Source organism: Protopterus annectens, chromosome 4.part0, assembly GCF_019279795.1.
Source record: "Protopterus annectens isolate FY-2018-M chromosome 4.part0, PAN1.0, whole genome shotgun sequence".
In the NCBI taxonomy this organism is placed as follows: Eukaryota; Metazoa; Chordata; order Ceratodontiformes; family Protopteridae; genus Protopterus; species Protopterus annectens.
The window spans coordinates 1,510,430,406-1,510,502,494 of record NC_056733.1 but is presented as its reverse complement, the minus strand read 5'-3'; positions in this window follow the sequence as shown (position 1 = coordinate 1,510,502,494).

Genomic DNA, 72,089 nt, shown 5'->3' with positions numbered 1-72,089 from the left:
GATGGTCATTAAAGTATTGCTTCTTAAACACAGAGCAACAGGCACTTTGAGTAATAAGCATAAATCAACAGTACAAAAAATATGACAGAAACCAGACCATTCTGCAAAAATCAAGGACAGATCAAAAGCCACTCTAGTACATGTGTCTACCTTGGATGGGGGGATACTCTGCACATTTACAATGCATAACTACTTCTTGCTTTGCTTCGACACATCCAGAGTCACTACGTGGGGGAGTGGGGTGCAACAAGTATGTCACAATTTGAAATGTCTCTGGCTGACTGTGATGGCCCTGACTCATTTGTCATACCTCTCAACCTCAGAGCAAGAAATCTGGACAAAGCCATACAAAGAAGTGGGACAAAGGCCCAAAAATAAGGACAATTTTTAAATATTGCTCTTATAAACTTAGAAACATAATAGAATAGGTCTTGCATTAGTATGAATTTTCTGAATGGTATGAAATCTGAAACTCAAATGTCTGTCATTATTTTCTAACTTCAGTCTTTAATGATATGTCGCTAATTTGCCAAAACAAAACACAATTTTATGAAAAATGGATCAAAAATGTGATGTAAAAATATAAAATAGCCGCACAATACAGCTGGTAACCTGTCAAAGGGACACTTTAATATTAGTACTGCTAACTTGAGCAGCTGACAAAATAAAAGAATCTACATGCATTTCTGAAATAAAAGTAATCAATAACTGATTATTACAGTTATTTCTTAATTGTAAAGCCTCCATGTTTTCTTCCAAAATTGCTATTTTGCAGAGGGATTATTAGGGGGAAGAGCAACATTTTGAGCCAAAATCAGGGACAGTTGAGAGGTTTGGCTATGCCTAATTCTATAAAGCAATTTATTTGCATGTACCTCTCAACCTGTTAATGCAATAAATCTGGACAAGGCCAACTATATTGGGGGAACATATAAACAGTACTAAAAATTGCAATTGTATAAACTGAGACAGTTGATAAAACAACAGGTCTTACTTTAGCATGCATTTTTCTGAAGGTTATGAACTCTGAAACTCAGTGTGTCATTATTTAGTGACTTAATTCCTAAGTGATTTGCCAGAAAACCACAAATTTTATGAGGAACAAACCAAAAATAAGAAGCAAAAATCTATTCGTTCTTTGAAAACCTGGACAGTTGGGAGGTATAGTTCAGCTGGGGCTGTCTTTAAGTTTGCCACCCTTCCCCCTCACAAAATCATGGTCGAATGGAGCCTCCCCCTGCAGCCATTCCAATGATCTATTACTTGGCTATTTCACTCCATTTACCATAAACACTAATGTGCATACTGATTTACTTCTATGATGATTTGGACTTCATTTGAAATTTTTATTTTGCATTTTACAGCACAAACACTAAGACATCTGCTAAACAAACTTAGCATTAGAACTTCTCTGCCCTTGAAACTCACATTCATTGAAACAGCATTGAAACCCACATTCAAAGAAAATACATTTTACCACTGGCAGATAAAGATTAATTCTGGGCTGTTTTCAAATCATAGACCTCTTGCATATGAAACATACATGTGCTCTTTGATACACCTTCCTATTGTTTTGAATATTTTTCCAGTAAACTATGAAACAAAACGCATGCACCAATAATGACAAAACTGCCCAATTCAGAACATCTTTCCAGTAAACAATGAAACAAAATGCATGCACTCATAATGACAAAACTGCCCAGTTCAGAACATTTCCATCATAAAAGTCTACTCAAACTTCTACAGTCCACCATTATCAGTAAATATGCACAATTCTACAGTCCACCATTATCAGTAAATATGCACAATCTCTGAAGAAGTAAAAAAGTCATCTAAATAATTCCACATTAAATAAATATGTAACTAATGAAGAGGTTGCTGCTAGCAAACACCTTTATATTTCATGGTTTCATCGAAAAATAAAGTGTCTGATGCCCCTGAGGAATAAATTGCCTATATTACATTAAAAATGAAAAGCTAGTAATATTGCAATAGGAAATGGATGGCAAACTGATAACAGGCTCATAGTTAGTATCTTAACTTTTTTAGTATGGCAGCATTCACCTCGTGTGGGAGTAGAACCAACAACCTTCTGCATCAAAAGCAAGTACACAACCTGTTGTGCTATTAACAACACAAACTGACTTAGCATAACCAGCACTAAACTTCTCTTCCATCGCAGCTCTCAGCTCCTTGTAAAATCTACTCAATACTCAACTCCTTCTCAACTTCGCAGCACAAGAAATCTGGAAAAAGCCAAATTTATTGGTGGGGGGGGGTCAAAAGCCCAAAAACCAGGGACACATTAAACATTGCTTGTATAATCTTGGAAAGTTGCTAGAATAAAATGCTGTGTTACCACCATAAATTTTACTGCCAAGGTCCCTGTGCAAAAGAGTCAGAGCAACATACCACTATGCCAAATCAGCTGCTTTGTGAAAGAAAAATGCTGTGTTACCACCATACATTTTACTACCAATGTCCCTGTGCAAAACAGTCAGAGCAACATACCACTATGCCAAATCAGCTGCTTTGTGAAAGAGCGGAAGACTGAAACGGCTATAATTTAATGAATTCAGTTCTCACCATAGCTGTCAACCTCTTAGCACAAGACACCTGGACAAACCCAGTAATGAGGGAATACAGCCCTCAAACATATTCAGTGAATTCAGTTCTTGCCATAGCTGTCAACCTTAGCACAAAAAACCTGGACAAAGCCAATAATGGGGTAATATAGTCCCAAAAATAAGGACAAATTTCAAATATTCATCTTATAAAAATTGCTAGAATAAAAGGTTGTGTTACTGTGTATTTTCTGAAGAATATAAAGCCTGAAATTCAAATGCCTGTCAAATTTACTTCTGACGGAACAAAAACAATTTTCAGCAGAGGCCCAGGGAGAAATACTGAAGACACATGTCTTTGTAAAATGGCAGGACACCAGAGCAAATCCACACAAACACAGGAATGAGATGCAGACTCAATTTTACTTCTGACGGAACAAAAACAATTTTCAGCAGAGGCCCAGGGAGAAATACTGCAGACACATGTCTTTGTAAAATGGCAGGACACCAGAGAAAATCCACACAAACACAGAGATGAGATGCAGACTCCACACAAAAGGCACCCTAGCCAAGAATCAAACCAGAAAACCTATAGTTGTAAGGCAACAATGCTACCACTGCACCATCAAATATGCAAGGAATTAAACATTCAGAAACCTGAAGTCTGAAATTCAAATGCCTGTCAATTTTATTTAACATTTGTTAATCAGGACAGTCTGACTTGGAACAAAAAAACAATTTTCAGCAGAGGCCCAGGAAGAAATAATGCAGACATGTCTTTGTAACATGGGAGGACACAAAAGCAAACCCACAGAAACACAGGGAGAAGATGCAGACCCCACACAGAAGGCACCCCAGCCAAGAATGAAACCTGAGAACCTGCAGCTGGGAGGCAAAAATACTACCACTGCACCATCAAATATCAAGCATTGGGGCATTTAGAAACCATAGATATTATGAGGAACAATCAGATCAAATATGAGGCAAAAATCTGCAATTTTTTTACAAATGGTGGTGGGTAGGGAATTCAGGTCCTTAACACCTGCGTACAAGGTACAGGGTTCAAGCCTGAGGTATTCCCTTCCACACCACCATGAGTTTATTCTAACCACCGGTAGCAACTGGGGCATTTACACACACACCACTCACAAACTATACTGGGCTCACTGGGTAAGTGTAGTTAGCTGAAGTAACCTGATTTGAGACATGACCTTGACAAATACAATATGTTAAAAATTCAAAAGACTACTAAATTTTATATTATGGCAATGACTTGACTTTAGTAAAACAGGTTTTCAGCAGGTAAGCATATTTTAAAAGTTTAATATATGATGATCAGACACCAAGTGTAAAATAGTTACCTTCATTTTACAAACATGATTGCAACATTTGGATACTGTGATGTTATGTGACAGCATTATAAGGGTGCCACTAAAATGCTACATGACAACATCCGATGACATATATAGCTCCACTTCACTCATCTGTAGCGGAAATATTGCAGGCTAACACCAGTGCAAAGTTGACCTTTGTAGTAATTAAGCTATCTCTGTTTTCTCCACCTTTACATAAAAGAACACATAGCTCACTTTTAAAAAATCCAGACTAAAACTACTTAAAATCATAAGAACCAGCATATTTTTTTCCACCATTTTAGCAGTGCATGTATTTCATTTATCAGAGCCTGCGTCATTTACTACAGTACTTTCTCTATAGTGTTATAACAAGTCTTTGATGATGCTTTTGGAATGCTGAATTATGAAAAAATATGACAGGCATGGCAAGCACTTGGCAAGCATGTATGACAAAAGATATGCTCCAACAACTGCAGCATTATATTTGTTTACTTAAAATAGCATCCTTTCCAAAGTGTATGGAATTGCGTATTATCCTATTGAATCCACACTGTCTCTTTCACTAACCTTCAAAGTCAAAGGCATGCAAACACACACACACACACACACACACACACACACACACACACACACACACACACACACACACACACACACACACACACAGAGGAGTACTTCATGTACCACTGCCATGGCAAACTGCAGCAGGTACAGAGAGAACTCACTACTCAACAAGTATAAAGAATTTCTTTAATGGCTGATATTAAAAAAAAAACAAAAACAAAACGGAGAGAAAGAAATTCCTAAAATTAAATAAGTTAATGCAACTTTCTCTCAAAAAAATGTGTAATTAGCAGAAATACTGGTTTCTTTTTACCCTGAGATTCATGATGACAAACAATGACAATTAAAAAAGATGCAGTTGGCTGGGACAATAAAAAATACTACACATACCACCAAGAAGAAAACTCTCTGTACTAGCTATTAGCTGACAAATATAGGCCGCCAAAAAAATTAGAAATCCAAATCCTTCACTTGACTGTGACTCATGAATCAGTCCACAACCGAAACTGGCTGCAACTGTTTGCTTCTCACTCTTTTCCCAGCACATAAAGCCCGGGAAGAGAGCGACAACCAATCAGCAGCCATTTAGCCCAAGCACGTCATGTACGTGCCTGTGGACATGGCAGTCCGAACCCCTTCCAATTCTATGCTGTTCCAAACCATATAGACTGCTGGGCATCACACTGATGCCTTAATTTGCTCTCCGGGCTGCAGCAGAAACAAAGAGAGAAAAAAAAAACGTCTTTATTTAAAACCGCCGCAACCCAAGGTGGTCAAAGTGCACATGCGCGTACTCGCTGAGGTAGGAACTTGAAAGACGAGTCGGAGTAGTCAACTGAACTGTCTGAGACAGTAAAAAAAAATAATAATTAAACAAAAAAGTACTTTTTTCTTTTTTTTTGCTGAGGGGGCTGCAGTCTGGCAGTCCGATGCCACGAGCCGCCCCTGCTGTATAGCTCACTCCAGTGGCCTAGGTCTTGGTCACAATTACCATTCTGCTACTAAGCCCATCACACAGTAGGATTTGTCACCCTTGTTTGTTGGCCTTACAGTAACTGTGAAAGAGATGATGTATGGCAGGCAGAATTACTGTAAGGTCTGCCCTGAAGGGCCAATAGGTGTTAAAGCTGTGCCAGTCTGTACCAGGAGTGTGTGTGTGTGTGTGTGTGTGTGTGTGTGTGTGTGTGTGTGTGTGTGTGTGTGTGTGTGTGTGTGTGTGTGTGTGTGTGTGTGTATGTGTGTGTGTATCAGCAAACATAATACTGCAGGGTATTACTTTAAATATGTTGTCTTCCCCTTGCTGGTGAACATGGGGGTTGGTGCCCACACATACCCAGTTACCAGTATCCATGGATAATGGACAGGTTGAGGGTGGTTGCATGGAATAGGCTAGTGTGTTGAATATGGCGAGTGTGAATGTAGACACCAGCCATAGCCACAGAGCAGGTGAGGTTAAATACAAGCAGATGGACAGGGGTGCTTGACGTAGGACTGCTGTCCATCAAGCCTCTGTCGCAAGTGCCAAAACAGGTGTCACCAGATGCATGTTATGGTCCGTCATGGAGACACAGGCCCGTACTGACCACAACACCAGACAGATGCTCAGGGTCATGAATGCAGAGTTTCCTGCCATGCGTGACAATCTCCACAGCATTTGTGATGTCATACGTCATCTTACCGATGTCATGGATAGACAGTAGGGGAGACATTACCACTGCTCAACCATGCAATGTCTGTGCTTGAGCATGTGGTGGGAGTAGGGCATCAGCCAGGTGGATGTAAGTCAGCAACATGATCAGCTGAGAGCCCACATGGCCATGCACATTCACAGTCCTGTAGTGGCAGTACCAACAGCAGTACTGAAGGGAGACTGCTGTCCGCACCACACTGGAGAAGGCCTTGGGCATGTTGTCCTAGCCAGTCCTATCAGGGATGCAGATCCAGCAGACAGCAGTTAACATTGGGGAGTAGTACTACATCTGTCATTGGGCCTGGTGGTGCCAGTGATACTCCTGGCAGAAGCAGTTCCTGCATCCCTGCCAGGAGATGGTGAACTGTACATCCTGCCATGTACAGTCCACAGCTGCCCGACATAGCCCTGTGTCAGGTATCCACATGGCTTGATGGCATGCAGACACACACTCATACATCCCTATCACAGGCCGGTAACCACCAGACACACACAGCTCCTCTGCACAGCCCAGTTGAACACCACCCCTCCAGACACACACACACACACACACACACACACACACACACACACACACACACACACACACACACACACACACACACACACTTGATGTCAGCCATATGGCCCAGCCTAGGCCTCTGGCAATCCAAAACCACACCCTGTGCATGTGATGATACTTGTGCCACAACCCTGTTATACATATCATTGATGCACGGACATGCTCATATGGGTCTGATGCACAGGGTGACTATAGTACAGTGCAGAAATGTCATTCTGTGTAAGGTTTTTCTGCTGGCAGTCGTTATGGGTACACATTGAGGTGTATGTACCTTGTTAGTCACGATGCACTATTGTTGTTAGTACTGCTGACTGACTGTAGTGTCATGTACTGTATTCTGATTGTGTTCCAGGCATCTGTATGTCTGCAGGCTGTGGGCCTGCTGACACTAGCAATGATGAGTAAGGCAGTGTGGAAACACTGACCTTTTCATAGCCAAGGGTTACAGCCGTATTTGTACATGTTTATCATGTGTGTTTACATGCAACAGTGTGTGAGGGGCAATTGTGGCAGACAGTGTGACCTTGCATACATACCCTTGATTCAGCCACCTAGCCTTCATAGAGGTCAACTGGGTGTTCTGTAGGACCACAGGCTCACACATACAGAGGAGGCTACTTGAGTACTCGCACTCGGTCCCTCACAAGCTTAGCCATTACTTTAACTGCAACAGATTCAGCTATCAGCACCTGTTGCCCCTGCCATTTCTGTCTCATCCACTCAACCATCATGCAGTTGATGAGGGTATGCCTGGTACTGTGTATGACAGGTTTGGGGTATGTATTCTGAAACAGGTCAGCCTGTGTCAGTCTAACCTGACAATCACCAGCATGTGTCTATCCCATATGCATATCTGGCCTCTCGTGCTGGTAGTGCACACAAAGTCATAGTCTTGTACATGGGGCAGTTGATGATGAGCTGAGCACAGCCCCTACCTGCACAGTCTCACAAACAAAAGTGCTAGATACATAAAACAAATAGCACAGTGGTACTTTAGTCTGGCAGTGTCTGCCACTACTATTGAAGTGGGTGACAATTGCAGGGGCTGTTAGGTTACTGATGGTGGGTTCAGAGGCCCTTAACATGTTAAAGCCATATGACACCCACACACCCATAGACTACTGCATGGTGACATGCATTGAAACACACATGCACTTGAAGGTGACACTTCTCAGAGTAGATGACCTACCCATCTATCAATGTATAATACACAAGGTTATGACCATTGTATGCACCACAGTGGCTTGGTGTTTGAAACTGTGTAGCTGTCCTTGTATGGTGGATGACATCTGTATGGGCTGACACTAGGTTGGCAATGTGGGAGTTCACAGGGTGGAAGGGGCACACAAAATGGTATAGCCATCACACACACACACACACACACACACACACACACACACACACACACACTGAAGACAGCCACAGGGGCTGTGCATACAGAAACAAATACACAGTTGCCAATAGACATATTAGTATCCCTACTTATTCACTTGTATGTACTATAGTGCTGCATACACATGACATGCTCCACATAGATTACATGACTGGGACATAACACACAACCTTTTACAACAGGTAATCTTGTGAATGCCTTCATGGATGGTGGAATAACCCATGTGATTGGTCTTGTCTACTGCTCCTACAAACCTGCACAAGTGATAGAGTGACAGGCTTTGTATCAGCATGATGTGTCAGTTAGGTACGATCTCTGACGCTGGCATGTGGGTCAGTATGGTAACTGTGACATATTTGGTAATGATATCACAGGAATGCTCATTGCCAGGGGACATAGACCACATATAGGTTGCAAACATATGGATATCCCATGTATATCTGTACAGATGACTGGTATGGGCTGTATAGTGTTACATAGTGCATGTAAAGCAGATGCCATTAACAGGGTCTTTAAAGTAATGTCATGGGTAGGGGGTCAACATGCCTTAAAATGGTATAACCTACAGCCACAGGGGATATGCTTCACACACACACTACTATAGTTGTCAGTATTGAAATTAGAACCCCTACCTATCTAATTATTTCCATAGGCTCATAGGTTCATAGATTAGTACTAGGCTAACTGTCCTTGTGGGCCATTTTAAGCCTAGCCAATTACCCTATGTGAGAATCAAACCCTGCACCTTGTTTTGCCAAGGTAAACACCTTAACCATTATGCCATCCTCCCGCCCCATTTTAGTATTACACAGTTATTGCACACTACACAGGGCTTAGAGGGCTGACAAGTGCCAAAGGTACTTCTAAGGTAAATGACATCTGCAGCACTGCTAAAGTAGGGCACTGGGATGTGTACTGGGTGGGAAAGTCCTCAAAATACTTAATCCTACAAACATACACTGTTATACACACGTATACATACACACAGACATTTGCCACAACTGGGAATAGAACCCCTACCTATCTAGTTATTTGTACTACAGTGTTATGCACTTATCACATGCATGACAGAGCTTATAGGGCTAACAGTTGCCCAAAGGTACTTCTAAGGTGAATGACATCAGCAGAACTGATAAAGTAGGGCACTGGGAAGTGTTGTGGGTGGGAATGTCCTCAAAATACATCAGCCTACAAACATGCACATTTACATACACTTGTACACACACACACACACACACACACACACACACACACACACACACACACACGCGCGCGCGCACACACACACACTTGTCAGGACTGGGAATAGAACCCCTACTTATCTACTTATTTGTACTCTGTTTTTGCATAGTTATTGCACACGTCACAGAGCTGGTTTTGTGCAAAGGTACTTCTAAGGGGAATGACATCAGCAGGACTGCTAAAGTAAGGCACTGGGAAGTGTACTTGGTGGGAATGGCCTAAAATTGTTTCACCTACAAACAAATAAACACACACACACACACACACACACACACGCACACACACACACACACACACACACACACACACACACACACACACACACACACACACACACACACACACGCACTTACATTTGCTAACAATGTGATTAGAACCCCTATCTATCTAGTTATTTGTACTATAATGCTACGCAGTTATCGCACATGCTGCAGAGTTTATAGGGCTGATGGGTGTCCAGTGGTACTTCTAATGTGGATGACAGCAGCAGATCTTGTGAAATAGGGAAATGGGAAGTGTACTGAGTGGGAATGGCCTCCTACTACTTACACCTACAGGCACACACACACATGCACACAATGGCAAGTAATGTGATATTCTAACCCCCACCTCAGTACTATTACACAATGGAGCTCACCTTCATGCTGGTATGTACGATTGGTTATGTCCAGTATGCCACTGTCCACAGCAGGACATCACTCTATGCCATTCAGGGTATCCCTGTGTATGACTCACTCTCTGTGTGTCCCCTGTGTGTGTCTCTCTCTCTATCACTGTCTGTTTATCTCTTCCCCATGGCTATGTGTGTGTATACTTGATATAGTGTTATATATTGCCCATATATATGTCTGTGTATCAAACGCAACAGATGCAGATATATCACATATGGGCCACCTACATCTAGCTGAGAGTAATCCTGTCTGATGGGTGTTTGTAGGGACAGTTAAGGTGTACATAGATGTATGTATGTATGCAAAGACATATATGCGCAATACAGTTATATAGTCTGATGTGGGTTCCCAAATGGCCTGTGATTCTCTAACTGTAGGAGCATGCCCAGTATGAACTTCTAAAGTAAAAGTGGGACTCCATTCCAGAGATAGTTGTACTCTAGTCCAGGGTTTTGTAAACTACAGCCATATCTATCAAAAGTAAACAGAACTTTCCTAGACATACTGGATTAGTTTTAGCAGACATTTTCTGACATATCTGAAGTCTGACACTGGAATGTATTGTGTCATTACCTAGTGACAGACATCCTCAGATCATCAGAGTGCTTTACCAGAGGAATACAAGATGTTTGATGCACAGACCAATATTATGAGCTTGACTATGTACATTCTGGCCCAAAAAGGCTAGTTGTAAGGTATGGCTACAGCTGGTTGACTGATGCAGCTGTGTAAACAGTCCAGCATCTTGGTGATGTACTGGCTGGGGTCTCCTGCTTGTGTGGCATTCTTCTTACCTGAAACATCATATCCTGGTATGGCCATACTTCTCAACTGTATGTTTTTTGGCAGATTGTCCAGGTGTATGACTAGAAATTTCGTCCAGTCTACATAAACTTGTGTTTTATGGCAACTTAGTTGCATATAATTGAAGACTGATGCTACAAAATAATTGCAGACACGAGTGTTTCAGACTTCCTAACCTACAGACAATACCTGTTAATGCAAAACCCATTATTCTATCAATGTTATGAGTATGTAAGGGCAATATTTACAACATGTGACTATCATTGGGCCTTTGTCTCACTTTTATTAATGACCGTGTCCAGATGTCTTGCTGTCAGAAGTTGGGATGTATGAGTGTGGGTACAGAGTGCATTCTACTGTGCAGAAATGCCAATTATATGTGTAGTATATTCCACATAGCACTGTGACTTCCAGGTATGTCAGTGGCAGAGCAGTACAGAGTAATGTGGTGAACAACTGACAGTTGTGTATAGGTTGATAGGTTGCTATGACATTAGCAGAATATTGGCCCTGAAGCCCTCATAACCCACACAGATGAGAGTGTAGCCCATGTTACGACATGTCAGCAGACAGAGCCCCTGTCCAGCAGGGACAGAGGTAGAATCACTGAACTGTATTTTGTGTTTCCCATGCATTTATACAGGGAGCACATCACTAGGGGTATTGAGGCACTTATCTTGCTGTTGACAGGGAGTGTATTCCACAGATGGGGGAGTGTGTGGAGCATGCATCATTCACACCAACAAGCCATACTGATATCACAGCCCAGGCTGAAGCTGTGCCTAAGGTTCATGGAGTGGGCCTTGAGTTCCAGATGTGCAATAGTTCCATCAAGGCAGGGTCTGGATTGCTTTGTATGCCAGACAGGGGTCACCTTACTAGAGTCTGTATGGCACAGGCTGGATGGACAGTGCTGTTACACTATCTGTGTAAGGTAGGTGTTTGGGGTTTGGGATAAGGCCGTAGTTTTGCAAGACCCTGGTGTGTGGAGTCTACATTGTCTGTGGTTTGTAGGTTTGTGGAGGCGTCATGTGACTTTGCATCTGAGGAGTTCATTGTTTGGGTTTATGTTTTGTTGTAGACCTCCACTTACATGGGTGTGTGTTGTGTATTTGCAGGTGATGTTTACTGACTCCATACACTGCATGGCACCTATGTTACTGCACAATTTGTTCAGGTGTGCACATTTTCCATTTGTCTGGCCAGTGGTTCCCCTTCCCCTTATGTGTGTCTCTTTGTCCTTCTGTAGTCCAGTCACAGGCTTTGGCCACAATGGCTGCTATGTATTTATATTTCTGATGTAAGCAGGGTACATGCCATTACATCACACACACATTTGTGGAGTTCACACCTCTGAGTGTACCCATTTAGCAGGTTGTCCATCATTGCACCACTCCATTTACTGTGGTCCTTAGATGGTTTGTGTTGCTCTATGTTATTATGAGGCTACATGTGGGCCTAGCTGTCATACCATCACAGAATGACACCTGGACAGGCCCAAATATGACAGTCAGACAAAGGCCCACACATGGGGACAGGGTGTTGAACATGTTCTGCCAAATACAGACAGTTGGGAGACTGGTTTGGTAATTGCTTGTTTGATCTTATGTATATGACATCTGCTTCCCCACTGTCTGCCATTGGTGTTTTGACATGACCCTTTCTTGTTTTGCAAATAGTTGACAGGCAAATGCAATGTTGAGACAATCAGAACAGATATCTAAGGCATACTTGTGCTCCTTCTGTGACAACCTGTGTCATTCCAGGGGTATGGCTGTTGGCCAGTAACATGTCAGTGCTGACACAGAAAGGTAGCAGCCTTTTATAAACTTGGCAGTACACTGACCTTCAGTACCTGCTATCCTCCTATACCTCTCAACTTCTGAGAGCCAGACATCTGGACAAAGCCATACATAATTGGGGGACAAAGGCGTAAATATAGAGACCATTATAAGCATTGGCCTTACAAACATAGAAAGGTGATTCAATAACAGGTTCTGCATTAACATGCTTGTTTCTATAGGATATGAGGTGTGACACTACAATCTGTCATTATTTTCTGACCTTAGTCTTACGTGATTTGCCAATGTATTGCCAGACAACCACTATTTCATGATATTCAGACCAAAATATGATGCATACCTCTGGATATTCTGCAATAGGTCTGTACAGTTGAGAGGTATGGTAGGCACTGTGTAGGTTACTCCAAGATGTATACTGTCCATATGTGTGGCCCCCTCTCTATGACCTGTCCAGCTTTCCTGTATTAACAGATATTGACCTCTGGACAGTGTGTACAACTCCTACTGTAGGTGTAGCTGACATGCAGAATAGTTAGCACTGCAGTTCTTGGAACATGGCCCTGTCAACCACAGTACTGTACCTAGGCCACTAGGACACAACAGCCAGGAGTAAGTGCTGGCCACATCCTGACAGTATTAACCACAGATATACATAGCTCATTGGCCCCTGCATATTGTGGACATACAACAAGTTATCATGTTGATTGGGACAGCCCTGGCAATTTGTGCTTTGCTGCTATTCCCCTGCAAACATACATGTTGCTGCATTTCTATGGGATTATGGGGGGGGGGCACACTTGTCAACTGTACACATTTGCACAGACTGTGCTGATATTTGCTTTACATTGTGGTTCCATTTAGAATAGTATTGCGCACTGTCTTGGAGAGTAGAGGCATATCACTAAAGATCAAAGGTCAGATTGTAATGGCATACATATGAGTTTCAGACTTCTTACCCTTCACAACCTTACTGCAACTGCAAGAACTGCTGTGCTATCACTGTGTAAGTCAGTAGGGGGTATTTCATCATTGTCTCCATTTGTGGGCCTTTGCCAGACATTTCTTCTTCATGGTATTCTGCAGGTGACTTGCTGGGTGAGGCTGAGAGGTGAGTATGAGACCCCCACATGGAGATCTATGCCTGTGACCTATGACCCCCAGTTAGTTGGCCCCCCACATATACTGCAGTGGGATTTGTCACCCTGGGTACTACTGCATAGTGTGGAGAAGCCAATATTGGGCAAACATTTTCTGGTGTCCCACATAGCTGTTAGTTGTCTGCTGCTATCCCTGTAGGCCACCCCATTCCCTTGCAAACATGCATCAATACCATAGATATGCTACCAGAACATACTACTCCATTTATTTGTTGTTAAGAAGACTGACTTACCTTGTGCCTGTGGCAGTTGTGAGGATGGTGCTTGAAGGCTACCTGTGTTGGATGCACACAGTACACTGCCTATACATGGTAAGGTACAGGTACTGCGATGTGTGTGGCATTCATTTTACTGTGTATGCGAGTCATAGAGAGGTGTCAGTCCCTGGATCCCTACAGTGTCTGTGTGTGTACTATGTATTGCCTCTTTACCAAAGCCAGAGCATACTGGGCATGCCTCCATCTGCCTACAGGAGCTGGCTCAGGGGGTTCCTCCTCCAAGTCCCTCTATGCCTGTGGAGACCTTGGCAATGGTGGAGGGCTGTGTGGCCCTTCCCTCTGCTGTTCCTGCTGCAGCTGTTTCTGCAGGATCATATTGTGTAGCATGGCACATACTATGAACATGTGTGCACATGTGGCTGGAGAGTACTGCAGGGGTCCACCAGATATGTCAAGGCAGTGGAACCATGACTTAAGCATCCCAAACGCATGCTCTATAATGATCCTGATTTGTGCATGTGCCTCATTATGGCATTCGTGAGAGGGTGTGTCTGTGTGTGCATTTCTGATGGGTGGGATCCAGTGCATAGCCAGCATCCCCCACTAGATGGCCATACAGGTTGTCCCCCCTGGCAAATTCCTGGTACAGCTGTGAGGAATGCCAGATGTGAGAGTCATGATAGCTTCCAGGGCTGCCAGCACACATATTAATGATAATGTCCTGGACATTGCACACAACCTGGCAGATGATGGAATTAAAGCCCTTGCCATTTACGTAGACCCTACCCTATTCACCGGCTGGTGCTTTGATGTGGATGTGCGTGCAGTCTATGGCACCCAGCACCTCCGGGTAGTCTGCTACATGGTGGAAGAGGCGCATATTGCTGGTCATCTCCTCACAGCTGCTGGGGAAGTAAATGTGCTCACCGGCATGTGGTAGCATGGCATCCAGGAACTGGTGAAGTATCCTGGATGCAGATGCCTGTAAGACCCCCATGATGTCCCCAGTAGGTCTTTGGAAAGTACTTGTAGCTAGTATGCTTAAGGCTACACATACCTTGGTATCCACTGGGATGGGATCCCCTCTGTTGGCTCTGTATCTGAGGTGAGGCCAACTCAGCTTGATGAGTTCAGAAGTATGTATCTGTTCACCCTGTGGCACTGTACTGTCTCCAGAGCATGTAGCCCCTGTTAGGTTACCCTGGGTCTGAACACTCTTCTCCTCCTCCTCAGTCTGGGGCAGTTGTCAGCATTATCCTACTCACCACCCTCCACCTCTAGCACATAATGATGTATCAAAGCGACAGCAGACCCTAACATTTTGTTGTTAAAATTCCCTCGAGTGTGTACAACAATGGTGCAGAGTTTGTGGGGAAAAAACAGACTGAAAGGTGTTTGCACAGTTTATACTGTTGTGCTACAGATACTGCCTGTATGGTTGGCTGACTATGATACATTCCACCTGCCAGCTATATTATTTGTACTTGATTGCTTTTATTCTACTATTTCACATTTATTTCTTACCTTCCCATTTCCACCCCTTTTAAACCCCGTAGCACACCGTGCAAACCCGCTGCCTAAATGTAAACAGTTCTGCTTTTTCCATTTTTTTTTTCGTTTAAGAGCTGGTGCATGCCACATAAACCCGTTCAGCTAAAGTAAACACTTTAAAGCAGAAATGGCCCTCCTCTGGACATGAACATTCTCCCCATTTCATGGAATAAGTAAATACAGCCTCAGACACACACCCTTGCTTAGCTGTGCTTAGCTAAGCTCAAATAGAAGTCTTGGAGCTCCAATGTTCTTGCACCAAGCATGACACACCCCCTTTTTATGTCAGCTGCTTCTCCTGCTTACACCACTGCCTTATAGCTCCTACATGGTTAGGTGCAGCCAGACAATGGTCTTCCATTTTGTGATTCAGTAAATATTTCTCATTTGCATACCCCACTGCCTTAGTCCCTTGTTACACCAGTACACCAGAGCCTTTCCCCTTAGCATCCAGTGTTACCTGTTATTGTTTTGAGTTTGCATGCTACTCGCTATAATGGCAAAAATGCAGATTTCAGTTAAAATTGTCTTTTCACATTTTTTTTTATTTTTGGCACAATCTCATTTGCGCGCTACTGCTCTGTGTTTAAACAGCTGAATTCGGCCAAAAACATTTTTGATTTTTATAATTTTGCAACTCCTTGTCCATGCCAATGGCCATATTTTTGGCATGCCTAATGATTATAATACATGCTTTACTTTGAGCTGTCATGCCCCCGTTTTGATTTTTGCAGAAATGTACACTGTCAGTAACCAAACACATTACTGCAATGGACACTGTTCTGACATGGATGTCTGCCTGCTTCCTGATTCATAATTCACCTCATTAGCATGGTTTTCACCAGAAATGAGGTAATAAGCATTATTCAGTGGTGTCTGTGCCAGAATAGTGCTAGCAGGCTCATGCACGCCCCCCCCCCCCAGCCTTGTTTACTGAACTGCTCGGTGGTCATATTCCGTGCAGAAGCTGCTGCACTATTCTGGTACAGAGAATTCCCTTTATTGAATCCCAGAGATAAAATGCAGTAGTAAGCTGACTCTTTATACCCACACCTGGGAGGTAGGTAATTACATCTAGTGGATGAGATAGCTACCTGTTTAACCAGTGATCAGAATGAATGCATCAGAATTCATAGAGTCTAACAGTCACTGATTGTGGTCTAGGGAATTTAGGACAGTAGGTTACACAGCTCTCAGGAGAGGTGTACCTAATAAGAGAAGGAGAGTGACAACTGGAAACCGCATTTTCTGGTGGAATGGTGAGATGAAGAAAAAGCTTTTTGCTCTTTGCTGTGAGCTGATGGCCGCAAGACATTCCAGCAAGATTGTTAGTGTGTACCTGGATCAATGGCAAGAGGCTTTGTGTTTATTTAATTATGGTACTACTTGCTTGAGACAGCATTAAGAGACTTGATCTTAATTTAAGTTTTGTGCTTAATGTCAGCAAAAGTCATTTTGTTGGGTGGAGTTTTTTTTCCTCCTCTTTGTTTCACCCAATGATCTCTACCCAGGGCCCCATTTCCATCACCAGGTCTACCAGCCACCTCCTCACCCTCTCAGACATCCTCTGATAGGTCTCGGGCTGAAGCAAATATTAAGGGCATCCTAGGGAGTCTGACAATCAACACCTGCAGAGGGTTCATTTTGACCTATGCCCTTACCCCCTGCCTCATGGTTCCTGTGGTAGTGTCAGAGGGTGAGCATGTAATGGGGCCATGCAGTGTTTTGCACCACCTTCACAACAGCTCAGCCATATCCCCACCCTATTGCCTCCTTAGATTACATCTACCAAATGTTTTGTCCCAAGCATCCACCAGAGATCATAAGACTCATCCCTTCCTGCCACTCTGTCAGTCGACCACATTGCTAATCAAACCTGGGCCATTTGGGACATAGTTAGGGTTTTATCCCTCTACACCACTGAAATGGCATAACTAAAGTCATTAAGTTACCTACTCTTGCTGTTTTGCCTACAGACTGTATTAGTCACGATTGTAAATACCAGTGTTTTTGTATCTGAAAACTGTTACTTTGCCTGCAGCTTCCTAAACACTGATGGGGAGATCGTCTGAGAGAAAATTATGTATATTTGCCTATTCCACTTTGGTTTTAATACTTGTCATTGGAAAACTCAACAAGAAGAGTATGATCTGTTGCCTACATTTAAGACTGATTTTACTTGGCCATGCAAAATTAGCTGCCAATACAATGGCAGCAAAGAATAGAAAGAGAAAGCAAACTGTATTGTTACCTGTTTCTACACTTTAGTACAGTGGGTATTTATATGGCCTGTGAACAAGAGCAGCTCAGGCACAATTCAGAGACACTAGCTGCACCAAAGTGAAGCTGCTAAAACTGGTTTAACAAAATATTATAAAAATGTTGGAACACTGAGATGTAAATGAAAAGTGTGGGAACAATCTTTACTTATGCAAATAAGGTGCTCTTCCTGCCTTTATGCAATTCATAGTCACTTTTTTATGTACAAGTGTGTCATACACAGATGAGATATAAAAACCAAGTCAGTGCCTTTTGTATAAACTCTGAAATCTGTGAAGATGCTCACTTTTGCTCAAGCCTGGTTGTTGCTGGCTGTGAGCTGCTCTTTTCTCTTGTGCCAAAACCCAGTGAAAGAAGTGGCAAATAATGACTCACCTCAGCTTTACTGGGCAGGAATTATAAGAGTGGTTTAGAGTGGACAGGGGTGTAACAGGGCTTTGGTAAATTTGATTTTTTCATAAATGACAACTGTGGGAAAAAGTGACCTTCTTATACATGTGAATATGAAAGTATGTGTAGCCCTCACTATACTTGCCATAGAGACCTTCCATAGACAAACTGGGGACACTGATATCTCATAGGCTTCTACTTTGACATTACTACAGCAGTTTCTTGATAATTTTTAGGCATATGGGAATGAACATGTCTCTTTTCCAGTATCACCAGTGGACTGAGCCAGATCTACATGCCTTCTGTAGAATGGCAAGCTGCACCAAGGTGCCTGTTGCAATACATTACACACATGCTATTATAAGGCAACCATCTGCACCAAGGGAGGAGTGATGCTGGAACAGGAAGGGCTACTATTCTGCCAGCTATCAAGTAGCGTGTGATGCATGGAGGGGGATGCATTACCGATGCGCCAGCCCGATATGCTGGCAGTGGCTGTGATACTCAGATTTCACCCACAAACTTGTACTGCCTCTTCCAGCATGATATGATTTCTTATGGCCACCTTATAGGTAAATAACAACTATTCTAATATTCTTAATCATAGTTATTTCTGTATCTACAGAGTAGCATAGATAGTGTTAAATAAATACCTCCTGTTGTGTTATCTGTTCCCTCCCTGTTTTGTTTCCCAGGTCATGCAGACTACCCAGTTGAATCCTGGCTAATGACATCAGTCCATAACCCTCAGTGAGCTGCATAAAAACGCTTTAATCCTGCCCTGTCCTAGCCACAAATAGCCATTAAGGAGTGTTTGGCTTTTTGAAAGCCCATTTCTATTGCCCAGATGACTCAGTGGGGGCTGAGGTGGGTTTAGTATGATATTGTTACTGCCTGGATGATGTTTGCAAACTGCAGCATTCTGTACAACATGATCATGCATCAGTCTAGTGTGCAACTGGTACAGCCAGTCACTGATAGTGGCAATGCTGCTCCCAGTATCATTTGTCTCACAAGTAATGATAGTGATGATGGCCAGCAGACAGCAGTAGCAGGACTACTCCTCTGCCATGCTTTTGCAAGGTACATGGCGGCACAGATAAAGACCAACATCTAGTAAAAAACTATGGCCCATGACATTTCCTATGTGACAGTGAAAGGTTACACATATAATACTTGATGCATGCAGTGTTACTTGTGGGTTATGTTGAGTGAAGTATGGTCAATTTACACTGTATATCAGACATTTCTACACATCTTATATGCAACTTTATTGGTCAAGTGGTGTTAGGCATCATCATTTGCACAGTGTTCAGTTGTCAGGGTCACAAGTGCTAATTATTACTGACAGACTTTGCATGAAGTGTAATGGGGCAGGTACTGTGAAGGGGTTTAGAGCTATAGTCTGAATATTTTACTGCAATAATACTTACTGAAGTTGTATTATCTACAAAAAGGAAAGCATTTGACTTTCGCTCAATAAATGTGCCAATGATGGTGCCTTTTTTGTTCTTCTTCTTCTTCTTTTTCTTCTTTTTTCATGTTATCTATTTTCTTTCCTTAAGTTACAAGGAATAAATGCAGCATTTATCCTGCTTGCAGAGGGGCTTCTTGGTGAGTTACTTCTGTGTTACTGATTTTCAAAATTTAATTTAGATTTGTAAACTGCCACACAAAATGCCTCTCAAAGATAGTGTGGGTAATGGTCCCAGAGATTGTGAGCACCTGCTGGAATGTGAACTTGATTCTGAGTAGCTCCAGTAATGGTATCTTCTGGTTGCAGGGGAACCTCTTAATATTGACCTAACAGTTCACAAAGATCAAGACCTTGACTCAGAGGTAATATCATATGTTGTGGAAGTCTGATGAGGACTGAATGTCTTTTTCTTCTCAGTATCCACTTTCTTGGACTACACATGGTGCATGGCCCATTTATCCCTCATGTATGTGGACACTTCCTGATCCATGTCCAGTTGTGTACCCTTTATGTGTGTGGTAAGTTTTTACCAGGGTGTGTATGGAGGCTGAAATGAATGCCTTATGTGCAACCACACTGTGCATCATGACATGGTTCTTGGTCCCTACCATTTCCATGTATAGATGAATTACCTCACATATACCCTTTAGTACTCTAACCATCTCTACCTGACTCTTAGTGGCAGTAGCCTTGGCTTGAACTATGTCATAGGGCATCTGTTGCTGGGCTGATAAGGTATTGCATGTCACTGGCATTAACTGTGAAATATGTCTTTACTTTACACCCTGTGCACATAACTGTAGGTACTTCTACCTCTGAAATGGTAGCCTGTTCTTTAAAGGGGATCAAACTGTGCACAAGAAACACATTTTGAGCCTTATGTTCTTCCCCCTTTGTTGTGTAATTTCTTATTTATCCTGAATATGTGAGACAGTGTCACTGCCTACAGAAATATAGGTTCATAGGTTCATGGGAGAATACTAGGCTAACTGCCCTGAACTTATAAACAGTGATTTCATTATTTCTGATTTCATAGACTTTATAAGTCTTTAATACAACCTATAGTTCTGTAACTATCATTAACCAATTGGTTGACATGATCAGAAAAAAAATGAAAGCTTGATCTACCCATATACCCAGGTCCTTGAATGAATCTACAGATTCAATCACTGTGTGCTGTATTAAATATTCACATTTCAGTCTGTGTCTCATAGGTTCATAGGTAGGTACTAGGCTATTGGCCCTAGGTCCTCTACAAGCCTAGCCATAATGATTCCCTGGTTATTGCTTCCCACAAATATTTACTTTCCTGGACCCCTGTCTAAGCAGTGCTACTGAGGTGAACCCCAGGGTGAATTTCCTATCTCCCATCCAATTGTCAATGTTCCTCTTGAAGAGAGCCATTGAGGCGCTCTGCCTGACATGTATGGGCAGCTTATTCCAGAGTATGGGGAGTCTCTGAGTTAGGAACCTACCCTCTAGCATGCTCTATTCATCATGATGACAAGGTTAAGATCCCTGGAGTATGTGGCTCAGAGGGATTGAGATTAATTTAAGTGTAGCATGTCCAACAACTCTGGGTTTGACATGGCCTTGTATGTTAGGCAGAGATCGCCTCTGAGTAGTCAATATGTGACAGTGTATAGCTGGAGTTTTTTTAGATGGTCAGCATAAGGCATCTGCTTTAGGCCTGTGATTCTTTTTGTGAAGTATTTCTGCAGCCTTTCTAGTTCTTGCAGATGTCTTGTAAGGTGAATACCAAACGGGGCATTGTATTCAATAATGGGTCTAATGAGGGATGAGTACAGAGGGATAATGACCTCCTTTTTTCTGGATGAAAAGCCCTTAGTGATGAGGTGTGCCAAGTAGAAGGATTTTCTAACTGTTGTAGCTATGTGGTTATCAAAGGTGAGACCACTGTCCACCTGTGTTCCTTGGTCTCTTATCACACTTTCAATGTTTAGTGTACTGCCACCTATGTGGTAGTTCACAGGTATGTGATTTTTCCCAAAGGGGACAGCTATACATTTTTTGGCATTTAGCTTGAGCCCATGGCTCTGGCACCAGGCATCTGTTTCGGTAAGGTCCTTTTGTAGTATATCCACATCAACTGGGGATTCAATAATGGCTCCCAGCTTACAGTCATCTGCAAACTTTGTAAGCCAGAGTCCCTTAGTGTTGGCATGTACTTCAGAGAAGTAGATGCCAAACAAGAGTGGTCCCAGGACAGAACCCTGCGATACACCACTTGTCACTTGTCTGGAGCTGGATTTGGAGTCAGCTACTTTTACAGTGTGTGTGTTCTGTCAGTGAGCCACTTTGCAACCCATCGAGTGACGTAGGGATTAATGCCCAGCTTAGTACGTGAATGTTGTGTTACTATCATGCATTTCACTGCCAAGTCTTGAACCCAGGACCCTGTGTACTACAGTCAGAGCAACATACCATTATGCTAAATCAGCTGTTTCCAATTCTCATATGGATAGTTTTTGATGTATTTATCAATAAATTATTCTCCTGTGCCCAAATGGTTATTTTAGTCAAGTTATTTTGCAGATGCATTATCTGTAACATATGTAATTGGTTTACCTATTTTCAAGCCATTTGCATACACACTGTAAAACAACCCATATGAAAAAGATAGATCTGAAAGATACAACCTAAACAAGCATGGCCCTATGACAGAACCCTGTAGGACACCCTGAATGCAACCTAGTACTTCACCTAACAAATCAATTTGTAATACTTGCAGTGTCCTGTTTGTAAGCCATGCAGCTAACAATTTTATCAAGTTTAAATCAATAGCTAGTTGTTCTAATATATCAGTCAGTGTTCTGTGTATGATCCTATCAAATATTGAAGTTAATATAATTTAAAATGCATCATAATTTTTCATTTACAGCTGTTGTTATATTGTTTTAGAGCAGCAGGTTGCAGGTATTTAAAAAATCTATTTTCAACATATTCATGTTGATTTATGGTTTCAAATCTATACCTTCCTGATTCATATTTTAGCTAGAGCTTCAGTATGACACAGGACCAACACATTCAAGCTGATGAAATGTAGAAAGCAGATGAAACTTTGGACAGATTTGTGAAGTTCTTAAGCTAACTAATTATCAATATGCTTAAACCTATACATTGCATCAAGACATGTAAGTGCTTTTATTTGTATCACTGAGTTAATACAGCTGGGAATGAGTCCAGAAGTAGTCATGTACATGCCTAGACATTATGTAGGCCTCCAATTACTGGAGCAATGCTGATCATGTGAAAACAGTCTCATACGTTCATCAGTATATCCTAGGCTATTGACCACTGGGGTCTTTATAAGCCTAGTATTGTAACTAAAATGTATCATACAGGATATTTTGCCTTAGATGTTATTTTAAGTGGTGTATATTAGTTAAGGCATGCTTTAACAGCTGCCTCTGTCCATCAATGACTAAGGTGTCAAACCAGGGGATAATTTCTGATTTCCTATTCAATGGTTTAAGTTGTGCATAGGTAAGTTATGGTTAGGGAAGGGCTCTTCTTCACATGGATGGGAAGTTTATTCTGCTTGCCTATGCTTTTCTGTACCCAGCTCATACCTGTGTAGAATGAAAGGGGCCAGATAGAGTGATGACAAAATGTGCTAAGTATGATTCACACCTTAGTAGTCTCAGCTTGATGCCTTGAAATATCTTTCTAAGCCCGGAACTAGGGAGATGCAATTTGTTAATGTCCAGGACTGTGCCCTAAGCTGGACTTTAAAATAGACCAAGAGTCACCGCCACCTGCTGCAAGAATCATCCAAAAATTGGAAGATGCCACCTCTGACAGAACTTGTAAGAAAATAGATTTTGCGGGAGAACTAGGAGATCACCTCACCTCCCTGATGAGGACTCCTCAGCCAGGAAAGAAATCCCACCATATGTAAAGTGATTTTTGGCAGCAGAGGGGGACCAGCTGGTTGGTTAGGTTTCAGTAATACAGGAGAGGAGACCAATGTTCTTTAGAAAATGCTCATTTCTTCTATGAAGTGTTACAATAGACACATTGAGAGAAAGATAGATAGATAGATAGATAGATAGATAGATAGATAGATAGATAGATAGATAGATAGACAAATAGATATAGTCATATAGATGTACAGATATGTAGATGGCTATGGATAGATGAATAATCTCCTACTAATTCCACAGTGCTTAAAGAAAATGATGAAATCCTGTAGGCCTGTCACACAGAACCCTTCATGGTTAAAGGTGCTGTAAAAGTTTGGAGGTGTTGGCATATCATATACATTTCTGAACTACTTGAATAAGTTTTCATTTCTTGTACTTTGCTATAAACAGCAGTTCTGTAACAGTGCTGCATGCTGTTGATGAAGCTATTTGTTCTGCACCAGCATGCTCATAGCTCAATTTGTCTGCTGAAATATTTAGTCAAAATATATTATTTATATTTTGCATTATTAAGTGACATTGCAATACATGTATCTGAGAGATGTGAAATGTTGTTGATAATGTGTTGGGGATTTCCAAAACTTTAATCAAGTTCTGCAGATGTTACATACAGGGGTATCACATCCCTTTTAAGGGGAGGGGGAGGGAAGAAGATATTGCAGTATACATTGTTTATTTGCTTTGCATTAATGTAAACTCCAGTGATTTAGGCCATGATTAATGAAATATAATAATGATCAAGACATTGTAGTATCATATAGGCAATACCAATACATAATAATACACATATTAGAATGAATGAACATTAATGGCAATAATTCCTTGCAGCTTAGATTAGACACTTGAATGGCAAAGCAGTTCTTCACATTGTCTGTCTGCTGAGGTTGCCATACCAGCAAACATTTCATTAATACATAAACCAATACATCAATTCCCCTTCTCCCAGTAAACATATGTCTTGCCTATGAATGCAACTACAGAATTTCAGTACTGTATGTAATCATTTATTTTCAGTTGCACAGAATGCCCTCATTTTACCAAAGGCATGCATAGCTTTTATTTTTTTTAAGAATATATACCTTCTCTATTTATAACAAGAATTTTAACATAGGCATTTCCCTGTGTTTATTAGGACTTTGCATATATTTAAAGAGTTGCCTGTTGTATTTTATAATTACAAAGCAAATGAATACAGGATAAAATGCCGGGTGCGGGAATGTCTTCATAACTAAAGCTGTACTAGGAATCGAGTTACAAATATTAAACATTGCTGGCATTTAAAAGCACACTGCATACACATTTAGATAGAGTAACCCCCTCCTTTTCTCCTATTTTTTTATACTGTACATGCATAGCTCCTGAAGAAGTAAAATATAACTGAGGGCCATATCTGAGGAGGGTGGACCCCTTATCTTATGACCACTTATGTATAGTTTTATATCAAGAAGAAAATTAGAGATACTTATATAAAATAAAAGTAAAATGACATTAAATAATTACATAAGAACAGATTTCAACTTGTCAGGCTAATATACTTACAGCATTAGTAAGGGATTAGTAAATATATTAATTTCATCTTAATTTGACTTGATTATACTAAATCAATCATGAGAAAGGAATTAGAGTATGTCGCAAATTAATAATTTTGAAGTAAAAATAGGCCTGACGTTGAAACAATACGTGTCACTGTATAATGTTACACTACTTAATTGCAAATTATCAGTTGTGTTTCATTACCCAAATTTATATAGTTATTCAATCATATTAAAGTATTTGTAGTAATACTGAGAGAAATAATTGTAAATTGAACCCACACCAGCATTTGTTAGTATCTGTTCATTATGTTATTAATTGTAAGATATAATTGGATACTGACAACACTACTCAACTTCTTAGCACAAAAATTCTAGACAAAGCCTACCATAATGTGTGTGTTGGGATGGAACAAAGGCCCAAAAATAGGGATAGTTTTTAAATTATTGTTCTTACAAAGTTAGAAATTTGATAGAATAACAATGTTTACATTAACATGCATTTTTCTGAAGTATATAAAGTCTGAAACTCAAATGTCTTTCATTATCTCATGACTTCAGTCATCAACGTTTTGCCAGAAAACTTCAAATTTTAAGAGGAAATGGTCACAAATATGAGGCAAAAATTTGGACATTGTGAGAAAATCTGGGTAATTGAGAGGTATATTGCTGACAGTTTCATACTTCTGAATAAAAAAAAATGTACTTTTCTAATTTTTGATTTATTGAAATACTTCTTTTGCTATTTAACACATATGATTCCTTTTGTTGTCTCCATCTCTCTCTTTCTTTCTTTTTTCTTCATTTTTTTTTTCCTTTGTCTTTCTTTCCTTTCTATGTTTGGCATTCTGCAGGTCCAGAAGCACCTGGGGCAGCTAAACCACAAGCCAATCAGATGCAGGAAAATTCTCCTTCTCCTCTTACCTACAGGGGGACCACTTCACAGGTTTGAAGTAGGTGCTCCACCATTGTGCGAACCCCAGTGTTCAGAAACCTAGTAAGTCGGAAACATGAGCTTCAGGACCTGATTAACACTGCAGTTATGGGGGTAGTAGAAAGGCACTGGGGCCAGTATGAATCCCTCTTCTAGTAGGTACAAGACTCAGTGTCTCAGCTGGCTCTGACCACTGAGCTAGTGGAAGCCACAACATGCCACATTCTTGGCATCACTCCACCCAGGTGCATCAAAGCAGGGGAATATCTGAGGTTCTAAAGACCATAATGATATTAGTCTTGTGCCCTTCCTTACCCCACTTTTGTCTTTGTAAAGCATTTGTATATGTTGTGTTCCCCTCCCACTGCCAGCCCATCATAGTGCTCCTGTTTGACTTTGTTTTGTCTTTTATAATTTGTCAAACAAATCCTTATGCCATGCCCAACCCACTGCCCTACATAATCTGGCCTTGATCCTTTCCCAGCTGACCTTTCAAAAAATATGAAAAAATGGGGGGTCTGTTCTCAACAACAACACAAAAATACTCTCGCACCTCCTCCTCTACAACTCACATAATGTGTTCCTTTTGTGTTTTCCTTCTCTGATCTCTCCACGATTTCTCACTGTGTTATCATCCCCTTTCTAACCTTATAAAAGTCATAAGAAGGAGCCCATAGAAGGAAACTTTCAGAGGTAACAGAAGACTTCAAAAGATTTTAATAAGCTGTGGGCCAGCAGCACTGGGCTACAACCAGTTACAGATTTTGTGTGAAGTCTCAAAAGATCTTCTCAGATCCACACTCTATATGGCCTGCCACAAATGCATGCAGGAATTTGAGAATTAATGTACATATGGATTTTGAAACACATACCTAATTCATTTCATTTCAGTTTATGCCAATCCAGATATGTAAACATGTACTGGACATTCCCTTGAAAGGCTAAGAATTTCTTAAACCAGTGCCATTGGTTATCTCTTTGCCCATTTACATAGGAATTGAGACAAGATTTGCAGATTTCCATTATATACCTATGAAGTGCTGGATTATGAATACCATCCCTAGCAAGAGAACTATGAGTAGTAATATCATGCCACTAAAATGGCTTCTGCTCAACCTATCTTGTCCAGTTGTTTACAAGTGATGAATTTTACAAAAGTGTAAGTCCCATCTTTTGGTATTCTATCTTGAAATGCTTTATTTTCCTGCAAGAAATGTTTTGCAAGCCAGAACAAGTGTTATCTGAATCCAGCGTCTTACAGTTCATATGTATAGGTTCATATGAGATCACTAGGCTAACAGCTTAAGGGCCCTTTTGAACCAAGCCAATATAACCCAGTTTTAACCAATACTTGGCCCCTAGGGGAAAGCAAGGATTTATGCCTGTGCATTGAGTATCTTGCAGATGACCACTGTCCATAAAGAATATAGGCACTACCCCAGGTGTGAATTTGCAACTCCCTATCCATTGATCCAAACTGCATTTGAAGAGGATCAGGGAAGGGCTCTGCTTAATGTGAATATGAAGCCTGTTTCAAAGAAGGGGCAATCTCTGAGAGACATATCTGTCTGTGCAGTTTTTTTTTTCAGTTAGTAAGTTTAAATTCCTAGATCAAGATCATGTTGTTTGACTTGCGGATACTGCCTTGTAGGTTAGGCATAGGTCACCTCTTAATAGTCGGTAAGAAAAAGAGTAAACGGATAGGACTTTTAGTCTGTTTAGTATTATAATGTAATGCACTATAGTCATTATTCAGTTAAACAGCACTAAAATGTATGCAAGTTTCTTTGTTTGTCTACAAGTCACTGAATGTTCTTTATTTTGTTTGCAATTATATAATAGCTGAAAATGTATCTTTTGGCCTGGACCACCTACCACATAAAAATACATGTTTACGTACACATGTGCATACATGAATATTTTGCCTTTAGAGAATTTCAGTTAATTAATAAAAGACACACTTGAGATTTACACTTGGTTAACTTTTCCTGCTACATCTTCATGGGTAGCTAACCAAATATTTTACTCCTTATATATTCACTACCTGCTCTTAAAAATAAGTACGATAGCATATAATTTGGCATACAAGTGATCTGATATTATGACACATCAATGTTAATTTTAATTTATTTTGTTACCAACTGACAAGTCACTATCAGTTAATGCATAACTGATTATTCTATTTTTTGTTTGTTTTTGTTTGCTTCAGTTAGAAATCTAAATGAAGTCCAGCAGTCAAAATCAGTACAAATCCAATTTGTTAATATTCAGTGGCTAGTAGAAAGAGCAATAGACTAATGTCACCCTTAACAACAATTTCCTCACTGTATTAAAGCCAGTGTGAAATAACTTATTATGCAGTCATATTCATACCACATCATCAGTAATTTATTACTGCATAAACATATATTAACACAAAAAAATTAATTTCCAACTTTATGCAAACCAGAAAAAGGTTATGAGATCTATATCCTAAAGCACCATATAAAAGCATATTCAAAATACTCATTCATATCATCCTCTATGAATAAGTATATACTTTTATTTTATAGTGAAAATATTTTTAGAATACCATCAAAAGTAAGTTTCCATTTGCAAAACTGTTGCCATAACTACACAAACAAATATTTATTAATATATCACACAAAAAATGGTTTACAAATATTTAATATGAATGAGGAGAGCTGCTGTATAATAATAACAAATGTTCATAATACTTTCAACAAAATTATAAAATAACAAGCAGACCTTAATAATTTAGATTTAATATATAACATGGGCTCAAAATGTATACTTGTTCTATCCATCTTTCTATTTCTTAAGGAAATAAAGCCGTCTAATACCTTTAAATAACTATGTGTTGACCATCTTAACATGAAACTGATCTATATCAGGTTGTATCAAATAATTCCATAACATAAATGTGTAGGTTTGCACATTTTTATTACTCTTACTGCCAAAGGACAGCATCAAGAAGCTCAGCCTTGTCACCCTATACTAGTAGGAGAATAACAATATACCCATTAGGTAGACTTTCTCCACATATATGAACATTTGCAATGTCCCAACCAGACATCCAGACTGGTTTAAAAGGTTGCTAGGTAAGTATCCTGCTTAATAGGTAAGGGCAACCTATTCCTGAAATACTTAACACATCAGTTTAGACATTTGCCATGTAATCTAATGTTTATGATGTGGTGGCATAGATTTAGATTTCCAAAATAGGTGTCTCCTTTACCACTTCTTCAATTTAGATGAAGAAGGTCATAGAGTGCTGGATTATTTGTTTCCCAGAGGGATAACTAGTGAGGTAATTAACACAGATGCATCAGTGTCTTAATTTGATAGTTGTTCTTGCAAACTAAATTTCCCCTAAAATCAATAGCAAAATCCAATAAATCAAGACTGAAATTACATGTTTTGAAATATTCCCATTTCTGTGAGGTATGGTGATCTCAGAGTTCATATATATACTAAGATTGGGTGTGTGGGAGGCTTGTCTCAAGATTGGAGAGGGGTGCAGGTGGGCTTTCCATCTGTAAAACAAGAAATTTAAAAGAGAAAAGCAATGTTTTACCTTTGAAACACAAACAATATAAAACAAAGCAGCGGAGTAAAGCAATAGCCATTTCCTCATGTAAAACCAAAGTTTAATGTAAGAGATAGAGGTAAGTGCTTTCACAAAATAGCTTCATCAGACCTATAAAAAACATACACTACAAAAACTCATTTTGTAAGGAAAAACTCCCATCAGCCAGATAAAGTCAACTTATCATAAAAAAGAGCCAATTAATCAATCAATTAAACACAGCTTGGTGTATAGCAGGCATATTATGTTTTATAACAAACATAATATAAAAAACAATATACAATATATATATATATATATAATAAAAAGCATTAATATAAAAATATAAAATATTAAACTTTCATTAGGCGACCCTTCAAGACAGGGTTAAGGGGGACTTTTACATTAAGTCCCCTGCCATGGTCTGCCAATGCAGTTGCAATTGCAGTTGCAGTATGCAATTATTGTGAATATATTGATAATAGTGGTACCTTTATACACCTTGATAGAGGCATGCAGTATACTTTTAGAATTCCTGTAAATTGTTTGACATCCCATGTTGTTTACTTAAGCTATTGTGTGATCTGTAGAATTCTATGTGGGCTTGACAGACATGCAGCTTATAGAGAGAATTAGGGAACATCTGTATAGTGCCCGCATTCATTCAACTAATAATGCCCTTTCTAAACATGCTATGGCTGAAGGGACAAACCATGTGTTCAGGTTTATGGTGATAGACTTGGTCCACCCTAGCCCGCTTGACAGAGCTACGAATTACAGCACTGAAACAAGGGAGGTGAAATGGATAATTAGGTTAAGAGCAGACCATGGCAGGGGACTTAATGAAAAAGTCCCCCTTAAACCTATCTTGAAGGGTCGCCCACTGAAAGTTGAATATTTTGTATTTTTATATGTATTATATTAATGCTTTTTATTATATATATATTTTGTATATACTTTTTATATTATGTTTGTTATAAAACATAATATGCCTGCTATTCACAGAGCTGTGTTTAGTTGATTGATTGATTAATTAGTTATTTTTTATGATAGGTTGACTTTATCCTGCTGATGGGAGTTTTTCTTATAAAATGAGTTTTTGGAGTGTATGTTTTTTATAGGTCTGATGAAGCTGTTTGTGAAAGTACTTACCTCTGTCTCTTACATTAAAGTTTGGTTTTATATGAGGAAACGGCTGTTTGTGTACTCTGCTGCATTGTTTAATAGTGTTTCTGTTTCAACATGTAGTAGCAACAGAGTATTAACCTCTATCTGCAGCTTTTTTGGGATTTTACTGGTTACGAAGATAGAGAACATGGCCCAAGGTACTGCTGATATGCTTAAATTGGATTATAACCCTATGAACTGGAGTGAGATGCCTGTAGTGGGTAGAAACAAACTGATGTATTGTTTGACGAAAGCTGGAAATCCGCTTTTGATTCCGGAGTGTTTGAACTCGACAGAAGCTCCTGAATCCATTGGTGTGGGACATTGGATCATTTACTAAGCCCATGGATGACTTAGAATATTACTTATTGATTGTTAAACATCTCAAAGCACAGCGGTTGCATTTTATGGTGTGTTTGGAATGTAAGATCATTCCCAGGCATCTTTGAATCCTCAAAATGCCCACGTATGGTGAGCAATGCATGGAACTGGTGACCCAATTCAGAAGCTGAATTTGGAGGTAAGCAAGAAATATATTAAGCTGCTCATAGATTTTTTTAAGCCGGAGGAAGATCTTTTGGCTAGTAAAATAAGAGAGCAGCAGTCGGCTTTCTATGAGAGGTTTACTGAATGCTTACTGGACTCTATATAGACAGACTTGTTGATATTATAACATTGCATGAAAGGAACCTTTTGCATCAAAAATGCTTCAGAATTGAAAGAGACATGAATGATTTTAAATTGGGTCATTTATTTACTCAACCTACCCTCCTCTTCTCAGTAATCAAGTTCCTTTTCTTAATAACAACTTAACTTGTCCTTCTATACTATCACTTACATCTTCAGAATCTCATTAAGGAGACTACTTTTACTAATATATTATATAATTTCAGCTCCTACTTTTTCTCTGTGACTACTTGTATACTAATATATTGTATAATTCAGCTGCCATCTTTTTCTTTATAATGTATTGCAACTACATTTTGTATTGTACTGATTGTATCTGCATATTTTGCACTATGTTATGAACGAATGACCTCTTTGATTATTCTCTGTACTGCACCTGCAATGTTCATTGTATACATTAATTTTTGTATATGTGATTTTGTTTGTTTCCTCAGAGCTTATCTCCCCGGGCCTCTACTGAAAATGGACATATATCCAGTTAGACTAGCCCAGTCAACAAATGTAAAATAAATAAAATAAATAAATAATTTGCTTGGCCAAGAATGATGCAAGTAAATAACTTGAATGTACATGAGGCTTCTAATCGGTCACAAATTGAACTACAGATTGTTCATGTAAGCCGTGATGTTAACTTATGCCAACCTGTGGAAGGGACTTTGCTTGTGACTGAGAATGCTACTGCTTCTACTAGTGCTCTGGTTAACAGTGCTGCTACCCCTCAGTGTAGGTTACATTTAGATAATGATGCCAGGAGGAAGGTGCATGCTGTGAATGGTCATGATAACACCATTAGCCATGGGGCTGATAAGAACATTGGGTCTAATAATTTCCCTTTACCTATAGACCAGGTGAGGTGTCCGGACAGGAACCAGTCCAGGACAAGGGGAAGAACCAAAAGGAAATTACCTGTGGACCACAATACTCCCCAGTCAGTGAAGAAAATGTGGAAGAAAATAGAGACATGATTGTTTGGGACATTTCAAATAGGACATTGACCATTCATGAATAAAACGTACTTCAAAGGGGACTTTCATTTATTCTGACTCAGTGTAGTAATTTGGCTGATACCATTATTGATCTAAATTTGTTTTTGAGAAATCTATGTTTGAGAATTGAATTTGGTGGTATATCAACTAATCCTAACAATACTAGTTTTAAGAGACCAAGCTTGTATATGCCCATTATGCACCCCCTGGTTGAGGCCTTTGGTAAGCTGGTTGAGAATGATCTACGTTTTATATGTTGGTAAAGAAGTTTTTTTTTTTTACCTGCAAAGAGACATTCAAATCTCAGTTTTACTGAGTGGTTAGCACTGGTCAATCTGCAGAAGGACAATACAATAGTAATTAGACCAGCTGATAAAGGGGGTTCGGTGGTAGTCATGGATAGGGCTTTTTGTTTTGACTCTATGAAACGTATGCTACTGGATGCTGATTTTTATATGGTTGTTGATGCTGCTTTCATTGATGGTTTGAAGTTGAGAATATGTAGAACTTTGGATGATTGTTTGTGCAGTAGGATTATTAGTTTGGATTTATTTATTTATTTTTTATTGGAAAATCCATTTATTCCTGTTATACAGGGCCTCCCTAAGATACACAAGGATAGCCATAATCTCTCAATGCGGCCCATTGTTGCAGGCCGCAATTGGTGTACGGAACCTTTTTCCTTGTTTGTTGAGAAGAAATTGCACCCTATTTTTGGATACTAATACATACCTCTTGTGAGACTTTAAGCAGTTCTTAGGTAATTTTTCTTGTTATACCATAGGTCTGTTATCTTCCACTAACTACATTTGTTCACCATGGACATTCAAACTTTGTTCACAGTGATTCCGAATAATTTTGGCTTGTATTGTATGAAGTGCTATTTGATTAAATATAGTAACTATGATGGTTCATTTATTGATCTACTAAGTTTATCAATGGAGATTATCCTTGATAATAATGTCTTCATGTTTGATGGTGCTTTTTATTTACAGAAGCATGGTGTGGATATGGGCACATCCAGTGCCAATAGCTATGCCATTATGGTGACGGCTATGTGGGAGGAGGACTGCATGCTATGTTAATCTCATTTTAAAACTCCTGCCCTCTTCTATAGACAATTTCTTGGTGATCTGTTTTTCCTATTGGTGGGTGATGAGCTTGAATTGAATAATTTATGAGCAAATTAACAGTGTGACCCTTTTTTTGAAATTTACTATGGCATCGTCAAGGAGAGAGGTGAACTTTATAGATATCACTGTGAGTAGGCTCGCTGATAGGAAACTTGGTACTAGCATCTATAGGAAGACATGTTATAAAAATATCCTCCTATATAGACACAGTATTCAACCCAAGCATGTTTTTAAGAAGGTAGTCAGGGGCCAATGGATTAGAACTTCTAGACTCAATGCCACAGATATAGGCTCTGAAACAGAGCTAGATGATCTCAGAGAGAGATTATGTGCAATAAGATATGGCTTAAGGGAGATCAATATGAAGCTGGAGATGACTCCTGGCTTGAAAAGTACAGTGGGGAGACCATATTTTTCTCATAGACCATTGGATGATCAGGTCAATAGGTCTGCACTTGTTTCTGGTAGACCCACTTCAATGACTCTCTCCTACAGCTTGGATATGGGGACGATATCACATATCATTAGGAAACACTGGGGTATTTTAATGTCTGATCCCAATATAAGTAGCTTGGTAGGAACCACACCTAGTTTCTGCTATATGAATAGCAAGTCTCTTAAGAGGATACTTTGTTATCCCAAATCCACTACTGACATGGTGGTCTGTTTCGGGGGTGTGACTAATCCTTGTGGGGAATGCAAATATTGTAAATATATTGATAATAGTGGTACCTTTATACACTGTGATACAGGCATGCAGTATCCTTTTAGAATTTATGCAAATTGGTTGACATACCATGTTATTTACTTGAGCTATTGTGTGATCTGTATAGTGTTCTATGTGGGCAAGATGGACAGGCAGCTTAAAGACATAATTAGGGAACATGTCTATATTGTCTGCATTCATTCAACTAATAATGCCCTTTCTAAACATGCTATGGCTGAAGGGACAAACGATGTGTTCAGGTTTATGGTGATAGACTTGGTTCACCCTAGCCTGCGTGAGGGAGATATGAATAATTACACTGAAACAAGGGAGGTGAAATGGATAATTAGGTTAAAGGCAGACCATTGGCAGGAAAATGAATGAAATAGTCCCCCTTAAACCTATCTTGAAGGGTAGCCCACTGAAAGTTTAATATTTTATATTTTTAGATGTATTATATTAATGCTTTTTATTATATATATATTTTGAATATTTTTATATTTTTGTATATACTTTTTATATTATGTTTGTTATAAAACATAATATGCCTGCTATACACAGAGCTGTGTTTAATTGATTAATTGTTTAATTAGTTCTTTTTTATGATAGGTTGACTTTAACGTGCTGATGGGAGTTTTTCTTATAAAATTAGTTTTTGGAATGTATGTTTTTTATAGGTCTGATGAAGCTGTTTTGTGAAAGCGCTTACCTCTGTCTCTTACATTAAACTTTGGTTTTATATGAGGAAATGGCTGTTGCTTTACTCCGCTGCTTTGTTTATAGTGTTTGTGTTTCAACGTGCATTAGCAAAGGAGTATTAACCTCTATCTGTGGCTTTTTTGGGATTTAACTAATATTTACCTTTGTTCTTCTCTTGGATTTTCATTCTTTTCAGTGTGTAAACACTCAATGTCATGACTGCCGACCTTTCAAATAAGAGCCTAGTTACCCAGCTCTTAGAAATTACTGAGCCTTCATTTAAATGGAGCTTTTGTTGTGATGATCCATCTCCTCTCCTTTATATCCAGTTTGCTGGAAATACCACATTTATGTCATCACATATCACTAATCATATTGATACCCCTAAACAAAGATTCGTCCTCAGGATATTTCAAAGTTTGTTTATGAAGAATATTAATGTCTACCATGCCCTGTATATTTTTAAGATGTTAACATGTATGATTCAACAAATAATCAGTCTGACCCATATAACATGCCCCACATTTGCACTGGACTAAGTAAATTAAATGCCATGAATTGCAATAAACGGAATGGCATGCATTACAAGAAATATACTAATGAATGTTCACAGCATGTTATGTACTAATTCTGCTAATTCTGAAAAAATATGCTGTTTGAAATGGGTGCAGCTGCCACATGCTGTACTGCCCCTTTAGCAATAAACCATTGTTTTGTCCAAATCCTCCATTATAAAATCATTGAGGTACTGTGACAAATTTCTAGCTCTTTGATTACTAACGTTGCATGCTCCAGTTAAACTTGAAATGTTTGTAAATGGCCTGTTTGATCCTGAACGAGTTACTTCTAAATGTAGTCAAGAATCATACTCAGGATTCATTCCTGCTTTGACATGCATCACCCACACTTTGATTTTTGTCTTCTAATATTTTAACATCTTATATTAGACATAGAACTTATCAGACATTCTAATTTTATACCCATGATGTACAAAATGATGAATCAAATTGTTAGTGACAGAACACTATAGAACCTCAGAACTAAAAATTGTTGTTTTATCAAAAATAAACTGCAGTTTAGGAATACTAATAGAAAATGTTAAGAAAGACAACTATCCATTCCAAAAAAATTATTTTTGGGAAAAGTTTTTTAATAAATATCAGTATCATCGAACCATCCATGATTGCCATAACCATCCATGATAGCCATAACATCTAACAAATCAGTTGCAATGAGTTTTGCTCTGGTCATAAAATAATTTCAAACTCACTATTATTAACTTATTTAATGAACTGAAATATACATCCATACAGTCACCATACCGAGTAAGTCAGCAATCCACACAGTCACCATGCTAGTTAGCAATCATCATGAAACCTAGGATTAGATTAATTTTGTCTGAATTGAATGATTTCTCATTTCATCATAAATGTAAAGCATTTCAAAAAAATCCCATAAGAAATTAACATGTAGGGGACAAACTCTGGCCCCTGTATCTGTCACTTTGAGTTGTAAACAGACTGGCGTACAGATTCAGTAAAGCCTACACGGTCTGCTAAAACCACGTGCTTGCTGCAGCATGATGTGCACAAGATAGCACACCATTTTGTATTCAGTAAGCAGGTCTAAACAGTGTGTAGATCTGCACAAACACAGTAACATCACAGCATGCCAATTACAACATGAGCAGCAAAAGTGCATGCTAATCAACCAATCCAAGATGGAAGAGCTATTCAGCAAGCTGTAAAACAATCGTGTAGACTAAGTGCTGTTTTTCTTTCTGTGAATTTCAAAACCTAATGAAATATAGCCATGGAAACTAGTCTACATGGAAAGAATGTTAGTGGATGCTTTTGTTCTTTTTCATGTATATGTGCAACAGGCCAAAGTCTATACTGCTGCTGCAGCAAATAGACCTCGGTCACGAAGGAGAAGGGTGTTTATACCCCATTTCATTTTTCACAGTCTATATGAGGTGCAAATTGTAGAGTACTAGAGGGTGGATAGAGACACTACAGAAGCTCTGTAATCTGTGTCATCCTTAACTGAGAACAAGAGCAAACTGAGGGGGACCAATACCAGTGGAGACTAAGGTATGTGTAGCACTTAGAATATTAGCTACAGGAATCTTCCAGAGACCAACAGGGGACATGCTGGGGCGTCACAGGCATAAGCATCCAGGATCTTGCATCAATTCCAGAATGCTATGCTACAGCATACCCATGGCTACATATATTTTCCCTGTACACCTGAGGACAGATCCACAACTATGCAAGGGTTCTACACTGTAGCACAATACCATGAATTCCTGGGTGCTATAGAATGAACACGTGTAGATGTCAAAGCACCACCCAGGAACAGGGAAGGCTGTACACAAACAGAATGAGTTTCCACTTCATTAACTGTCAGGTCATGTGTATTGCTAAGGGAATTATCCTGAATGAGTGTGCTGGCAACCCAGGCAGTTACCATGACTCACATATCTGGCACAACTTTCAACTGTATGAGATGTTTTCTAGGGGGATATCCTACAGGGTCATTTAATGGGGGATGCAATTTATGCACCTGAACTGTGGCTGATGACACCCATCAGAAATGTACACATACCAAATGAAGAATGCTATAATGAGGCACATTCTGAAATGAGAAATATTATAGAGCATGTGTCTGGGCTGCTGAAGTCATGGCTCTGGTGACTAGATACATTTGGGGCAGCCCTGCAGTACAATTTCTGTGCATGTGCTGAAATAATCACCATCTGTGCCATGCTTCACAACATTATCCTGAGAAAACAGCTCCAACCGGAACACCAAGGGGAAGGGAAACACATCCCACCACCACCACCACTGGTGAGGTCACCACAGCCACATGCAGGTGATGAGTCAGAGTTGGAAACCAGCACCTACTCTGGGTGTAGGCAGATGTAGGTGTGCACAATATGGCCTTGCACTGGCCAAAAGGCAACTGATAGCACACAACTTCACCACCTAAGGGGCTAAAACCTTCATCCTATAGACATGCATACAGTAACAATGATGCCAGGCAATGCTCACCACATTTATTCACCCATGTAATAACTGTGTACTACTAGTATTGCATACAGTCCCAAATTAAAACTCTTGCAACTACCAGATTTCCAAGGTAACTGCTGAACTTAGAAAAAAAAATAAATGTCTAAGAATAAAAAAAAATGGTGTACCCTTGCAAGATGTTTCTTGCTAATGTAAGTATAAGGTGGTGGATTTTTACAGCAATGACATCAGAATGTGAAAGCAGTGACTTATGTGAATACATGTGTCATCTTTCAACTAATAGGCCTCATGCATCAAAGATTCACACATTCATACCTCTCAGATGTATAGATTTTCACAGAATGTCCAGAGTTTGACCTCATATTTTTGTACTGGCAAATTATTAAAGACTAAAGTTAGAAAATAATGATGTACATTTCAGTTTCAGACTTCATATCCCTCAGAAAAAAACATATAGTAAAGCAAAACCTATTATTCTATCAACTGACTAAGTTTGCAAGACCAAAATATTTAAAACATCTCCCTATTGTTGGGCCTTTTGCCCATTTTTGTTTACAGCTTGGTACATCTTTTCTGGTCCAAGAGGTTGGGAGGGATGTGTACCTTATAAACACCATTAAGCAGTAAAATTTGCAAAATAGGATCAAAAACATAGATATACTAAGCACTAAATCAGCTATGCACCCTGAATAACAAACAAAAGACTTATGGATCCCTGAATCCAAAAGTAAAAAAACAGGGATATAGCACAGTTATCATTTGCACAGAGTGTTGTGTGGGGGAGTAGGAGGCCTAGGCTGACATAAAATTTAGTGGGTGTGTGTGAGCAAGAATGAGAAACAGGCAGACATTTGGATAAAGTATCACATGGCCACTGATAAAGAATGATCTGTAAACCTCATGACTAACCCATGCAACTGTTCATAGGTTCATAGGGTCATAGGTAGGTACTAGGCTATCGGCCCTAGGGCCCATACAAGCCTAGCCAATAAATGTACCCTGGCTTTTGCCACCCAAGAAAATTATTTTCCTGTGCCCCTGTCGAGCAGAGCCACAGAAGTGATCCCCGGGGTGAATTTCCCATTTCCCATCCAATCATCAAGATTTTTCTTGAAGAGTGCTAATGAGGAGCTCTGTTTGACATAGATAGGTAGTCTGTTCCAGAGTATGGGAAGTCTCTGGGACAGGAATCTATCCCTCCAGCATGTTCTGTTTATTGTGGTGACAAGGTTAAGGTCCCTAGAGCGTGTAGCTCGGAGGGATTGGGATTTCTTTAAGTGGAGCATGTCCAACAGCTCTGGGTTTGACATAGCTTTGTATGTTAGGCAGAGATCGCCCCTGAGTAGGTGATATGCGATGGAGTAAAGCTGTGTTTTTTTGAGACGGTCTGCATAGGTCATATGTTTGAGGCCAGTAATCCTCTTTGTGAGGTATTTCTGTGGTCTTTCCAGTTGTTGTAGATGTCTTGTGAGGTACATACCAAAAGGGTATGTGTTATGTGTGCATGTCTGTATGGGCTCTCCAGGTGAAACTGGTATGAGTGTCTGGAAGAAAATAGCCAAGCTCTGTGTTAGCTCTACACCCTGGTATGTCAGACATGTGTGAGCCTTACATGGTAGAGGTGACAGCTCATTGTCATCATCCCTGACAGAGAGAACTGGCTTTGCAAGGAGTTGCACTGGCATGTCCATACTCATAGTTAGATGCACTGCTGCTACCTGAATGTGACTGATGTCTGCTGAACAAGCTCTTCTCGCGAGTATGCCCAGGACCATGAACCCATGGCCTACCACATCTGGGTGTCGTACCTCAACCACTGATGGAGCAGTGGAAGTATGCCATTACAGGAGCATGACTAGGTATGGTCATGTCAGCTAACATCAGATGATATGGCTCACCTACATCCATGTGGATCCCATTTCCCTCCCAAGAGATGTTCTCTCACAGACATTGCCCATTCCAACATGTTATTCATCTGATCTATTAAATGGGCAACACAGTGGAGGCAGTCAGACATGTCAGCCTATGCCACATCTACAACCCTAAGCATTCCCTCGGAGGCCAGATTAGAATGTGCCTGTGCCCTGCTGATGGTCCCAAACATATGTCAACTGTCACAGAAAGATACACCAGAATCAGCTGGAGGTTGGATAGCTGGCCTCCTCTGAACACCCATAACAACCCTCCTGTATGGCACCATGTCCACACTTTAGCTACAGCAGGAGACAACAGGCACTGAAGCCACAGTAACCACACTACCATGATCAAGTGTCTTACCCTTAACATTTCCAATATCTAAGGGTTCACTAGAATATGTGTGCATAGGCCTACTGGCTGTGTTTGATGTAAATATAGGGGAAGGCTGAATGTTAACCTCAGTGTCAGATTCAACCTCTGCACCCCCAGACTGTGCCTCTGTTTGGTCACCATCATCATCAGAGTCTGTCGATATCCTGACATCAGGTAGTTAGAGTCCTACACTTCCACTGCCAGGATCACCTGTGATAATAAACAAACAACACAGGAAAGAAATGAAAACCTGCACTACTACAATTTAATATATGCTAAAAAAAAAAACACTGGTGCCACTATCACAGATGGTACAGCAATACACACACAGTCCTGACACTCACCTCTCACATATGGATACATGCATATTTCTGTTTAATGCTCATCAGTACTGAAATAAAATATTTAGCTACTATGTGCAGCTGATTCCACATTTGCTATGGAAGATGGTCCTGGAAGAAGTTAGGCAACATGTAAGGACACCATCATCACAATAACAATAACAATAACACAGGTGGACCAATTTATTGTCTTTATATGTCCAATAACAATACTTTTAACTAAAATGTGGCTGACACATCCACCTCAAGCCCATGTGTAATAAACCAGAATGTGTTGTTAACTATATCTATAAATAACTCCCCCCAAAAATTAAACCAACTTAACTATTACTTTCAATATTTTACTATGTAGGGAATTGTTACAAACTGACATATGTAAGCTACCTGGAAGCTCCTCCTTGGACATACTTGTCGTTCCTGAAACAGCAGCACCAACATCAATCACATGCTGTTGTGCACTTTCCACTGAGCTTTCTGGATCCCTGACATTGGATAGTAACTCCTCATTTGGTGTCAGTGGAGGGTGTCTAGCAGCCCCACAGTAGCCAGCTGTTCATAGACCACTGCATCTGCTCTCCTCTGGGCTGCTGAAATTATATCAGTGGCATTATGATGCAAATGATCATATATCCATATGCCCACATCCTGCCTCAAGCAGTCAAAAGGCTTGGACAATGACATAATTCTCAGAGTTACTGAAGGGGGTGGGGTTTGCAGGGATTGGAATGTTTGGGTGTGATAGTCCTAGATGACATATAACACAAAAGAAAGATACTTCACATGAATATCACATAAATAAAAGTCCTGCTTTGATATAATATATATTGTTAGTTTTTCAGTATTACTGACTGGAGAAACACATAGCATATCACAGTCACACACAAACCAAGACTTCATCCAAACAAGGACTAACAACATAAAACCTCTGTAAAAAAGTTTTTGGTTGTGGTAACACAGAAATAGAACTTGGCTCTCTCACTCCCAAACCAAGCAATTACAGTTTGTACCAAGCAAGGAATAACATATCAATCAATTATTTCCAGCAATGTTTCACAAAATGTGTACACATTTACCACAGAAAAGTTATTTTATTTTGCAATTGCCAGTCACCTCTACCTGTGCCCAGCACTATCCTAGAGGTGTCTTTGGGCCATACTAAAAGGCTAACAGCCTTGTGTCATTTAATATATAGGACATTTACTTTTCACTGAAATAACATAAGAGAGTGTAAGAGAAACAGTCGTAATGATAACACTTATGATTAATGTTAATAAGGCTGTGTATTTGAGAAAGTAAAATAACCTGACAAAAATGCCTATGCCATAAGTAAACTTCTAAAAAGTGCATGCAAACAAATGTTGCATTTGCTAATGCATACATATATACAACAATGTTTTTCCTAGTAACGTGAGCAAATCTAATGCACAATTGAAAAATTCAACCATAACTTATCAAGAACAGTAGACGTCCCAGGTTACACTTACAAAGTGTAGAGGTAATTGTATCAAGGTTTTAAATGTAAGTAAGCAGCACACACTTCTCAGTTTCTTTTCACAAATATCCAAACTCCCATGCATTTGTTCAAAACTGTATATTATTGCCATTTAATATTTTCATGCATTTTAAGAACAATGATACAAAATTCCTTACAGACTACGTGTTTGAGATTACTGCTCAGATAAGAGAAGAATGAGCACCATTCGAAGAGAAGGCAGAGCTGCTGCTGCAAAAAATACTCATAAATGGTCATGTAATCAGTCATTGCACTAAATCTGTAATTAATACATGTACAAACAATTGAGAGTGTATAAGTGTTATAGGACTTAATACTGTTGATGAAATGGGTCTTGCTTGCATGCACAATGATTTACATTCCTGCTACAAAGTTGTTTCTGTGGCAAAGAGGGCTAAGACACACTTACTGTGTTTTGTAGTGTCATTGGTGTGACAGTCGAAATCCAGACTTGTGTACAATGTGTGATAAAACTTCTTTTGTAATGTTGTTTATTTTTTTTATATATATTACTATTTGCTCAACACATAGCTTAGGGCAAACACAGTGAAATGGGAAATCAAGTAATTTCATGTAATGTACTTCTGTGATAAAGACTTCATAAACTACACCTGTGAATCAAGTAGATGTATAGCACACCTGCTAAACATGATGAACCCCACAGTATATACTACTATATAGTAGATCATGATTCAAGTCCACATTTGTCTTTTAAGGATAAAACATAACAAACACTGCTTACAAGGATAAAATAAAGTGAGCTTGGCCTATCATGTTTGTGCATTGTTTAACTTCACACAAACCTGGTCTAATGGCCCACACACAGAGCAGACAGGAAGCAGAAAGTAGTCAATTTCAAAAATACATTTTTGTATTTTTTTCATATCAGTTGTAGTTTCTCACTACACAAACATGCTAAGTGGTGTTGCACAGCAGTCAACATGCATACATAGTAATGAATGTGAAAAGATACAGCTGCTGCCTAGTTGTTTCTGTGGCAGCAATTGCAAGTGAATGGTTACAGTATAGGTGAGCTTGGGGACTAATCAAGCTAAGCCCACACTTTTCTTACTGATGTTCCAATTTACATTATATAAAAATTAACAGTAGAAAAATACCTACACATGGGAATTAATATCTATAGCATGTGCATTGAGCATAAGCAGGATATCAGAGATATATTACATGTGTAACAATGGGTATCAGTACAATTATGGTTGTTCAATAACACAATTAAGGAGTCAGAGTAATGCTTGTTCACTCACTTTTATATAAAAAATGCAAACATAATTAAAAATAATAAGAATGTATAGCACTGGAGCTCATATGAATTGTATGTGTGACTGAAGGTATCCTGGCATTTATATTTCTGTACTTTTTATTGTCTTTTCTGGCCTGGGATGGACTTTAGACTTCAGTGATACTCATACACATGTGAATGTATAAATCAGGCCTTGACAGGTCACACACATTTAGGGGTAACCCATCGCTCTGTCATATGTATTTGTATATAATTTATATATAATTAGTGAGCATATCTATCAAGCACTTCTTCCATGGCAAGGATGAAAAATCACTTATATGAAAGAATATGTTTTGTTTATGTTGCATAGGTTTGAATCCCAGATTGTAGAAATCAATATTATCAATGTGTAAAGTCAGGTCATATAATTTATACCCCTAATACATGTTTGCAAAGTTAGATCACCTAACAGGTGCAGCAGCATCCAAACCAAAAATGAATGCCAATTGTCACATTACCCTTCATAGTTCATAAACTGCTTTCGTCTCTGTTTGGCACTGCTGCTCTCCACCAAACATTGCTTAAACTTGGTTGGCATAATTGTTCAAGTGTGTGTACTAGCATTAAATGCAATAACATGAATTTACAGGAAAACACTCTTAACTGTTGATGTTTGCCCTGAGCAAACATGTTTGGAGGTAGAATGGAAGGTGCCAAATTTAGAGCTCAAAGATGGGATGTCAAGGAGTCCAAGATTTTTATTGGACTCTTTGTAAAGTGCCACAGCCGAAGGCTGCTGCAGGAAGATTTTACCAGGTCTCAGTGCATAGCTGAGGCTTGGAATAAACTGGCCAAGGCTGTCTCCCGTGCAATTGACATTCTATGCACTGGGAGCAGTACAGGAACCATTTTAATTACCTCAAAAGGCACAAGCAAGATACACTCAACCAGTGATTGGCTGAGTTTAGGACTGCTGACATCCTGAAGTTGTGTAAGTATACAGATAAAGTAATTTAAATTACATAGAAAGCTGAATATAGGCAAGACTGGTATGCATAATTGTCTCCTCTTGTTCTCTTAATTTTATTTTACACAAAACCAGGAGATAATGGTGAACAGGGAAACCAATTCTAAAAGTTTAGAAAGATCGATGGAAGTGGTATCTATGCAGCACAATATAACTATTATTTTATCTAAAGTATTGTTCTTCTATAAAGCAGTAGCAAATTAAGCATGCGTATGTTAATTATAAAATCAAGCCTGAATACTTCAGCCCATAACACTAGACAACTGCAGAAGTCAGTTCTAGTACTGTAGTCAGATGCTGTGAGTTCAAATACCACAAGTAACAAATATATAGTAAAATTGTTTAAAAATATTACATAATAAATTCAACAGAAGTGGCATAAATGCCCTGCTGTTAACTTCATCTGTATTATTTGATTAAGCATATGTGCAATATATGCATATTGTAAGGATTACTTGGAGGAATCATCAGTTATAATTTGTAAGTTGTTAAAAAGTATACTTACATGTAAAGGTAGAAATAAATCCTTTATATTATAATAATTTATTATATTAAACATATGATGGTGCTAATTATCTGTTTTTTTCTGTCACCCCAACCTTATCTCTATTTTTTATTTTTATATCTCTCATTCATTCTCTCCCTCCTTCTCTCTTACTATCCCTTCCCTCTTACTATTTCCTCCCACTCTCCTCCTACCTCCCTTACACTATCTCTCTCTCTTGCTAATCTTTCCTCAACTCTCTCCCTCACTCCCTCTTACGATTCTGCCCCTATGTGACTGCCTGTCTAATAATATACATGTTTACCTTTTATTGTGTAAATATGGTAGTCATCTGCTTATATAATGTATACCTCCTTCTATGCAAAAAATGTTTAGTCATCTGCCTCATCACAATGTATCTATTATTTGTATTTCTATTTCACTGTTATTGCTCTTTTAATATTGCACTTCATTGCTTTCCCTGCTTATAATGTTTGCACATTACAGTCCATAACTGGAGGTTTTCTCCCTGGGCCTCCCACTGAAAGCAGGTTCTTTCTGACACAGTTGGACTATCCCAGTAAGCAAATGTCAAATAAATAAATTATGTGTGGTCACAACATTTTGATGGCATCAATTTTTGACAACTCACAAAATGCTTTACAGTACAAGGAGCTGAGCCAACCAATGTGGCTTAGCCTGCCTCCACTCCACCAGCACCTGTACTTATTCCCAGCAAGGCTGAGACCCAATCTGACAGTACTGCCTCTGTTTCCTTGCACTATCTGGGGTCTACACATCAGGTAGCATTACCCTGACAGGTGGGGCAGCAGTGCCCTCTAAGAGTACTGATGGACTTAAGGATTATGTCACCTACCAGGAGATGCCAGGCTTGATGCATGAGGTCATGTAGAGCACCACTGGTGCACACCTCCACCAGAGGGAGAGGATGATCTCCATTATGGTGCATAAACAAAGACATCAAATGCTCCAACTGCCAGCAGAGTAAGGGTACAGTGATGACAGTTTGTGGATGAGGACTAGATTCACAGTGTCTCCACGTTTGACAAACATGGGCATCAGATGCCCCCTCCCTATCACCAGTCATGGTATCCCCCAACCTGCTTTGTCTCTCACCATCCCTGTGTATTGTCTTGGTTGTGCTGTTTGTCTGCATCTACTTCCTCATCTACCTAATGTATCCAACTCAGACATACCTACACCCCTTACCCAACATTCTTCTCTTACTGAAATAAAGTCCAAAAAATGGACACCTGTCCCACAAAACCTATCATCCCATAAATAGCTCTCTATTTCACACATGTGTCTTCTTGACACACTTGAATCAGTCTAATTGGCTATACAACATGACTGCATTGTTGTCACCCTTCTTTGTTGAGGTGACAGTCCAATTCAGGCAACATTCTATACATATTTTTATTTTACACTGTTGAAGAAGAGGATAGCTTTGGTTCTTTCCTACCTTCATCCTGCACATTCCTATATTGCTTTTCATTTGTTCTTTCTCCTACTTGCTGCCCATTTCATCACTTTCTTATCTACCCCATGTTAACACCTTTAATCTTCTCAAAAAATAGAATCGCACATCATATGCATGGCAGAAATGGACCCTATTGAACCCCTTCACTTTGTGTTTTTGTGTTTGTGAGGAATTTTGCATCTCACATCAATGCAGAATGGTGGTGAATAGCTATTCCCATCCTATGGCATAGTGCAGTTAACTCAACACAATGTTGCTTAAACCTACTACACTAAGGAAATACACAGTTACATGGTTACAGTTCAATGCATGATAAATACATATTTTAAAGTAGTAGATGCACCTGGATTCAAACTTGTATCATCTGGGCTCAAAAAATATCTCAGTGCATTACACCTGCTGCCACAGAGTCAAGGAAGTAGAAGGTGTGTTTCTTTCACTCAGTACTATCTAGAGTGCAGACTGATGTGCCTCTCCACTTAATATGCTTGATTTTATGTAAGCAAGCCAATAGAACTCCCATAATTTTATCAGTGCAACAGAGGCTTGCATTTTCTCATTGATTAACTATGTTCCACTGGGGAAAGCAATATATATGTGTATCTTGCATGCGTAAACACATTGCCATCCATTGCGCAAACCAGTTGGCTCGGTTGTGCGCTAAGGAAAGTGGACATTAGCATGTATTACTTACATTTACTGTCCATTTAGTCTTCATGCCATGAACGTACATGTAAAAACACAACCAAACTTTTTAAGGAAAGAACACATATTTACACTGTAGTAATATGTTACCCACACCCATTCACTTGAAACTTGGTCTCTTAGTACTTTTTCACAAAAATATCAACTGCACTACAGAAATAAATAAAAAATGCTTTCTTATATACCATGTGCATTTTACACTGACAATACACATTCTGATTTTCTAATTCTTGTAGTAATGTGAACAGCTGTTTGCATATAGTTTGTAGAGCTGTCTCTTAAACTATACCTGCACTTTGGAAACACAACAGCAAATACTACACTTTGCACACTTATCCATCTGGTAACATTCAGAACTTTAACTTCTAGACAGTAATACATGACTAGCCATCCATTTCATACAGGCCTGAGAATATATTCTCTCAAACAGCCAATGATGATGTCTTCCACTATAAATTGTTTGGCAGCATGGTGAAAGTCAAACTTGTAACCTGGTGTTTGCATCAGATATGGAGTTATTTAGCTGGTGGACCTAATTAAATAATGGTTCTATTCTCATTGCAGTTAACTTGTGCATGTATGTGTGTGGTGTCTGGTCAGAAGAGTATAACTGTATATCCTTCAGTCATCACTACAATCCCATGGAGTACCAATATTCTGACAGTTGCAAATGCTTACACATCCATTTAATAATAGCCTCACAACATCTTATCTCAAACATCCAGTGATAATGTCATCAACTGTAAATTGTCCTGCAGCAGTGTAAAAGTCAGACGTATGCTATGGCACTCGTGTTAAGTACAGATTTCTGTAGCTGGTGTACTTTGTTAGCTAGGGGTTCTAATCACACTGCAGTCGACTTGCATGTGTGTCAAGTAAGAAAACTGTGTATCCTACAATCATCAGTACAATCCCATGAAGTACCAATATTTTGGCAGTTGCAAAAGCCTACAAATTCATTTAATTCAGGCCTCCAACATCTTCTCTCAAACATCCAGTGATTATGATGTCACTCACTATAAATTGTCCTGCAGCATTGTAAAAGCCAGACTTGTGTTGTGGTGCTTGCATTAAATACTGAGTTCTCTAGTCAGTGTACTTAAGTAGGGGTTCTGTCTTCACTGCAGTGAACTGGCGTGTGTGTGTGTGTGTGTGTGTGTGTGTGTGTGTGTGTGTGTGTGTGTGTGTGTGTGAGTGTGTGCGTGTGTGTGTTCAGTTAGTTGACATTCTGGAGACTATTTTACACCTGCATGTGGGACACTGCTATTACCATCCTCTTCTTACTGTACACTCTTGATGTCATCACTTATAAAGTGTTGCCGAACACTCTAGCATTCAGACTTGTGCTGTGGTGCTTGCATGAAATACTGAGGTCTCTAGGTGGTGCACTTAGGTAGGGATTCTATTCTCACTGCAGTCAACTGGTGTGTGTGTGTTTGTTCAATTGGTTAACATTCAAGAGACCATTTTACACTTGCATGTGGGATACTGCTATTACCATCCTCTCCTCACCAGACACTGCTGATGTCATCATTTAGAAAAGGGGTGTTTGACATTAAGAAAGCCATATTTCTGCTGTGGTGCTTGTGTTAAATACTGTGCTTCATAAATACTTGGATAGGGGTTCTAGTCTCACTGCAGTCAACAATCACTATGATGACAATTTTAGAGTGATATGTGAGTCCACAACTATGTCAGACTCTACTCTGAACATCTAATTGCATCATACAATAATGATGTCATCTTGCAGAACAGGTACTCTAACAGTATTCAATACAAACCTGTCCTGTGATAGCAACAATAGGTACTGTGTTTGCAAGCTACTTTACCTATACATATAGGGGTTCTAATCTGACTGCAGGCAACTTGTGAGTCTATACATACATCTATCACTTTTGAGACAATTTTACACAGGGATGTGACTCCACATTTATGTCTTACAGTCCTCCCAATATGTTGTCCTCAGCATACAGAGATGCTATCATATAACATAAAGTGCAATGTGACAGTGTTACACTCAGACATATATGGTGTTGCTACTGTGACATTGCATGGCATTCAGCTTCTATACTTACACAGTTATAACATTCAAATCAGGCCCAGTCTACTGGTGTGTGTGTGTGTGTGTGTGTGTGTGTGTGTGTGTGTGTGTGTGTGTGTGAGTGTGTGTGTGTGTGTGTGTACATTTTGGTCATTGTATGATCTTTGGAATAGGACTTAATTTCCCAACAACTTGGGAACTTTTCAATTAGACCCTTGCATCCACCGTTCTCCTTTTCTCTCTGGCCACATGACATCCTTCTTGTGGTGAGTGGAGGATGTCCTCATGTAAAATATGCATTCACACATCATGAAGCAGAGTCCTTCCTTGTGTCTCTGCAGGCCATCTCCAGAGCACTGCATGTGAGATTGTTAATTCTTTCATGGTGTGGTGCACATGTCCCATATGAACGGTGGCAAGATATAATGCATGCCAACAAATATACACATACACATCACTATCTTCCATAATATAGATATAGGCTTTCCTCATGGTGCAATAACAGGTAGAATTTCATGTGATGTTGGCTATTAACCTAATCATGTCCTATGATCCTATGGACAGTTGACATGTCACTGCTGCTGTCATAATAATAAAATAATAAGAGAATATAATAAGAGTATAAGAATAATAAGAGAATAAGAGAGAGATAGTGTATGAAAAAAATGGAAGAAATTCAAATCCTGCACTGATTTTCAAACCTACAGACAGCTCCATAACTTAACCAAAAAAGATTACCCTTGATAAAAAAAAAAAACTTTTTCTTTAAACCAGCTAATAATCCACACCCTATCCCCCAAAAATTCTGGCAATCTGTAAACAGGTTACTACATCCTGGTTGCCCATCTTCTACCAACCCCTGCTGTAATAGCTCTCCCACAGAAACTGCTACTTTCCTTAATTTCTTCTTCATTGACTCTATCTGCACACTGACCAAAAACAATATCTGTGACCCGGTATACCCTATTTCCATCCACTTTACCACCTTTTCTCTCAAGCCTGTCTCTGTAACCTATATCAAGTTTCTTCTCTATAAACTTAAAACTTGTTTTCCATCAGTTGATAACTTGCCGCCACAATTACTAAAAATAGCTGCTGACTCTATCACTTTCCCCATTTCCATATTAATGAATAGATCCAGTCAGGAAACACTGTGCCTAATATCTGGAAATATTCAATGTCAGACCCCTTCACAAAGATGGCAATGCAACTGATCCCTCTAATTTCAAGCCACTTGCCATCCTATCTCCGCTGTCAAAAATGCTGGAAAAATGCATTCACAAATAGCTCCTTCATCATCTCCTACAAGAAAATATTCTCACCTCCTCTCAGCATGGCTTTCACCAAAAGCACAGTACTGCTACTGCTCTTATATCATTTCAAAATCATCATCTTCTTTCGGCTGTTCCCATTAGGGGTCACCACAGCGGATCTTCTGTTTCCATTTCTTCCTGTCCACTGCATCATGCTCTTTCACACCAACAGCCTGCATATCCTCTCTCACCACATCCATAAACCTTATCTTAGGCCTTCCTCTTTTCCTCTTACCTGGCAGCTCCATCCTTAGCATCCTTTTTCCCAATATACCCAGCATCCCTCCTCAGCACATGTCCAAACCAACGCAATCTCGCCTCTCTTGCTTTGTCTCCAAAATGTCCAACCTGAGCTGACCCTCTAATATACTGATTCCTAATCCTCTCCATTCTAGTCACACCCAGTGCAAATCTTAACATCTTTAACTCTGCCACATCCAGCTCTGACTCCTGTCTTTTCGTCAGTGCCACTGTCTCCAACCCATATAACACTGCTGGTCTCACTACCTTCTTGTAGACCTTCCCTTTTACTCTTACTGGTACCCGTCTGTCACAAATCACTCCTGACACTCTTCTCCACCCATTCGACCCTGCCTATACTCTCTTCTTCACCTCTCTTCCACACTCACCATTACTCTGAGCTGTTGATCCCAAGTACTTAAACCTCATCCACCTTTACCAACTCTACTCCTTGCATCCTCACCATTCCTCTACCCTCCCTCACATTTACACATATATATTCTGTTTTAGTCCTGCTGACCTTCATTCCTCTCCTCTCTAAAGCATATCCCCACCTCTTCAGGGTCTCCTCAACCTCATCCCTACTCTCACTACATATCACAATGTCATCTGCAAACATCATAATCCACGGGGCCTCCTGTCTGATCTCATCTGTCAACCTGTCCATCACTACTGCAAAACCCAGCCACTGGGGATGCACAAGCCAGTGCATTTCTTTGTGCCGGTCCCAAGCCTGGATAAATGGGAAGGGTTGCATCAGGAAGGACATCCAGCATAAAACCTCTGCCAAATTACTTATGTGGAGAACATATCCTTTCAAAATACTATTGCTAAATCCCGTGAAAATAATATGTTAGTCTCCTGCTTGTTTCTTGATCTATCCAACGCCTTCTGCACTATTTCCCACAGAATACTCCTATCCAAAGTAGCTTCACTAAACCTTTCTAACTCTTTACTGACTTTATTCTCCAGCTACCTGTCTAACAGATTCCAGGCTGTTAAATAGCAGTCTACCTTCTTTCCCTTCTTACCTGTTCAAACTGGGGTCACCCAAGGCTCCATCCTTGGACCTCTACTTTTCAAAATCTTTAATAATGACCTTCACTCTTCTTGCCTACTCTACTATTACTCAATATGCTGATGATTCCACAACCATCACCTCCTCTGATGACATTACTCACCTTCATACCCTCACCAAAGACTCCCTTCACTCCATCAAAAGATGGCTTACTTCTATCCAACTGTTACCGAACCCTAAGAAAACTAAACGTCTCCTATCCCTCCCTATAACTTTCCAACACCATAAAACTATCTTTTATGTCTCCTCCCTGGATAACATACACATGTCTACTGAACTTCACACAAAACTCCTTGGAATTACTATTGATTACCACCTAAAGTTTGATCTCCACACTCAGCAATGCATAAAAAAGACTCACCAAAAACTCAGACTCAGTTACAGACATAAAACAATTCCTCACTCATTCCTCCAGACTCTCTCTTGCCTGAGCCTTCCTACTCCCCACATTATTCTACTCAGCCCCTATACTCACAAACCTCCAATCTAACCATCTGACTAAACTTGAACTTACATATAACAAAATTGCAAGATTTGCATCCAACTTACCCTATCACAGTCATCACTGTGTAGCTCTAAAAAACCTGCAGTGGCTGGAATTCCAGCACCAAATTCTATTACCTCAGCTCCCCACCGCTCATTCAGTCTTACATGATCCATCATTTTGCCCCACTCTCTCTACTCTCATCCAGCCATACACTCCAAACCATGCTCTCTGTAACCCTCAACAGAATCTACTGCAAGTTTATATAACCAACAAAAATACTTGCAAATTACTCTACAGCCACTCCATCACAAATGCCTTGAACAAACTATCACTACATGTCAGATCTATCACTACAGCTCCTTTAAAACAGCACTAAAAAAAACTAAATGTTTCTTTTAATTTTTTTAAATTAAACTATACAGCACAAACATATACCTACCGAAAGTCATGGTCTTGCCTTTGGAATGATCCAGCATAACTTATCTTCCTGTCTTCTATTATTTTTCTCTACTTCTCCCCCTCTCTAAGCTGCATCTTCTATAAACTGAATAAATTCTATTTATTGGACTGTTGTCCCCTCAGCTTCTTTTACTGTAGTCTTCCACTTATTTCCTACCTACATTGCTTTATCACCTACTTCTCACCTAGGATTTTCTCCTGTTTTTACACTACACTCAGCCTCTCACTATAGCTATTTTTCCTATCTTGCTTATACTGCCTACACGCTAATATTCTTCTTGTGGTTTTACACATCCTCATTATGTAGTTTTCTGCCTGACTTACTTTCAGCAAACTTGCACTTTGTACTTTTTGTTTTATCTCACATAAAAACATATGACATTCTTATGTACAGTTTGTCATTTTATCTTAGTTCTTTTAACATTGTACTGTTTGTCATTTTATATTAGTTCTTTTTAAACATTGTTTCATTCGTAAACATTAGCAATGTATTTTACTGTTTTTTACTGCTGGAGCTTTTCTCCTCAGGTCTCCACCCAGTCAGACTAACCTGATTAACAAATGACAAATAAATAAAACATATATATTTTGACATGCTATATTTAGATGTGGATGTACAGTATGGCTACAAGAGGGTCTGACAATCTGTGACATGAACTAATGTATTGATGGTTATTGCTCCCATTGCAGTACATCCTCCTTTTATAACAGCTGTAGTAATATGCCCCACAAAAACTGTTGACATGGTATGATCCACTTTTATGTATATTGTTGGTGTATTAGGACATGTGTTGTTGTAGCAGAACAGATCAGCCTTCTACACAGTTCATATTCCAACATCACAGTAACACTTGCAATATGGCACAGGTTCACATGTGTCTGCATACCACCATTAAATGTTCTGTTACAGACATCAATTCTAATTTATCTTGATTACATGGTCACATAAGTCTTGTTTCATAGAAAGGTTGTTATGCTGTAATATACACAACCGATGTATCACATGTTTTCATGCAATTGCAACCTTGTGGGATACATTTTATGTGCAGTTGTGTTGCTATATCCAAGGATTATTTTGTGACTATTAGCATTTGTGTCAGGAAATTTTCTTCATGAGCCACAAACAACTTATCTGTAATGTGACATCAGGCTGCCCAAACACAGCTTTCTCATGAAACACGTATAAGCATATGTTGTGCATCAAGTGATGTTAGTACATGACATTGGTACAGTTGTATGACTGTCTGCATAGTAACAGTGTGTGGAATATGATTAATGATCAAGGTTGTATTTTCACAAATAATTTATTCCAATAAAGGGGAATACACAACTAAGCACAGATCTGTATGTGGATGCCACCAGGCATACTCAACCAGAGGAATCAAACAATCCTGTAGCTGAGAGATTGTCTAATACATCACCACCCTGTCACCACTGGCCATAAGCCAAAGTATACATGCAAACATTAATCAGTTTTTATTCTATGGATGGTAGCTCATCTGTGCATTCTCTCTGGTTAATAACACAGAACCAATGGGCCCTGACATCACAGGTTGCCTATAGCATGACTCAAAACATGACCTACCAGACACAGTTGGAGCCAAACTTCAACTCAGTCTACATCCAGCCTATGTTTCCATAGAAGAGTGTACAACAACATGCATCCTTCTCACTGAAGTTGACCATCACCTGATACATGGAGTTATAGATGCATCCTGACTTTCCTCATCTGTGAGGTAGACTAATGAGTCATCATGGATTTCTCTAAAAGGACACAGGTAATATCCCAACTGTGTACCAAACGCATGTTCAACTAGTTAAGGCTACACAGCTTCATAAGTTCATATGATGCTACTTGGCTATTGACCCAAGGGTCTTTACATGCCTAGCCATTTAAACCCAATGTAATACTAGATAAGAGATATTGCCTATGCCCAAGATTTTGGTAGCAAAGACCATCCATGTCCAATAAAGAAGTAGGGACAATCCCTGGCAGAAATCTACTTTTCCCATTCAGTCATCCAGATGGTACTTAAACAGGGTCATAGAGGTACTCTTTTTGACGTGAATTGGTAGCCTATTCCTGAGGAGTCCAACCTCTGAGAGATGTATCTGTTTATCCAACTGGTTTTATTTATGTTGCATGCTAGATTAAGGTCCTTGGAGCAGGTGACTCTAGTCCCATTTGGCTTACAGATGTGCAACAATTTCATTAGCTCTGGGTCAGAGATAGCCCTGTAAGCCAGATATAAATCACCTCTAAGTAGTCTATATGCTACTGAGTACAGTTATAGGGACTTCAGTCTGTCCATATAGGACATGTGCTGAAGATCCTGAATTTTCTTGGTTAAAAATCTCTGCAGGTTTAGGTAACATCTCCCACTTTGACCGAATGTGATTGGTCTGTGAGCCAGTTTGCGAACCACCTGATAACTTAGTTGTTGATATTCAACTGGGTAAGTTTGTCAATGATGCCAGAATGTGGGATTGTGTCGAAGGCTGTGTGAACTAATTTGCCTTTGTCTATGTCTCTGATAATGTTTTTGAAGAAATCCACTAGATTTAGCAGCATGACTAGCCCTTGACAAGACCGAACTGGGTCAGATCAAAGGTTTGGAGGTCACCTGTATCCTTATTTATGACGTCCATGATGATTCATTTCATTGGCTTACAGATGAGGCTGGTTAAACTTATGGGTCTATAGTTACCTGCATCTGTAGCTGTACCACCTTTGTGAAGAGGAATAATAGTCGCTGTTTTCCATTCAGTCGATACAAAGCCAGTACTCAGGCTGTGGTTGAATAGGGTGCCTAATGGAGTAGCTAGCTCGTGTTTTAATACATTTAGAACACATCCTTGAATTCCATCCAGTCCCACAGAGGCTGTGTTCTTGGCCTTGGAGAGAGCATTGATGACTTGCTCTTTGGAAATGCAGGATGAAGGGGATGATGAAGATATGATTAGTGAAATATTTGGGGGGGGGTGAAATTTTTGCCAAACCCATCTGCTAGCAGGTTAGCTATTTCTGCTGGATCAATGTGTGTGATACCATCCACAGCTAGTTCAACACACATCTTTTTCTCATATCTGCTATTTGAGGATTTTACAAGTTGTCATTGGCTTGTTTAGGCCAAGGAGGGTGCCCATTCAATGCTGGGACCTCAATTTTACAGTCTTAGGCATCAGCTTCTTTAGCTTGTTGTATAATCTATTAATTCTCGATGTTCACCAGGGAAGCTTGCTTTTTCTTGCAGATCTTGCTTTGATCCTGTTAGGCCCAGCTGTGTCTATACATTTGTGTAAATGTTTGCATAAGGCATCAGTGTATACCTTAGTATAGTCATCAATACCATCTGTGGAAAAAGGAGCTTGGAAATCATTTATACCATCCCTTAAGAGGGTATAGTTAACTTTGGTGAAGTTTTTTAGTCTGACTTCTCCTTGGAGGGGTTTAGGTGTTATTGATACTTCAAGTGAGACTGAGTTATGGTTAGATTTAACTAGTGTGGGTCCTACACTTGAGGTGTTACAATGGCCACTCATATTGGTAAGGACTAGGCCTAATATATTTGAGCCCTTGGTGGGGTTGTGCACTATTTATTCCAAGGCATTTGAGTTAATAAAGTCCAGAAAATTTGTGCGAGTGAGTTTAGGCTTGTATAGGTTTCCCATTTTAATGGAGGAGTAGTTGATATCACCCATGACTAGAGTGTTAGCTTGTATTTGGATTTACCCAAGTAGGGCTAAATACACTGTATGGGCATCTTGGTTTGTGGAGGGGGACCTATAGTGACAATGATATGAAGGTGGGCCTTATCCACTCTAAGTTGAACTTGGAGTGACTCCAAAGAGTTATCCTGTCTAACCAGTCTAGAGGTGTATTTATCTTTGATGAAGATAGATACTCTTCCCGCTTTGGTTTTCACACCTTTATTTTGCAGTCTGAAAGTGTGGATGGGATTGTAGCCTTGGAAGGCTGGGGTACTCTCTGTGCCCTTGAACCAGGTTTCTGTGACTGCACATCTTCCAGGGAGAATAGTGTTTCCAGAGAGTGCAGTTTCTGATTCAGACTCCTAGCATTTAGCAGCATGACCCTTAGTTTCTTTGTGTTTGATATTTTCATGTCAGGAATTTTGTTGTGACCTTGCCTAAAAAAGGGAAAGCAAGTGTCTTAGCCAGCAATCGAAAGCCTAGAGGTGCCAGTTGAAGACTATCTCTGGTCTGGCAAAGCAGCATGGTCTATCAACCATGTCATTCCAGGCTGACAGGAACTGCATCCTCTTAGAATGACACCAGTAACTAAGACAATTATTGAAATCAATAATTTCTGTTTATATTGTAGTATCCTAGGTGAGGGTGTAATGCTGCTCAAAGCTAGGACATACCTGCCTGAGACACATAATCTAGAGATTAATCATGTCTCTCTTCATATAGTCCAGTGAGGTACATCTCAAGTCATTCACACCAACATGAACTATGATGGAGTCATAATTGTACTTGCTATTGAGAGACTTGAGTGCATGTGTGAACCTGACAGATAGCTGACCGTAACCTTCTCCTTATCTAACCTGCTGAGTGGTCTCACAATTGGGTTACCTATGACTAAAAATATTTGGATTAGATGTTCATTGCCTTAAGGACTTAGTTGTTGACACACCAGTGCTTGTGTTTTTATGTGTATTGGGTACTGGGGTCTATATGACACTCATCAAATGGACTAAATAGCAAATGCTATTTAGCCAATCTGATACTGTCGAAATGGCAAAATAGCAAAGTCACGTAACATCAAATTTTTTATTCCCAGGGAAAAAAACTCGGTGGGCCATCTTCAGGACTTTGCCATTTCCTCCACTATGGTGCGATCTCGGAGTTGGTATATTTAAGTAGGGGGGTGGGGGGCAAAGCCCTCCAGTTAAATTTGTGTTTAAGTTTTTTTTATTTTTTTACAGAGCAGCATTTTTTTTTCCCTGGGAAAAAATTTGCTGTTCCGTTTGTTCGATATTTTGTTCTTTCGATATTATTGGTACGATGAAATAGTGTTCGCTATTTACATTGTACGATAATATGATATAGATGCGCCTACTGTGGGTGTTGTGTTAGGTGTAGAATGTTTGTGTTTTGGAAGTGTCTGGTATTTAGGTAGGTTTCTGGACAGAGTACCTCCACATATGATGGTTTATGTGTTGGCTGCATATTATGAGTAGGAGTTGCTGAGTGTGAATTGACTACCTGTTCAGTGTTACTGTTCTGGTTGAAAGAGAGCAGAGATTCCAGATTCTTTGTGTATGTGCATCTCTTGCAAATTGTACTTGAGTGATTTAAGAGTAAAGGGTTGTCAGTGTACATGAGGCAGTTACTACACTGCTTCAGAAAACCTATGTCAACCAGGCTGACAGGAGAAACAGAGGAAAATTGGCAGTTCACAATGCAAGGTTTGAACATGATATCTCAACAGGGGAGAAAAGGATGTGTCTGGCAAGGACTGACCTATGGGGTTTACAGTAGGAGGTCTACACTAAAGATGAGGGTTGGGAGGGTGGCCTAATGGTTAAGGTGTTTGCCTTGCAAACACAAGGTGCAGGGTTTGAGTCTCACAAAGGATAATTGGCTAGGCTTAAAATGGCTCGCAAGGGCAGTTAGCTTAGTACTAATCTATGAATCTATGAATCTATGAATGACTACAGGGTCTGATGTTATTGCATTAAGTGGTAATAGCACTGCTGAAGGGCTGACTGCACAGCTGGGTGTTGTTTAGCACTACTCTGCTTGCTAGCAGCTGCTTCTGAGGAAAAAATTGTATATCTGTGCTTTTGCATCTATAACGGCCAAAGGTTACCCCCTCTGTATGGTAGTGCACAATGGTATACATTGGTGCACTATGCACAACTAAAAGCAAATGAAATAAATCAAATAAATCAATAACAAAACTTAAAACTGAGCCCCTGAGCCAGTAACCTTCAATTAGATTAGTTCAAACTGTACTGCCCTGCCACAAGGGCACAGGGAGGCCTCTCCAAAAAAGATATTTATATATTTAACATTTGTGTACCAGGAAAATCCGACTGTAACAGAGCCCAATTTCAGTGGAGGCCTGGGGATAAACACTCCAGGCACATGTCTTCAGAATGTGGAAGGAAACCCATGCAAATGCAGAGAGGACATACTGACTCCACACACAAGGCACCACAGCTGAGGATAGAAACAGAGAACCTCTTGATGTGAGGCAACAATGCTAACTGCTGCACCACTGTTCTGCCTCTTTGTTTTAGTGTTCAGTCCACAAACAGAACTGTATCCAGCATGTCTGAATCCAATCTATGCTGCAGCCCACAGAAGTGCAACAGAACTTACAGAATAAAAATGCAGTATAGTTTTTTATTATTGTTTTTCTTAATAAAAAAATCATCAGTTAAGCTGAAAAGAAATCACAAGTGCAAAAAATACAGTTTAAATTTAACTTAGCATAATGTCTGTTACATCTGTTTGTTATCTTCAAGATGGTTACCAAGGGCATGCATGATGACAACATGATCATCCTACATAGGGTTACCATATCTGGTTATACGAAAAAGAGGACGACAGATTCTTTGTCGGGGCAAAAGATCTTTCACACTAGGTGAAGACCAAAAAAAAAAAAAAAAAAAAAGGGTCCTTATTTTCAATTGAGGCTCAAGGAGAAAAGCTCCAAGAAATAGTAGATGTACAGCATAGCAATGCTTAAACAATCTCTAAAGAAAAGAAGAAAGGGGTACAAAAACTTACAACTGAACAAACAGAAAATATCAAAGACAGAAACTATATTAATTTCTAGGAAGTATCATTAGTGCACATTACAGAACATAAGAACTAAAAATTATCAGTATAAATATAACAACATCACTAAGCAGTAGAGAGGATCAACATTTGATAGTTAAAGTAATGTGATATGTATCTGTATTCATGCTGATTTTTAATCAGATAAAATGCAGTGTCTCTGTTTCAAATAAACGATTTGCATAAATATTATCTATTGCTGTAATATTCAAAAACAATACGATTTTAACGTATTTCCTTCTTTTCCCCAAGAAGACAATTAAGAAAACTCGCCTCAAATTTCTGAGGATTTTAAAGACAGACCTGGAGTAGGGACTGGGAGGCAGTTCAAAAGGAAAGGCAAAAAACAGGGGTGCATATGAGAAAAAATACAATGCATAGCATATCTAAACTCCATCATTTCCATTTATGTGTGTCTAATATCTATCCAAAAAAGGTCAAATTACAACCCACCATTACCCACTGAATAACGACGATCACCTACAGCCAAACAATCATAAAAGCTTCTAACTCATTACAGTTACTCATCACCTTAGAAATCATGTGCCAGACAGAGAAATTGCATAAAACTGAAATAAACAAAAATGTATCAATTATGTTTACATCAAAAATACCCCTCTATTGAAAACATTTGGAGGCCAGACTACCTTGAAGCAGTGTCGGGTTAATTTGGGGATGCTCTGGCCTCTGAATCACTCTGAAGACTATCCCTCACTGAATGTTACAAACATATAATACACCGGCAACATTCTTCTACTATCATCATAGTGCATATACTGATATACACACACACAAATAAAGAATAAACTCACTTTAACTTAAAAAAAAAAAAAAACATTTTTACCTAACCAGAAGTAGTGAAAAATCGAAAAAACGTCCAAAACGGAGACTCCAACTCTGAGACCGCTGTGGCTGGGTCCTCTTCCCTGACACATACAGTCCTGCTTCTCCCCACGCAAACAACACCGTCTCGCCACTCTCGTGACTCTCGCGAGCTCTTCTACCTTCCGCGCATGCGTAGATTTGAAATCTGACTCGGGATTGTAAAACCCGGACAAATCTCGGAAGTTTAAAAAAATGCCCGGACGCCTGGATCGGAGTGCAAAAAGAGGACATGTCCGGGGAAAACCGGCCGCATGGTAAGCTTAATCCTACATAACTTGACCTGGCCAAGGCATTTGACACAAATTCAGTCAGACAGAGAAACTGTCACAAGTGACCATAAACACTTACATCACCAAGTGGGTAAATGACTGCATCACATAGGTGACAGATAAATTTGTTTCAATGGGTGAAGTCACCTTTATCTAGAGTCCAGTGGTCAGGACCATAAATCATGTTTTTGTGATAAGCCATTTACTGTTCATTATTTAAGTTTCAGATATCAAACCTGATTTATGCATCTTTCTCCAACCAGCTTTGTGGAAGACTGCAAATTGTGGGCAATCATTGAATCCAAATGTGGTATTGGTGTAATGCAGACAGTATTAGCACACACAAAGGATTACTGCCACAGCCATGGGGACACAGTAGATGAAGAAAAATCACAGGGGATTAATCCCATTATAAAAGCAAACAGACAAGATTAAAAAAAACAGAAACATTAGTAGTCTTAAAACTTTCCTGATAAGCTCAGTCAAAATAATTTCCAAAAATTATGAAACCCAGGTAATGTTCCGAAGGAACACATGATTCTCAGTAATAAAAAAAAATCAGAAATACTTTACAATGTTAAACATATTGCTTTTATACACTTAGAAGTAGGTGTGGAAAATATGTGTTGTTTAATTTTAAACCAACTTATTCTGGGCAAACAATATAAACAGGGCTGTAAAAGTGCCTTTATCAGGTCTGTGACATGAGCTAAAATCATATACACAGGTAGATAAGTAAAAAGAGCTAACTAGATAGTTACAAGAAAAACACACATTGCTGTCTAACCATAAACATTATCTAATTAGAACACTATCCCCATGATTTGATAAAGTCCATGTAGGCTCCATGTAGAGCTTACATGGAATGTATCCATGTACATGGCCACTGTTCCCCCTTGGCAGTGCACCATACATTTCAGTTATGGTGCATGCCTAAGAGAAGTCACAGCAACATAAATATTGAATCTGTGTAAGACTTACGACACAGCCACACACCTTTCAGGCAGTCCACTTTGGCTGAAAGATGTACAAGAGATTTTATTTCATTAAATTGCAGTTTAATTTTTTTATATATTTATGTGCTTGTTTATTCAGTCTGATGTGTTGCTTACCTATGTTTAGCTTTGTGCACATCTACATCAGACATTCACTAGATATCTAAAGATAGAAATCAGATACATTTAATGTTAATATATCATTTTTTTATTTATTTACTTTTTTGGTTATTTTTTTTTTCCTTGTTGTGCTTGTTTGCGGTATGTGGTGTGTGGCTTAGTTAGGTGTGACGTGACATACTTAAGCATTAGACATCTGCCAGACTTTTAATAATAGAAACTGGATGCATTCAGTATTATAGGATCATAAGATCATATGAGGTTAATAGGCTATTGGTCCTGAGGCCCTTATAAGCCTAGTCGAGAGTTTAGCCCATGTTTAGACAAGTCAGCACCTGCTGCCCCTTTCCAGCAGGCACACGGGTGGAATCCCAGGGGTATATTTTCTTTTTCCCATCTAGTTATCCAGGTTGCACTTAAAAAGGGGTAAAGAGGTACTCTGCTTGATGTGGAGAGGGAGTCTGTTCCATAGATGGGACAGTCTCTGGGACACAAATTTGTCCCTCCAATAAGACCTGTTGATATCACAGACCAGGTTGAGGCTGCATGTGCGAGTTACACAAGTGGAGCTTGACTTGCGGATATCCCACAGTCCCATCACGGTGGGGTCTGTGATCACCTTGTATGCCAGACAGAGGTCACCTGTGAGGAGTCTGTATGAAACTGAGTAGAGGGATAGGGCTTTTTACCTATCCGTGTATGGTAGATGTTTGAGGCCCTGGAATCTCCTAGTGAGAAACCTCTGTGGTCTCTCCAGTTGCTGCATGTGCTTTGCGAGATACATGCCAAAAGGGGCGTTGTACTCAATAATGGGCCTTATAAGGGAAGAATACAGGAATGTTATGATCTCCTTGTCCCTGGATGAGATACCCTTACTTATGAAGTGGGCCATGTAGAAAGCTTTCCCTACAATGGAAGCAGCATGGTGCTTAGAAGTCAGGTTGCTATCAACCTTGGTGCCCAAATCCCTCATGACTGATTGTGTGCTTAGGACATTGTTAGTAATGTGATAATTTATGGGGATGCCACTCTCCCCAAAGAAATGATGATGCATTTTTTGGTATTCACCTTGAGGCCATGTTTCTGGCATCAGTCATTTGTATGAGTCAGACCTTCTTGGAGGATGTGTACATCACTAGGGGAATTTATGACAGTACCCAGCTTGCAGTCATCTGCAGTCTTGGTTAGCCATAGCCCACTGGTTTTGGCCTTCAACTCTGAAAAGTATAAACCAAATAACAGATGCCCCAAGACCGAATCCTGGGGTACGCAGCTTGTTACGGGTCTACTGCTTAAGGTGGCATCCCCCTGTTTCGACTAGGTGGGTTCTATCAGTGAGACAGTTTGCTACCCACCTGGTAACATACAGATTGATGCCTAGTTGAGAGAGTTTATCTTTTATGCCTGAGTGGGGAATAGCATCAAAGGCTTTGGCCAGGTCAAGGTAGGAGGTGTGCACTGTTTGTCCTTCGTCCATGGCTTTGGTGACTGTCTCAAAGAAGTCAACTAAATTACCTCCCCTTGACAAAGCCAAGCTGTGTGGAGGTTGCTAATGTCTTTGTTAATGAGGTCCATGATAATCTATTCCATGGCCTTGCAGATCAGGCTAGATAGGCTGATGGGTCTATAATTTCCTGGATTGGTGAATGCTCCACCATTTGTGTAAAGGGATAACAGTGGTTGTCCTCCACTCAACTGAGAAAAAGCCTGTACTCAGGCTTTGGTTGAATAGGGCATCTAATGGTCCTGCAAGTTCCTGCCTGAGTTCACGGAGGATGCAGCCTGGTATGTTATCGGGTCCCATGGAGGCTGTAGTTTTTGCCTTTGAAAGAGCAGTGATGACCTGTTCTCTAGATATAAGGGGAAGGGGGCAGGTACTGGGGATTGCCTGATTTACTGATGGAGGGACAGAGGGGTGAAGTTTTCATTGAATCTGTCAGCCAGCAGGTTTGCTATATCTACGGCATTTGTATCTATGGTGTCCTTGACCACCAGTTCTGAACAGATCTGTCTACTTCCTTTAAGGTTACGGACATATGTGAAGAAGGCCTTATGATTTTCTCTAGTAGATGTGGCCAATTTGGACTCAAAGTTTTCTTTGGAGGATTTCACTAGTGCTCTTATGTGTTTGTTCAGGCTAAGGAGACATTGCTTCCAATTGGACACCTGCTCCTTCTTGGTCTTGGACAGCAATTTTTTTTCCTTTTGTTATAAAGTTTATTTATTGCAGATGTCCACCAAACAGGTTTACTCTTCCTTGCAGAGGATGATTTAGTTCTGTTGAGTATTCCTGAGTCCATGCATGTATATAAATGCTCATATAGTACTTTGGTGTAGATTTGGATATTGGTACCTGTTCCTACAGAGGAGGAGGGGACTGTGAAGCTGTTTATACCATCCCTCAGGAGGCTATAATCAGTTTTGGGAAGTTTTTTATGTCTGATCCTAGGTATAGGTGGGTTGGGGGAGATGGTGACTTCGAAAGTAACCACTTTATGGATGTATCTTACCAGGGAGGATGGTACTATAGGGATGCTGCAGTGGTTACTCATGTCGGTTAATACAAAGTCCAAGGTATTGTCACCTCTTGTGGGAATATCAACTAGCTGTTCCAAGGCATTTGCATTGACAAAATTGAGGAATCTCTGGGCATTTCTGTTCTGGCATGAGTAGTTCTTCCAATCTATGTTTGGGAAGATAAAGTCACCCAGAATCAGGGTAAAGGGTTGACTCTTGATAGATTCAAACAGGTCCAAATAAGCAGATTGGGAATCTTGAGTCAGATTTGGTGGCTGATAGCTAGCTATGATTTGAATACGGGTCTTGTCAATGGTTAACTGCACCTGGAGTGTCTCCTGTGTATCATACTGTTTGACCAGCCTGGAGGTCTGCTTGTCTTTAATGTATATTGGCACTCCACCTCCTTTGGCTTTACTGCCCACAGTTTGGGATCTGAATGTACAATAAGATGAGTAACAGGTAAGGCTGGGGTGCTCTCCACAAGTTTGAACCAGTTTCTGTGACTGCACAGATGTCAGCCTTTTCCAGGGTTAAGAATACTTGCAATGAGTGCAGTTTCATGTTTAGACTCCTAGCGTTTAGCAGCATGACCTTTAATTTGCATTTTGCTGAAATTTTTATGTTTGTTTTATCAACCTCAGGAGTTTTCCTAAAAAAGGCACACTGGGGGAGGCATGAGCTTTTGCCAGAAGCTTGTAGCCCAGATGAGGCAGATGCAGGCCATCTCTGGCAAAGCCTCATGGTCTGTCGATCAAATCTTCCCAGGCTGTCAGGTACTGGATCCCCCTGGAATGACACCAGAAACTAAGCCAATTGTTAAAGTCAATCATTTTCTATTTGTATTGAGGCATCATTCTGAGTGACTGCGTAATGCTTCTTAAGGCTAGGGACATACCTGCCTGGGACACATAATCAGCGAGCTCAGTCATGTCTCTCTTCATATATTCCAGAGGTATGTCTCAATTAATTCACACCAACATGGACTATGACAGAGTCATAACAGTACCTGTTGTTGAGAGAATTAAGTGTATATGTGATATGGTGGATTCTGGCACCCAACAGACAACTAACCGTGACTTTCTCTTTATCCAGCCTGGTGAAAAGCACATCTGTGTGTCTCACAATGGAGTCTCCTATGACTAATATGTTGGGTTTATGGTGAAGCCTTAGTGGCTGTGAGACACCGGTGTGTGAACTATGTATGGTATGTGGTGTGGATGGCTGTGGAGATCCCGTGTGTTTTTGCCTCATAGGTCTCCTTTGTTTGGGTATGGTTAAGTGGAGGACCTCTGCATATGTGGGTGTGTGTGTTTGAGATGTAGTGATTGTGTTGACAACCTTTTCAGTGCCAGATATACCGGCTTGAGAGGGAGAGAGCATGGACTCTAGGTTCCTAATGTAATTGCATGTCTTACAAATTGTGTTCCTAGGTGGTAGTAGTAGATGGTTGTCTGTGTACATGAGGCAGTTGCTACACTGTCTCAGGATGCCCATATCAACCAGACTGGAAGTAAAACTGGAGGAAATTTTCCATCCATATTACTCAGAATCTGAGGGAAAAATTCCAGGGATAGCTAAGGGATGGGCCTAAAGCCCAAGTGCTTATACCAAAACTAAGAGCTTAGAATAACACTTAACAAATTTAGACAGGCTATAAACAAGCAGAAAAGATGTAGTTGAACATTTTAGAGAACAAGCAGGAAGTAGCAGGGAAAAGCAAGATGAAGTAACAGAGTAGTAGGAAGAATCACAAATACAGAAAAATATAAGCAGCCGGATAAAGTGTCTTTTTTTGTTTGTTTGTTTTATTTACGTATTTATTTTTTTATAAAGCGGGAAGGGAGAGAGCAGGAACAGAAAATAATTCAAGGTTAAGGGACTAAGGTGTTTGGTCTTTCCAAATGATCTCTGTATTAGGTAGAATGAGCTAATGAGATGGGAGTGGGAGGAATGTCCCACATCAAATTGACAGTAGGGGTAGACAACTGCAAAAGCCACCAACTTTAATAACACAGCAGCAGTTGGGTGGGAGAGTGGGACAAAAAGAAATGTTCAACACAGATCAGAAAACAAAATTTGGTCAGCAAATATATAAATAATTCAGTCAAGCAAAAATAAAGACAGTGCTAAAGACAGTGCAGAACATTGAACAGTTAAAGTCTGAAAAAATGTACTTATTAGCTCTCTGTTTCCAGATTGTTTAAGAAGCACTCTCAGTCCACCACAAGGAGATTCTAGTAATTATACGCAGGAATACACACAAAGGTAAATTTTTTTTTTTTTCTTTTTGTGCTTGTTTGCGTGATGTGTGTTGATTAGCTATGCATAGTGAGGTGTACTTAAGCAGTAGACATCTGCTAGACAACTAAAAATAAAAACCGGATGTATTCAATTGTTGTAGGTCTGCTGTGCTTAGCAATGCACAAACCTATGCAGCAAAACTGAGCTATGCTTACAGGCACCTTCTCAGTATATCTGAAGGTGTTCAAATTTCCTTCACTATGCCAGTGGCTAGATAGGTTGAGTCATGATCTACTATGTAGTAGTCCTGGGTTCAAGTCCTGGTTAGTAATGCCTTTTATATATAGTGCTGTAAAACTGTGTCAGGTTACTGAAACATTGTTTGGCATTAAATTACATAATTGTTACATTTAGAAACAGAAAAGCTGCATGATGCGAAGCAGCACTTAAACATGGTCAACAGTCTTTTCCAGTTCGTGCATTGCTAAGCTTCACTTAAATATGGATTGTGTGAGTTTGCTTGATGCTAAGAGATGCATTGCTTTTTTGAAAGTTACAGTATGACATACAAGGGCAGGAATGCAGCCTATATAAAGGCCATTAGGTGGGAATTTCACATCATTCCTTGGAGCCTGACCTTGACTGTTGGTGTGGGTGCTGGAGTTGGAGAGGGAGTGCAATTTAGGGTGCAAAAGTGGGTTGTGCAGGAGTCCAAGATTTTTATTCGACTCCTGGTAGAGTGCTATGGACCCCGATTGCTGCAGGGCAACTACGAGAGCTAAGAGTCTAAATCTGAGGCCTGGGATCATTTGGCCAGGGACTTATCCAGTGCTACTTGTATCCCCACACTGGTGAGCAGCGTCATCACCACTATGATGACCTGAAATATAGGAAGAGGGGAACCTTGGACACCTGGGTCCAAGAAGCTAGGGATGGGCACACCCCACAGATATGTAAGTATGTGTTCTAGTAACTTGCAAATATGCAAGCTGAATCTGTGCAAAACTGGTATGCATAATGGTTTGCTTCTCTTACCACAGCTGCAGAAGAGAGGGCTTGCGATGTCCAGCCCCATGCAGGGCATTTGGCCAGGATGAAGCCAGCATGTGGTAAGGAAGAAAATCATCAAAGTAATAACTTAATGCTTAACTTAATAATATAGTAAAGTAAATATAGATTTTGCAGTCTTAACAGTCAGATATGAAATACTTGGGACATCCTACATCTTTATTAATGTGTCAGTACATATCTGAAATAGTAAACCAAGTTAAAGCAAGTAAGCATCCAGTACTGTGTAGCATAGCTTACAACCATCAGTTAATTTTGTGGTCTACCCAAATTAAGAGTCACTGTTCTGGTCTGCTCATTGTTAGAAATATACTGTAGGTTGCACTCAATAAATGAACAGGGTATATGGGTGAGTTAACAGAAGTCCTAGACTACTATCCATGTATGTAAATACCAGATTTGAAGCAACATTACTCAATAAAGTTTAAAAAGAGATGGTGCCTTGATAAGTAGTGTTTTCAAATAAAGTGTTCAGTATTCTTATAGTCACTGCTTGTGTGTTCTAATCCAACACCAGTTAACTGTTAAATATGAAGTACTAAATAATGTGCCAACAAATGTCAGAAATAAATGTAGTACAATACCCAGATTAAGGGTCAAGCTTGTGTTCTACTTATTTTGTCTGAAATATGCTGTAGATTGCACTCAGTAAATGAACAGGGTATACGGGTAAGTTAACAGAAGTCCTAGACAGCTATCCATGTGTGTAAATGCCAGATTTGAAGTGACATTAAACAATAAAGTGTAAAAGGAGATGGTGCTTTGATAATTACTTTTTTCAAATAAAGTGCTCAGTATTCCTGTAGTCACTGCTTGTGAGTTCCAGTGCGACACCAGACACAGGTATGCATGTGTGTAAATGTACGATTTCATACATGACTCAAAAAAGTTTTAAAGCAGATGGTGCTTTGATAATTCATGATTTTCCAAAAAGGGCTCAGTATTCCTGTAGTCACTGCTTGTGAGTTCCAGTCTGACACCAGACACAGCTATGCATCTGTCTGATTGCATGATTTCACACAAGACTCAGTAAAAGTTTTAAAGGAGATGGTGGTCTGAAAATGGATTGTTTAAAATAAAATGTTCAGTCTTCCTGTAGTCACTGCTTGTGGGTTCTAATCCCAGAGCAGCCAACTGAGAAACAGCCAGCTGTCTAATGTAATTAGTGTACATGAACATACCTCTCAACTGTCTTGATTTTTGCAGAATGTAATGACTACAGCCCTATATGTCTGTTCCTTTGATTTACAGATATATGACATTACCTGTAATGCAATTTAATGTCAAATCTGTTTTATAATAACACCTTGCTACTAATGTATGAGCACACTATGTGAAAATGTTCCCTGTTGATGTGCTTTCTACCACCACTTTGTATGGCTTGGCCAGTAATGTCCCATGCTAACAGGTTGAGAGCTATGTACATGCAACATCATCTATAGAATATAAGCAATCAGTGTTCCCACGAGTGAAATGTTACATATCTAGAAGTATGTAGTAGTAGTCTGTGTAGTTATATTATCTGTGAAGTTACTAATGTTCTTTTTTTCTCTCTCACCCCACCTCTTCTCTTCTTTTATTTATTAATCATATTTATTATTATAATTTGATATCATTATATTATTTGTAATCACTGCTTATGTTGGCCTTATGTTAATATACTATTGCTTTGCTGTTAGAAACTCCCATTTACCTTATTTATTGTTGCATTCCACATTATATTCTTTTCAATTTCTTTCCATTACTCATTATTGTTTTCTCTTATGTTATTATAGGTTCATAGGTGTGTACTAGGCTAATGGCCCTGGAGCCTTTACAAGCCACCCAACCTTAGTTCCCAGTGCCTCTGTCGAGTAAAATCACTGGAGTGATCCCTGGGGTGACCTTTCTATTTCCCATCCACACATTAAGATTTCTCTTGAAGAGGGCCAGTGAGGTGCTCTGCTTGACATGTATGGGAAGTCTATTCCATAGCATGGGCAGTCTCTGGGTTATGAACCTGTCCCTCCAGCATGTTCTGTTAATTGTGGTAATGAGGTTGAGGTCTCTGGAGCATGTGGTGTGGAGGGATTAGGATGTCTTTAGATGTAGCATTTCTAACAGAGCTGGGTCAGACATGGCTTTGTAAGTTAAGCAGAGATCACCTCTAAGTAGGCGATATGAGACAGAATAGTTGGAGTTTTTTTTAGTCTGTCCATATAGGACAAATGTTTAAGGCCTAGGATACTTTTTGTGAGGTACTTTTGCGGCTTCTCCAGTTGTTGCAGGTGTTTAGTGAGGTACATGCCAAATGGGGCATTGTACTCAATGATTGGCCTAATGAGAGAAGAGTACATGGAGACAATGACCTCTTTCTTCCTGAATGCAAAACCCTTAGTAATGAGATGTACCACATAGAAGGACTTTCTGACCCCAGTGGCAATGTGGTGGCCAAAAGAGTAGTTGCAGTCAACCTGTGTTCCCAGATCTCTTATAATGCCTTCAGTGTTCAGTGGACTACCATCGATATGGTAATTTATGGGAACTGGGTTTTTCCCAAAGGGGATGACGGCACATTTTTTGGCATTGAGCTTAAGGCCATGATTCTGACATCAGTCATTGGTCTCAGTGAGGCCTTTCTGTAGCATGTCAGCATCACTTGGGGAGTTAATACTAGCTCCCAACTTGCAATCATCTGCAAACTTTGTCATTCAGACTCCCTTCCTTTTGGCCTGGACTTCAGAGAAGTAGATACCAAACAGGAAAGGACACAGAACCAAACCCTGTGGGACTCCACTCGTGACTGGTCAGCAGTCTGACTTGGAGTCAGCTACTTTCACACTGTGGGTTCTACCTGTGAGCCAGTCTCCAACCCACCTAGTGGGATAGGGGTTGATGGCTAGCTTAGTGAGTTTCTCTATGATTCCTGAATGGGGAATGGTATCAAATGCCTTGGCCAGATCAAGGTAGGCTGTATGAACTATCTTGCCTTCATCCACAGATCTGGTGACTGACTCAAAGAAGTCAACCAAGTTGAGCAGGCATGATCTACCCTTCACAAAACCTAACTATGTGGGATTCTTTAGATTGGAGATTCCCTATATCCTTGTTTATTAGGGCCATGATGATACATTCCATAGATTTGCATATCAGACTCGTCAGGCTAATGGAATGATAGATCCCAGGGTCTGTAGCCACTCTTCCTTTGTGGAGAGGGATGATTGTAGCAGTGTGCCATTCGGTAGGGACAACGCCTGAGGTGAGGCTGTAATTGAACAGGGCACACAGGTGAGGTGCCAGTTCACTCTGTAGTATATGTAGAATACAGCCAGGGATATTGTCAGGTCCCATGTAAACTGTATTCTTGGCCTTGGACAGTGCTGTTTTAACCTGTGCAGCAGTAATACTGGGTGCTATGGCACTATACTGGTATTGTGATTGGTCCTTTAGGGGGGGAGAGAGGTATAGTTAGCACTGAATCTGTCGGCCAGAATATTGGCAATATCCATTGGCTCAGTATAAGAGGTAGCATTGTGCAGTAGCTCAGAGAAAATCTGGGTATTGCCATGGAGATTCTTTACATAACTATAGAAGGCCTTGTGGTTGTCTTTACTATCTGCTGCAATTCTGTTTTCATAGCTAGCTTTAGAGGATTTGATGAGGGATCTCAGCTTTTAGTTGAGGCTGATAAGGGAGTTTTTTTCTAGTCTTGGGACTTCACCTTATTCTGCATCCTTCTGTTGTACAGTTTGTTTATGGCAGGGGACCACCAGATTGGCTTCCTTTTTTTGGAGGAAAGTGTCTTGGTTCTATTGGGTATGGTGAGATCCATGCATTTGTGTACGTGTTTGTACAGCATAAAATGTAATGAATGGAACTGTCCTTACTTTTCTCTTCTTTTGGGTTAGGGTGGCCTCGTTACATAATTCTACAAAAAGACTTATTCCACATAGGGTCATTGTTAGTTTTAGAATCTCTAATGGGATCCAGTATCAAATGTTAGCTCTTTTTACTTATCTACCTCCAGGAATCTAAACCTTGTCATCACAATGATCAAAACATGCTAGAGGGATAGGTTCCTGACCCAGAGACTCCCCATACTCTGGAATAGACTGCCCATACATGTCAAGCAGAGCACCTCATTGGCCCTCTTCAAAAGGAACCTTGATGATTGGATGGGAGATAGGAAATTCACCCCGGGATCATGTCAGTCGCCCTGCTAGACATGGGTCCAGAGAAGTAAATATTGTGGGAAGAAATATCCAGGGAATTGTTATGGCTAGGCTTGTATAGGCCCTAGGGCTGATAGCCTAGTACCAACCTAGGAACCTATGAACCTATGTATATGATGTTTGTTCTTTTTACAG